General features: G+C 40.9%; 1 protein-coding gene and 1 long non-coding RNA gene across 3 annotated transcripts; one reads left to right on the top strand and one right to left on the bottom strand.

Moving 5' to 3' along the window:
* Positions 1 to 11,501: 11,501 nt before the first annotated feature.
* Positions 11,502 to 16,641, top strand: LOC308666231. Its single transcript, XR_014026063.1, has 2 exons — positions 11,502 to 12,041; positions 15,797 to 16,641. It is a non-coding gene; the product is annotated as an uncharacterized lncRNA (long non-coding RNA).
* Positions 16,642 to 22,295: 5,654 nt separating this feature from the next.
* On the bottom strand, positions 22,296 to 48,672 carry LOC308666228 (carbonic anhydrase 3-like). 2 transcript variants are annotated; one of them, XM_081324868.1, is made up of 8 exons: positions 48,617 to 48,672; positions 45,209 to 45,406; positions 32,409 to 32,527; positions 31,063 to 31,155; positions 28,141 to 28,206; positions 27,144 to 27,299; positions 23,998 to 24,156; positions 22,296 to 23,822 (listed from the first exon to the last, which is right to left on the bottom strand). In XM_081324868.1, exons 1-7 carry the CDS (start codon positions 48,669 to 48,671, stop codon positions 24,037 to 24,039), a joined length of 807 nt encoding a protein of 268 aa, XP_081180994.1. In that variant the 5' UTR covers position 48,672; the 3' UTR covers positions 22,296 to 23,822; positions 23,998 to 24,036. The 2 variants fall into 2 exon arrangements, with proteins under 2 accessions (XP_081180994.1, XP_081180993.1); XM_081324867.1 differs by having other exon boundaries at positions 22,296 to 24,156.
* Positions 48,673 to 62,044: the final 13,372 nt, after the last annotated feature.

Genomic DNA, 62,044 nt, shown 5'->3' with positions numbered 1-62,044 from the left:
CGGGGGAAGCTGTTGGGTTAAGTCCGGATCTTCAGGGCCTTCGCGCCGCCAGCCGCACCGCGCAGTTCCCCATCCCACGCGCTGGAGTCTCGTTCCTCCGGGAGGCGGGAAAAAAAATCACTCGCGGGAGTGACCTTGAGACGTGCTTGCGCGCGGGCGAAGCAGAGCCGGCCCGGCGGGTTTGCGGGCAGCGTCGTGATGCGGTGGCGGGGTTTTGCGCTTCTGGTTGGGACGTGACGGGAAGCGCGGGAGCTCTAGGGCAGCGTTTCCCAACCTTAGGAACTTGAAGATGCGTGGACTTCAACTCCCAGAATTCCCCAGCCAGCTATGCTGGCTGGGGAATTCTGGGAGTTGAAGTCCACGCATCTTCAAGTTCCTAAGGTTGGGAAACGCTGCTCTAGGGATTAATCTGAGCGCCGGAGGCTTCCCAGGGATCAGGGAGGACCGTTTGTGGTCCAGAACTGGCGCCCTGGACTTGCCGGGAAGATCGCAATGAGAGAACCGAGGTCGGTAAAATTTTCTCGGGGTCTTGGAATCCCTGCAAGGTACCTTGTAGTCGTGCCGCGGCGCTGGGTGGGGGTAGCGAAACACACACATACATCCCCCGGCGAATACTTGTGTAGGAAATTGCCGTTGCCTTCTGGAGCTAGTTAGTTCTCGACTGTCAGTGCAAAAGGGAAATAAATTCTAACCGGTTTCCTGCTCTTAAAAGCTTTTAACATAATAATAACAGCAACAACTTCAAAATAGGGGACTTTTTTCATTTAAAATAATGTAGTGTCTTCCTCTGTTTTGGAGGCAGGAATGAATCCCAGTTCCTGAGGAACGCTGCAAGAGGATTTTACTACGTTCATGTCCCGCCCTTAGGGCTGGGACTTGACTGGGAAACCAAATGCCTTACTTAGTGTGGACTTTGAACTAGTCCAGCAAGAATCTTGTACAGTATTCTAACCTACAGTTTAGAAACAAAAAAAAATCGGTGCCCCATCCCCATAATATAACTTAACTGTCCTGGAGATACTTTGGACTGCTTGAGGAAATAACTCAGGCAGGTAACACCTAATGTGTGAGCCATTAATGAAAATGGAAAGATAAGCCAGACCTGTTTGTTGAGGTATTGGATGGCTGCCAGTATTTGCAAAGTAGTTTAGGAACTGTTTCATGTAAGTATTAGTAATACAAACTCCCAGCATTATTTCCTGTTCTACTTTTCACTCCAGCTTATTAAAAACTTATCTACATACTTGTTTAACTCCATGGGAAGGGGTTTATGTGTCATAACACAGTTTGACACTAGTCCATGTGACTCATCAAAACTATGAGAGGAGAAAATGGCTTAATAAAGTTTCTACTGAGAGCCAGATGAAAGGGATAAGGCAGGATGTGAACAGTTTTTTGGTTCATTTCTATGCTTGAGATGTTCTCCTTGGACCTAACATTAAAGCATTAACATTTTGCATACACACACACACACACACACACACTTGATAGAAGGGAGATATATTTGCTCAGGAGTATTACCTAGTTTAACCATGTATAATACTGTACTTGTAGATTCTCAATTTCAGTTATTTTGTTTCTAATAAACAAATTATACCTTATATGCAAAACGGATAAAAGAATTGCCTCTAACTTAAGAGCAAACTAAACAGAGACATGAATAAGGAAGAAAACCAACATTCAATGTTTTTAAGTGCAAGGCAGTATTAACACAATGCTGTGAGAAGCACATGCACACACATGCACCTTTTGACACTACATTTTTCTGAACCATGTTTTGCTGAAAGGCTGGTAAAGGTAAAGGTTCTCCCACACATGCATGCTAGTCGTTTCCAACTCTAGGGGCCGGTGCTCATCTCCGTTTCAAAGCCGAAGAGCCAGCGCTTGTCCGAGGACGTCTCCGTGGTCATGTGGCCGGCATGACTAGACGCCAAAGGCGCACAGAACGCTGTTACCTTCCCACCGTAGTGGTCCCTATTTTTCTACTTGCATTTTTTCGTGCTTTCGAACTGCTAGGTTGGCAGAAGCTGGGAACGAGTAACAGGCGCTCACTCTGTTACGCGGCACTCAGAATTCAACCCGCCAAACTGCCGACCTTCTGATCCACAAGCTCAGCATCCTAACCCACTGAGCCACCGGGGCCGTGAAAGGCTGCTAAGATGCCTTAAATGTTCTTCTAAAATTTTGTCTTAGCTGAAATGGGTAAAATTTTTATCTTTAAAAAAATGGAATGACAAATTAAAAGAGAAATCACTAGAACAAAAGAGCATGGAGCTATGAGCCACTTCCAACCTTCCTTTACCTTTGTGCCTTAAGGCAGCAGATAAAAAACATAAAACAACCCTTAGGTTCTGCAAATACTGAAGGAAATATATTCCTGTTGATGAATCTACTACAAATTGAAACCAACTGAATGTTTAAATAACTATACTTCACAACAACTTTTCTAAAAACAAATATCTACTGAAAGTAAGATTATATCATTTGTTTATTAATCCTAATAGCAAAAAAAAATGCAAATGAAAACTCCTGGGGAAAAAGGAACTTACAGAAGTTCTTTGAGGATTTCCAGAAAATGCTTCAAATGTTACTGATTAACCTAGTGAGTGGAGTTCTTTCACAATTCAGTTATGCCATTCGGAAATGTAATAACGACCTTAATGCACAGTTGGAAAGTTACACAGAAGGCGTATGTTAGTTGACTAACATATGATTAACTTTAACCTACCTGTGCAAGCCTTCCATATATTCAAATAATGAAAGCTCCAGATGTCTCAGCTTTGGGTTCTCTGGGAGAAATGGTTATTAGACTCAGGAACTTTCCTGAATGTCCACTCAACACCTTTCTTAATATCCTTGTTCTTTAAAGAAGCTTTCTTCAATGTGACAGATCTGGAAGATATTTAGACCTCAGTTGACATGAAGGCTTCATCAAGTTCTTTAGTACTTCTTAGATCACTCTGGGAACACAGACTAAACTGGAAGCTAAATTTCTAGATTGTCTTTGCATGATGATTTTCATTAAGTATTCTTGCATTGGCTGTTGAAATGAGTGAGCACTGATGTCAGTGTAGTGGATGATTCTCATAAGCAAACCAATGTTGCATTATTCAGTAAATTCCAGAATGATGCATTAGATCTTTCACAGGAAAAGTGATGAAATAGTTTTGCTAGCAAAAGCAGCTGAGAAGAGTAAAATGTACAAAACAATTAAAATCCAAGTCTAAGAATCAGTTCTTTCAATGAAATTTATGTTCAGAAGATGTATTTAGGGTGCTACTGTATTTGAGAATATTATGTGACATACAGTATTTGTATAATAAAATTGCACATTAAATACTTTTGTGTGTGTTCTGTTAAGGAGATTACATTATATGGTACATAATTCTACAATAAGAATTAAGCCTTATAAAGTTCATTAGGGTAAATGTTTCAGAGATTTGCATTTAATAAGCAAACTGACAGTTATTCACAAACTGAAATATAATTAGAAAAGTCATTCAGGTCTGCATTGCAGTCCAAGGGCAAACGATTATCAGGTACTGCTACTGCAGTCTGTTCATTTAAAGGTACATTTACAGTAGTTTGATGGAGAACATAAGAAAATTCCATCAAAATATGTGAGCTGCAGATGGTGCAGTCGATTGTACCTTACAGCCTTTCAGTAGATTCGCTGAAAATACTATTACCCTAATTAATGTGCAGAGCACTCCTGGAATTACCTAAGGGCTGAAACTAAATGCTGTCAGGTTTAAGTAGCTTAAATAGCCAGAGGGTTTGCCTTGTGTTCCTCTTTCATGCATACCACATCTAAGAGACTTTGTCTTTTCTAGTGAACATTCTCAGGACTGATAAAACCTTTTGAGGTATAGCTTAGTAAATATTCATAAACACAAACACAAATAGAAGGCCCATCACGGTAATATGTAAAGAGGCTGTCTTTGAGTTGAAATCAAAATGAATGAGCGTACAAGAGAGAGTTTCTTATTCTTTATAACAGTGTTATATTCAATTGCATACTGTCCAGGTTAAAAAACTTTTACTTGTTCTAATGGGATTCTACATTTCACTGTCGCGGCTTTTCAAGTTTATTCGTTATTAATCAGCTAAGGATGGACTGGGCTGTGAGGCAGGTTGGGCCTGATTACTAGTTGGGAAAGAGATTTCCAAGTAATCAAGGCAGCTGAAACAAAAATCCAGAAGGGAGTAGCAAGTATTTCTACACTATGGCCAAGGAAACTACATGGATGCATCTATAATGTCATCAGCAAAGCTTGACTCAAAAAAATGGGTTTGATTTAGAACTCCCACCTCTGAGTATCTCTTTTAGTGTTCTCCTTTTTCTTCCATACATACAAGTACTGGCTTTCAGTGAGCTGATTTCACTTCATTTCAATACTCTATTTAATTTCCTTGAAGCTTTTTCATGGTCAGGAAATAAAGAGTTTTGCATCATACGCAGAGATGTAAAGGTACGGTATGTACAAATAAATACTGCAGTCCTTTGTTCTTTAAATAAAGATTCCAAGATAATTGTAGGAAATGTTTTGTGATGCCTATTACAGTTTACCACAAGCATATCGTATATTTTTAAGACAACACAGGGATGTTAATTTTGCCTGGTTAATTCTGGCAGCTACTATTAGTCTGGCAGCCCCCTCTACTGATGTAGCAGTGCAATCCTACTAAGGTTCTAGTGCTGGCCCAATGGGTCTTTTGCTTTTATTATACATTTTTAGTGCTACTGTAGAGATTACTTGTTTTTGAAAAGATTGAATGAATGATCAGAGGATCAATAAGGATCACCAATCCTACTGATTCCATGATGCAAATTCAAAGACATTTTGTATGTGCATATTTCTGTACAGGCTAATCTCTTCTCCCCCCCCACTCTACCCCTTTCTATCTACCATATGCCATAAGGGTTTTGGAAATTGCTTCTCATTTGGAGCTCCCTGAGCAAAAAATATGATCCAGGCACACTTGGATCATTAAAAAGTGGAAGGATAGCTTTCAGAATGGGATCTCCTTGAATTTTTGTAATATGAGTATAGATAGCCGTTGACCTGCAACTGGTCACTTAGTGACTGTTCAAGATGGGGCTACTTACAACACATGTTCAAAGTTCTGACAATCATCCTTCCCCCCCCCCATCACATATTCAAACTTGGGCATTTGGCAACACAGCTGTTGTGATTCAGGGTCAGCCTGTGGGTTCGGCAGTTGGGTCGGATGATTCAGAGGAGGAGGAGGGGTGTTGTGACTCAGGGCCAGCCGGTGGGTCCGACAGCCGGGTCCGATGTATCGGAGGACTCAGATGTGGGGGAGGAGGGAAACGAACCGGCTGATGATGATTTGGAGGCTTTGCAGAGTCCTCAGCCGGGGACCTCTTCTCAGCTGTGTGAGCCCGAGAGTGCGGAGGATGATGACCCACAGCTGGCCCTGTTCAAGGACGCCCGACGTAGGAGGCAGACGAGCAGGGACAAACAAAGAAAGACTATGGGACTCCTCGGGAGGAGGCACAGGGAGACCACGCCCTGAGCTCTCTATAAAAGAAGTGTTTGGGGAGGGGCTAGTTGCTGAAAGCAACTTTTTCGTTTGAGAAGACAAGCTCTTGTGTTTTGTTATCTGCGTAATTAAACCTTGGCAGAAGCCTTTTAGCCTTGGACGCTTTCCAGACTCGTCTCTTAATTAGGGGTTGGGAGAAGAGGGCTGGTTCAGAACAGTTTGCTTTCAGCCACTCACCCCTTAATACTACGATGGAGCAGCTTCTTGCCGAGAATGCCCAGCTCAACCAGCAACTCACCTTGCTGGCCACTCAGGTGGCACAACTGCAGGCTCAGGTACATGCTGCCCCCCCACCCAGGAGGAAATGTCAGTTAGCTATGCCGGATAAGTTTGCTGGTAAACCAGAACTGTTTCCTGCCTTCCTGGGACAATGCCAGCTTTATATCAGCGTGAGAGCAGCTGATTTCCCCACTGACCGTGATAAGGTGGGATTCGTGTTGAGCCTTCTGTCGGGAGATGCAGCTCGTTGGGGCACGCCTCTGTTGGCACAGCCTAGCCCTTTGTTGGATAACTTTGGGGGGTTTTGTGACCATATGCGCCTCATGTACGAGGACCCGATTAAGGCGCAGACCGCCACCCGACGTCTGAAAGCTTTGAGGCAGGGTCAGCGCCCCCTACAGGCCTATATCAGCGATTTCCGGCTGCTTAGCCAGGATTCCGCCTGGAATGAGGCTGCGCTCGTGGATGCCTTTCAGGATGGCTTGTCAGAGGAGATGTTGGATGAGCTGGCCCGCGTGGACATTCCCTCAGATCTGAATGGGCTGATCCATCTTTGTCTGCGGATCGATGCCCGGCTGCAGCAGCGTAAGAGTCGCCGTGCCACCCCACAGACCCCTGCCGCCCCTGTTGTGCGTGAGCCCCCAGTCCAGAGGGAGGAGCCAATGGAGCTGGGTGCCGCCAGGTCCCGTCTATCGGTGACGGAAATGGACAGACGACGATCGGAGGGGTTGTGTTTTTACTGTGGGGACCCTGGACATTTGGCTGCTTCTTGCCCAAAGAAGCGTCAGCGGGCGTCAGTGACCAAGCCAGCTCCGAGAAAGTCCCCTGCTTTGCTATCGGGAAACGGTCCGAGCCCGATCTAGACGGTGTGATAGATCGGGCGACCCACAACGACCACGCCGAGCGACGCCGTTCCGACGGTGCCTGTGAACCTCCACGGCATTTGATTTTGGAGGCACGACTGATCCTTCCTGGCAAGCCAGAGGGGATTCCGGTCCATGCCTTAATTGACTCTGGGGCTACCACTAACTTTATGGATTCGGCCTTTGTGGCCAAATGGGCTGTTCCCCAGTGTCCGGTGGATCCGCCCATGCTTGTGGAGACCATCGATGGTCGAGTGCTCCTGTCCGGGCCTATCACGGCCGCCACGCAACCCGTGTGTATGGCCATCAGTACCCATGTGGAGGCCATTCAGTTTTACGTCACTTCGGATCTGCACTTCCCCGTGGTCTTGGGACTGGCGTGGCTCCGGGCGCATGATCCACAGATCTATTGGTCTCAGAACTTGGTCACCTTCCCAAGTTTGCAGTGCGTGGACCACACCCGCCATATCTGTGCCGGCCAGGTGGAGGGTTCCTCAGGGGTTTCCTTGCCTCCCGTACTGTCCGACTTTGCTGACGTGTTCAGCGAGTCTGAGGCGGACCAATTACCCCCGCACAGGCCCTACGACTGCTCCATTGATCTAGTCCCTGATGCGCCTCTCCCAGTGGGGCGTTTGTACTCCATGTCGGAGCCCGAGTTGGCCGCATTGCGGGACTTCCTGACAAAGAACTTGGCTCGTGGATTCATCCGGCCCTCGTCCTCGCCAGTGTCTGCGCCCGTGCTCTTCGTCAAAAAGAAGTCGGGCGAGTTACGGCTTTGCTGTGACTACCGGAAACTCAACGCTATCACGGTGCGTAACCGCTACCCGCTGCCCCTCATCCCCGAGCTCTTGGACCGACTCCGGGAGGCTAAGATCTTCACGAAACTGGACCTGCGTGGAGCTTACAACCTCGTCAGGGTTCGGCCGGGTGATGAGTGGAAGACAGCGTTTGGTACTCGCTATGGACATTTCGAGTACACGGTGATGCCGTTTGGCCTGACCAACGCCCCCGCTGTGTTTCAGCATTTTATGAATGACATCTTTCGGGATCTGTTGGACCAGTTTGTTGTGATTTACCTGGACGACATCCTGATTTACTCCCCGTCGCGTGAAGCGCATCATCAGCATCTCCGTCAGGTCCTGCAGCGCCTCCGGAAACATCGGCTGTTTGCCAAGTTGGAGAAGTGCCAGTTCTACCAGGTGACCATTGATTTCTTGGGCCACCGCATTTCTCCTGAGGGCATCGCCATGGATCCAAGTAAAGTTGAGTCGTTGCAGAGTTGGCAACCCCCGCGTCGCGTGAAGGATGTTCAGCGACTTCTTGGATTTGCCAACTACTATCGGACATTCATCCCTGGCTTTGCTGCCTTGACAGCCCCCCTCACCCGGCTCCTGCAGAAGAAGACTCGGTTCCAGTGGAACGCCCCCGAACAACAGGCGTTCCAAGCTTTGAAGGACGCCTTCATGAAGGAGCCCATCTTGAAGCATCCTGACCCGCAACGGCCGTTTGTCGTGGAGGCGGACGCCTCCGACATTGCCATTGGGGCCGTGTTACTCCAGGCAGCGACGCCCAACGGTACCCTTTTCCCTTGCGCGTATCACTCTCGGAAATTGAATCCCTCGGAGCGCAACTATACCATCTGGGAGAAGGAGCTGCTGGCCATCAAGGCGGCGTTCGAGGCTTGGAGGCATCATCTGGAGGGGGCGCGGCATCAAATCGAGGTCCGGACGGACCACAAGAATCTGGAAAGCCTGCAGACCGCTCGGAATTTGAACCAACGCCAGATCCGGTGGTCCCTCTTCTTTGCGAGGTTTGACTTCCGGGTGCGGTACATACCAAGCGGGCACAACCAGAGAGCGGATGCTCTGTCCAGGAAGCCCGAGTACACCCGAGTGGAAGACAAGCTTCCGCCCAGGACAGTGATCCCCGTCGAGTCTTTTGCTGCGGTACGGGAGCCGGTGGATATACGGGCTCGGATCCGGGAGGCGCAGCAGCAGGAGGCGTGGGTGGCTCAGCGGAAGGAAGAGGTGGGGCCAGATTCGCCTTGGTCGGTCACGGATGGACTCCTGTATTATCGTGACCGGCTCTATGTTCCAGGAGGGCCACTCAGGGGACTCGTCCTCAGCCAATGTCATGATAACCCGGCTGCGGGGCATTTTGGCCTGTTCAAGACTCTGAACCTGGTCTCCCGTACTTTCTGGTGGCCCCGAGTCCGACACGATGTCCAGTCTTATGTCACCTCCTGCGTCCCATGCAGGCAGGCCAAGTCAGCGACAGGGGCCCCGCCTGGTTTACTGCAGCCTTTGCCAACGCCCAAGAGACCCTGGGGGGCTGTGTCCATGGACTTTCTGACGGATCTACCCCCATCCTCCGGCTTCACGACAGTGTTTGTGGTGGTGGACATGTTGACCAAGATGGCGCACTTCATCCCCTGTCGCGGCTTACCGTCAGCTCGCGCCACTAGTCGCATGTTCATCCAACAGGTGTTCCGGCTGCACGGCCTTCCCGACAGGGTCGTCTCCGATAGGGGGGCCCAGTTTACAGCCCGCTTCTGGCAGGAGTTGATGCGGGCGTTGGACATTAAGGTTTGCCTCTCGTCCGCGCATCATCCTCAGACCGACGGGGGTACCGAGAAGGTCATCGGCATCTTAGAGCAGTATCTGCGCTGCTATGTTAACCTGCAGCAGGACAACTGGGTGGACTATTTGGCCATAGCCGAGTTTGCCTTTAATAACTCGCAACACACCTCCACGCAGATGACACCGTTCTTGGCCAACGTGGGTTATCACCCCAGGTTCTTCCCTCTTTCTCCCGTGGACTCACCGGAGCCGGCAGCGAACGAATTCATGGCGGAGTTACAGGCGATCCATCGGTTGGTGCGACGGCAGCTGGAGAAGGCCAAGGCCGACTACAAGAGGTTCGCCGATCGGTCGAGAAGGGATACGCCTCCACTATCGGTGGGGGATCGGGTCTGGCTGTCCACCAGGAACCTACCATCCACTCGGCCGGCGAGGAAGCTGGACCACCGTTACCTTGGACCGTTCCCAGTCGAGGCCGTCATCAACCCGGTCGCCTATCGTTTAACTCTGCCACGTTCCCTGCGCGTGCACCCCGTCTTCCATCGGTCCTTGTTGGTCCCCGAACAACCGGCCTGTCCACTTCGCCAAGCGGAACCTCCCCCATCAGGAACTCGTGATGGAGGCAGCACCCCCGAGTACGAGGTCGCCAGCATCAGGGATTCCCGCTGGCTGAAAGGTCGCTTCCAGTACCTGATCGAGTGGAAAGGGTACGGGCCGGAGGACTTCACATGGGAAGACGCGACCGCCGTTCATGCCCCTGCGTTGGTGACTGCTTTTCACGAACAGTTCCCATCCCGACCGCATCCGGATCGGCAGACCCGAGGGAAGGGCCCTGCGGTGCGGGATAGTGTTGTGACTCAGGGCCAGCCGGTGGGTCCGACAGCCGGGTCCGATGTATCGGAGGACTCAGATGTGGGGGAGGAGGGAAACGAACCGGCTGATGATGATTTGGAGGCTTTGCAGAGTCCTCAGCCGGGGACCTCTTCTCAGCTGTGTGAGCCCGAGAGTGCGGAGGATGATGACCCACAGCTGGCCCTGTTCAAGGACGCCCGACGTAGGAGGCAGACGAGCAGGGACAAACAAAGAAAGACTATGGGACTCCTCGGGAGGAGGCACAGGGAGACCACGCCCTGAGCTCTCTATAAAAGAAGTGTTTGGGGAGGGGCTAGTTGCTGAAAGCAACTTTTTCGTTTGAGAAGACAAGCTCTTGTGTTTTGTTATCTGCGTAATTAAACCTTGGCAGAAGCCTTTTAGCCTTGGACGCTTTCCAGACTCGTCTCTTAATTAGGGGTTGGGAGAAGAGGGCTGGTTCAGAACAAGGGGGGTGTTGGAGAGGTTGCTGAGGGGGTTGGAGAGCTTGCTGATGAGAGCCCTCAGCCAGTTCCCTCCCACCTGGTTACGACGCAGACCCAGCTGTGTGAGCCTGACAGCGTGGATGAAGATGACCCACAGCTGGCCCTGTTCAAGGACGCCCGACGCAGGAGGCAGTCAATCAGGAGTAAACAGAGGAAGGCAATGGGGCACCTCGGAAGGAGGCAGAGAGAAGCCACGCACTGAACTGTTTAAAAGGGGAATGCGTGGGAGGGCTGGTTTGCTGAAGGCAACCGTTTGAATAGTTCCTGTTTCATGGTTCGTGTTTGCTCTCTTTGCTCTCTTTGCTCTGTTTTATGTTAATAAATTTGGCAGGCTTAGTTCCAGCCTCTTGCCTTCTTATAAAGGGGTTGTCCCTGCCTTTTCTGCAGGGGCGGTAGCAGGCTGGTACAGAACAACAGCTGCATTTATGTTAGATGTAGGCAAGCAACATAAATGTGCTACTTCCCAAGGAGAAATGTTTGGGATTTTATGGCTGGGACTAGGAAAAAATACCTTAAATATAATGCTGTTTTGTCAATAAATGTAATATGTGTGCTTGATTACTAACTGAATAAGGAATGATTGGAAGTCAACAGCCAAGTTTTTTCTGAAGAGAAAGAGAAGAAACTTTAGACAACTTGATTTCTTTATAGCAGGCATGTCAAACTCATGACTTCACGTGATGTCGCATGACGTATTGGGACTTTTTCCCCATTGCCGCCAATGGGGTGGGCGTGGTTTTGGCATGATGTATCCGGCCCACGGGCCAACAGTTTGACATGCCTGCTCTATAGTATTTCTTGGAATTAGTTACTATGAGAGCTGACTGTACAATGAAAACATTTCAAAGCCACATGAGGCAGCTATTTGAGCAGAGTGCTGCTCAATCTTGTTATCTCTTGCTTGGTATGAATGTTCATTTGCCACACTGAATCATGCTCAGCACAGAGAGATATTCTAAGCAAGGGCAAAAGGAGCAAATGATGCTGACATACTGTAAACAACTGGCAGGAACATCCCAGTTCAGTTCTACTGCACTTGTGATATAAAAAGTGCACCATGACCACAAACAGGTTCTGTGTAATTGGGTCAGTTCTTCAAGGTAGGTCAGGTCAAGGACAGGAAACTCCTCCATTAATTATTGTTTCTTCTTTCCCAATTCTCGGAATCCATTCTACATTCCATCACAAACTAGGAAAGTGTTCTAGGAGCTGATCCATCATTCAAACACTTCCCATAACCAGCACAGGGTTTCATGATGACTATGGGGGCAATAGTAGTAAAAACAGCTACACAATAACCAACAAACCCTTCTTTCATTGATTACCATTGTTGTGACAAAGAAGAATTCACAAGTCTGCTACAATGTTTCTCAACAATATTTTGCCACCTTAAACTGTCTGCTTAGACAGCTTTAAGAAAAGACGTGAGACATTTAGTAAGGAGATCGCTATAAAAGGTATGTGAAAGCTTTACATTTTAAAAAATCTTTCTTAGTATTCAGATTAAGATAAGTTTGTGGAAATCATTTTATACAGAATAATCCAGTCTCTATCCACTGTAGGTTGAAAGCCTCTTCACTGAAGGTTGTGACCAATCTACCATGCTTGGTCCAGCACAGTTAGATAGATATGTGTTCTTTAACTTCCTGTCTAGGATAAAGTGATTAGGCCAAGCCATCTAGCTGACTAGCATCTTAGCTCTATACCATATTGGCACATACTGGTTGGTGTGTTGGTGTGCGTATGTATGTACACCAAATTCTATGATACAGTCATCTAAGTTCCTGGAAATGGTACCTCCCACTATTATTGCTCCTTATTATTTATACATTTTAAAATTCTCTAATAAAAAGAACATTCAGAAGCAATATAGGTCTTAGTTCCAGTGGATATAAATCGTAAGTAGGAAAAATTGTTGTGATCATGCTTTCCTTGAGAGGCCAGTATGTTGGACAAAATATGCTTTTGGCTTGGATCCAGCAGGAAATCATCAGATTTTCTTGCCATTGTAATAAATAATCAGTATTGTGCTGCAGTTAAGTGTTAGACTAGGACCAGGAAGTGTCAAATTCATGTCCATCTTCATTTGTGGAAGTTCATCATGGGAATTGGATCATCATCTTTCCAACTTAGCCTAATTGGTGGGGTTGTTGTGGAAATACAATTAAAAGGAGAGCAAAGCTGTGTATTTTTAGTCACCTCAACAAAAGTAGCAATATACATTTATATATAAAAAAGCTTAACTTTTCAGAAGCTAATACAGGAATTGTAGGAAAATAACCTAAAACACTTCGCCCCACCATCATCTCCATATTAAAAGTTAAGTCCCTGTCCTTGGCAAGAGATGAAGAGAAAATGGAGCAAGGCTATAGCTTTCCCATTGCAACATATCAAAATTCATTCAAGTCTATATATAAAATGCACTCTACTAGTGTTTTGTGGTTTCTATAAAAAGAAGCTCCCAGTTCTCCTGTTGAACTTGGAAGACTTGAGACATTTCCAGCTTTTGTAGTCACCAGATTTATAAAAAATATAAATAAAGCTGATAACGGAGGATAACATTACAATAAAATACTCCAATGAGACACAATATGATTTTTTAAAGCAATTGTCTGTATTGATCTTGAGGCACAGACTACATTGGTTCTTCAGGTCCCAATTCTGACCAGGGGTGTCAGATTTGGCATTTACAAAATTATAGTCACGCCATCACTGCATCTTTTTTAGAAGTGTGGATATTAAGGAAACACCTTGGATCATGTCTGAATCGCTGTCTTCAGCTGAAGATTACAACTTGATTGCAGTGGTGGTGGTTGGTTGTGGGAAATTCTTATTTTTGCTGCAAAATTACTGACTTTTATTATGATACTTTTCTCTTTTTCAATTTAAATGAGGGCAACCAAAGGGGGTTTGCATGGCCCCGGGGGTACATTAGGCATGGAAAGAATCTCACCAACTTTCCAGACATTACAAAAGTGACAGACACACCAAAAGGAAATGGCACAATTCAAAGAGCTTACAACTCCTGCTGATATTAGTCAACATTTATTTAGCCTCTCACAAATGAAGGCATTTTATTTAGCCTCTGCTCATTTCTCTGCATTGCTGCCAATGACGACTTTATTGTTCCTCATCAAAATGAGCCCTTCCTGCCTTCTCTTTTGTCTGCATCAGTTATAATTTGTTTTTCCCAGCCCCAGGGAAATCTGGCTAAAAATCAGAATAAAACTTTTTAATGGCTCATCCAACTTCTCAAGAGTGATTGGAATGATTAATACTATTGATCATGCTTTTCTACATAAAATGTTGGCTAGTTTTATGGTATTGCTGACAGTATTTTCTGAATGATTTATATCTTTTGTATCTTATATGATGCTCTAGGCAATTCACAATATCAAAAAATACATAAATATAAAAATCACTAAACAGCATAGAAACACCCCAACAATTATTTTAAAAGACTAAAATGCTCAAAGAATAGTTTGCAAAAAAACATAAAAGTAAGGCTCATGTTTCTGAAACTGAAGGTCTACTGCAACTTCTGGAAAGTTGTTAGCGAAGAACTGAGATCTGTCTTTCTGTGAAGGGAATTTTGGGATATAAATATGGTTATTGAAAATGCCTTCCCCCCCCCGATTCTCTGCCACATGCACATGAAAGGTTGCTGCAACATAGAAGAGGAGTTCCATACTTGATTGCAGCAAAAGGCAGATGTATATGAGAATCTTTATTATCTTGGTCCCAAACCATTGAAGGCATTAGAGGTCAGCACTGATACATCCATTTCTATACCAAAATAAACTGGAAGCCAATGTAATTGTGTTTCCTATGTGCAGCTCAGGTTAAAAAACCTACAGATAGTCCTTGACCTATGATCACAATTGAGCCCAGAATTTAAGTCACTGCATGACTGATTTTAAGGGACGCGGTGGCTCAATGGGTTAGGACGCTGAGCTTGTTGATCAGAAGGTCAGCAGTTTGGCGGGTCGAATCCCGAGTGCTGCGTAACAGAGTGAGCGCCTGTTACTCGTCCCAGCTTCTGCCAACCTAGCAGTTCAAAAGCACGTAAAAAATGCAAGTAGAAAAATAGGGACCACTACGGTGGGAAGGTAACAGCGTTCCGTGTGCCTTTGGCGTCTAGTCATGCCGGCCACATGACCACGGAGATGTCCTCGGACAAGCGCTGGCTCTTCGGCTTTGAAACTGAGATGAGCACCGGCCCCTAGAGTTGGAAACGACTAGCACGCATGTGCGGGGGAAACTTTACCTTTACCTTATGACTGATTTTATTTTATGACCATTTTTACAATGGTTGTTAAACATTAAGGGATTCAATATTTAAGTGGACCACATGGTCATTAAGCAAATTCAGCATATCCAATAGGCAAGCTGGAAAATGGCAAAAAATACCACAAATTGTGGTCAGATGACCATAGGATGCTGCAACTGCTCATAAATGCAAGCTGGTTGTCAAGCACCCAAAATGCCACCCCATGAACATGGGTGTATATGTGTTTGTGTGTGTGGCAGTCATAACTTCGAGTAGCTTTCTTTGAAGTTCATCATCACTTCAAACAGACAGTGTGAGGACTATCTGTATAGCTTTTTGAACCAAGTATAGCTTCCTATTAATCAACATCTTTCCATAGAACAAGTTGTAATAACCTAGTTGTGATGCAACTCAGTGCCTTTTCCAACTGCTGAACTGAAGTTCTATGTACCCACTCTTGCAGAAAACTAGCACAAAATATGCAAACACCTTTACCAATCCCTGCTCTATTTCTATTGCTCATGTTTCAAGTTTCATTCATTCTCAGGTAATGCCCTTGGAAAATGTTGGAAAAAGGAGGAAAATACTGTTTTAAAATGGGTACTCTAAGAACAAGCCCATCTTAATGATGGACCAACATCAATAAGGCAGGGGGATGGGAAAAGATGTTGGCAGGGCACATTTGTGCAGTAGTTATGTGCAAACTACAAAATACATGTTCCCTCTTTGCCATTCCCTCATTCTCTAGCAAAGTTATCGCCAAATCAATCCCACCCAGACAAAGACACTTTCTGTTTCCTTTGCAGAGAAGAGAGTCAACTACTAGGACTTATTAGATTCGATCCCTGATCCTGTTTGCTACTTTATATTAGAAGATTCCTACTTCTCTTTTACTTACTGTGTCTACTGTACTGCTCTCTTCATCTGCTTTGACTTTTACAGTGTGTCTGATCTTCCTACCCTCCAGCCAAGACTTGGATTCTTCCTGCCCAGATCTAACACCACTATTCATGCGTGCAATCAACACTGGAAATCAACTATGTCAGTCCTTTAATATATGGCAATCCCACTCTTTCTTCTACTGTACATCGTGCCCTTGGAAGAACAAACTTGTTTCTTGCATCTATTTGTTATAAAGGAAAGTAGAAGTTCTGAAGCACTATATGAGAAAGAGTCATTTATCCTTCATGTTACTGCAGCACTTTTCTGTCCGAATCAGTCTATCATCCTTCACTCAGCCTTTTATATCACAAAGACTTCTTCTAGTCTATACCTGAGTAAAGATTGCCTCCAGACATATGAACAGTCTCTTCTTTCCTGGCTTTTAGCAAATTCCATTAAAACATCGGGTCAAAGAAACTAAAAGAAGCCAGAAGAAAAAATTTGAAACTCATTGATTGGAGTATATCTGATTAATCACTTATTTTTTTTCTTCCCCCTCCATGGCTTTTCAGGATCATAATTGTTTATATGTTATTTATTTGTTATTTTAACGGTTTATAATCTGAAGTCTGAATATGGGAGTTGTAGGCTGCTCAGAGTCACTTGCCATTAGAGTGACTTATGATCAAGCCCTAGAAGAGACTCAGTGCTCTCTATATTATGAACATTATTACCGTCAGGACTGAAAGAGAGCACTTTAGAGAAATCAATGTCATCATCACCCATGAAGAAATATTTCTCCTGGCTATGTTTCACTTTTTGTCAAATGCATGAAATGCTATTTTCAGTTATTGCATATGTCTGTAGATGTGTGATTTATATTATTATATTACATTACATTATATTACACTACATTATATTATATTATTATGGTAATTAGTATCATATTTTCACACACAGGTACAGAGAAAATAAAAGGAGGTTAAGAATAAAAGAGTTTAAAAATCATCTATCACATATCTATTTCAAGTTGGTAACCTGGAATTGCCAAAGGTTGCCCTGTTTTACATTTCATTGTCATTTAAATCTGTTTCTTTCTTTCTAAACCCCTGTGTGATTATGAGTGCTGGCAATTGGAAGTCCTTCACGTATCCCTACACAATCTGTAAAAACCTCTGCCACTATAAATGTATTAATCTTGAAAGAGTCACTGGACATTTTCATTATCTTTTTGCCTTCAGGAGAGCAACAGGGCTAACCCTGGGCAGGAAATCTGTTTTTTTTCCTTCCACAGCTGTATTGTTTTCAGTATTTTAAGATTAATAAGTCACACCAATTCAAGAGGCAAATATGGGAAGGCAGGATATCATTTGCCTTCAGACCTTCAGTAAACAAACCCTAAACAAGATTAAGCTCAAATTCAGACCAAGCGTGTTTGATCATTTGGAGACTGTGTTTTGGTAGCTGATACTTTCTGAAAGATCCATGTCAACTTGACAAGGCGCTCCTTTGTCAATATCTCTGTCCATTAGAGTTGAGTGAGAAATTGTTTTCTGAACCCTTAAGCCAGATCTATTGTAGTACTTAAGGAACTGCTAGCAAAAAATAAAGCAAACTGTTTTACACTTTTGCTTTAGTTTTTCCTGCCTTAAGGAAGGGTCGTCAATCAACTTTCAGGAACATGAAGGAGGGACATAGACAGAGAAGGGGGAAATGCTGCATACTCATATAGGAAATTCTGTTTCAGCTGAGCACTTCTTTGTTCCAGGGAGTTTTTTTTTCTGGAGCAGCTTAGTCTATTTTGATAAATCTAGTTAATATAAAAAGAAGTCTATTGCTGGATGTTAGTTATGATAGTTCCATAGAACCAAAAGAATTATATTGGAGTATAGATGCAAAATCGGGACGCGGTGGCTCAGTGGGTTAGGACGCTGAGCTTGTCGATCAGAAGGTCGGCAGTTTGGCGGGTCGAATCCCGAATTCCGCGTAGCAGAGTGAGCGCCTGTTACTCGTCCCAGCTTCTGCCAACCTAGCAGTTCGAAAGCACATAAAAAATGCAAGTAGAAAAATAGGGACCACGACGGTGGGAAGGTAACAGCGTTCCGTGCGCCTTTGGCGTCTAGTCATGCCGGCCACATGACCACGGAGATGTCCTCGGACAAGCGCTGGCTCTTCGGCTTTGAAACGGAGATGAGCACCGGCCCCTAGAGTCAGAAACAACTAGCACGCGTGTGCGGGGGAATCTTTACCTTTTCTTTATAGATGCGAAAATCTGCAAGCCAGTGATAAGCAGGGGTGGGAGGTGTTCCAGTTTAGATCTTAGGCAGAGACTATTAGAAAAAGGAGAAAGCAAATAGGTGGCAAGGAGAGAGAAAGATTAAAGAAAGGTATATATGGCTTCATTTAGCTTGAGGGAATGTTCATCTTGATCAAAAGATTTCCCAATGCTACTCTAGATAGATAAAAAAGGATATCCAATTTATGAGCTTCCAAAAGCATCTGAATCCTGTTTGAAATAGACTGCAGATCTTTGTGGATCTTGATCTGATCCAGAGTAATAAGTCTTGTATTATTTTTATAGTACATTTGCTTTTTGCAACAAAGTACACTGATACAGATTTGCTTATGACACTCTTGAATATACAGACAGATGCAGAGACATTTTTCCATAACTTGTTGATTTAATCTTAAACTCCATACAACCTAGCCTCTATTCTATTATTCAAAGCCAGGTTTGGTTAGCGTTGACTATTGGACTGTCCTGTCTTAGATCCACAATCTCTTCTGTTACCCATTCCAGCTCTTTTCCTATAAATACAGTATTTCTGCTTTCAATTTAAGACTATGCAAAGTTCAGATACTTGTCATTTGCTGCCACCTACTGGCCATGAATTTATTTTATTTAGCGTATGGCTGGTCACACACAGAATTAAAAGCACTTCATATTTACAAGTTAGAACAGTTAAAACAATTTTTTTTAAAAAAAGAAGTAATTATAAAACCTAAGAGAAAAACAGAAATAACATTTCAGATTTTAATGTCGAGTTTGGAGATCCAGTCAGTAGCTGCCGTTGTTACGCAGAGGAAGTCCTTAAAATCTCCTGGGTATCTTCTATTAGTGCATTCCCTCACTATATGTTGGATAGTCTGTCGGGGAGCCCCGCAATCACATTGTGCTGAAGGTGTCTTTCCCCATTTATACAGAGAATCAGCACACACCCCATGAGTCATTCTAATTCTATTGTATGTCACCCATATGTGTTGGGGTAGATTAAATCCTGGAGGTATACTATTAGGATTAATATGCGAAATATCTTGGGAGGTATAGCTACTCTATGCTTCCATCCACTTTTGTATAGTGCTCTGATGTTCATCCAGCAGCTTAAGCGCTGTGAGGATGGTGGATTTCTTGACTTTAATCGACATCTTAAGAGATCAGAGGTATAGGCATGAATGGGTAGAGAGGAGTTTAGCAGGATCTTACTATACTCCCGAATGAGAGCTTCTTGTCATCGTAAGTGCGGGGGAAGTATGTGGCGAAGAACTGGTAGCCAGTGAATAGGTGTAGATTTTATGCACCCAGTAATTAATCTCATCGTATGGTTGAGTTGAACATCAACAAGTCTTATATGTGAGCTGTTTATCCATACAGGTGCGCAGTATTCCGCTACAGAGTAGCAAAGCCCAAGGGCTGTGCATCGAAGAGTTGGAGCTGAAGCTCCCCAAGTTGTTCCACATAGTTTTTGCAGAATGTTGTTTCTGCTGTTAACCTTGGCAGCCATATTCTGAATATGTTTTTTAAAAGACAGGGTCCTGTCTAAGGTGACCCCCAGATATTTTGGAGTTGCCTCATATGGGAGCAATTTGTTATTTAGGTATACATTGAGTTCTCTTTTTGCCAGTTTATTAAGGTGGAAACTGGCCATGAAATAAAGTACACAGGAACTTAATAACTTAATAACTCTGTAACTGAGCTGCTTTTCTAATTGTTTGATGGATACTGACCTGTTCTAGCCTCCACATCACCTTTAGTATAAGGACTGCTAAATGATACAGCAAGTTTCACTTCCTATAGTACGCTGTAATTTTGTCAAAAAGACCTAGTCTTTTATGTAAAACTCAAACCTAAAATGAATGCATGTAAGTAGTAAATTACTTTTGCACTGATACAAATAGGCCTGTTTCCAAATGTTATTTTTTTAAAAAAAAAGCATTTCACATATAGGTCTTTTAGAAATCATTGAAGTACCTATTATTTTTTCTTTCCAGAAGCAAGAAAATTCAGCATTAGCATAATTCAGTGAAGGGACACATGGCAGCCAAGAAAGCTCCACACACATTTGCACTACTCAGGTGACCCTGACGACACAGGTGAACTGCCAAATGGTTTCAAGGACTCTCTAAAGCAGGGGTCTTCAAACTTGGCCCTTCTATGACTTGTGGACTTCAACTCCCAGAATTCTTCAGCCAGGCAAGCTGGCTGAGAAATTCTGGGAGTTGAAGTCCACAAGTCATCAAAGGGCCAAGTTTGAAGACCCCTGCTCTAAAGAAATGCAAATGACCATCTGTCTGTAAGCAATATAAATCCTTCCACTCCCCACCATCTAGTCAGAGCTGAAGAAGCTTCTTGGATGAGAAGCAAAATGTCTTCAAAAGAGAGACAAGAAAGTCCAGTTGCCTCCTGAGAAAAGCACCTTTGTGACAACCATACTTGGATGACTGAGAATCTCCATAGACAGTTCTAAAGCAAATTTATCTCTAGTTAAGATTTTCCATAGTGTGTACATATGCTCAAAATATCTTTGATCTACATACCTCATAAGATCTATGTAACCTTGTGGGTCTTGCTCTTAGCCTGTTCAGGTCCAAGTGACTAGTGATTCGCTGTAACATGGTAGCTTGAGGCTTATAAGCAATCATTTGGATCAGCTCCAGTTGTTGATTTCTTTAATGAGTTATTTTGTCAAAATAGGGGCTTATCAGATTGGCAGATGGAGCCAAGGTAAGCAGATGGGGCAATACCTTGGAAGACAATATCTCAATTCAAAATGACATTGAAAAGGCATGAGCATTCAATAATATCCAAAGGTTGATAGTCCACTCTGACCAGTCTAAGGTCCTCCATGAAATATATAAGCATAGGAAAAGGAGGCCTGCCTTAAAAACTATGTATATAAGAAAGATCTAAGAGTATCAATGTGCAATCTGTCAGCACATTTGACCAGATCCACATATTGTTCAAACTAAGTACTACTGGTATATTGTATTCTGCCTATAATACAGGAATCTCCTCAGACTGCTTGTCTTCCCTCAGGTACAGATAGATAAGATTCGATGGAGCATGGGGGTGGGGGTGTCAGTCCTGGATCTCTTGTGGTTGCATAATGACTCAAGACTAATTCCTTACTTGATCCCTCCTCCCTATCTGGCTGGGAGAACACCACCAGAGAATATGAGTGCTCTGTGATATGCAGCACCTTAAAGGCCAATGCAAAATGGGTCTATATTAAGTTTTGAATCCACACTGCAGATTGTTCCAGTGTACTGTGCCCTGATTAGTCTGCAATAGGAGTAGAGGGTGGCACCAGATTTTACAAGGAATATGGAGAAGCTGTCAAAATGATAATAGGTCTGGAAATCACATCCTATAAGGAAAAGTTAAAGAACTTTATATTTACCTTATAAAAACAAGCCTAATAGGAAATATAACAGTACTTAAGAAATATGTGAAATATTTCACATACAAGAAAAGGTGGATCTGCTCTTTTTTGAAACTGAGCAAGAACCAGTGGCTTGAATTGGGGATGAGGAGGACGTTCAAGCAGAATATGATGATGGTAAGTGCTATTTAACAGATTAAGAGTCTACCTATAACAATTCCCCACTGGTGAAAGTTTTCAAATAGGTGTAGATGGCCTCCTTTCTGCTTGAAGTTTGTAATATGTTTGGTTTTGTTCCCATATACAAATGGAAATGTAGCAATGGTGAATGCAAAGGCTACAGGGGGGTTATGTTTGAAAGAGTAGAAGAGGTGACAATAAGCAAAATTTTGGAATTGCAGTGTAGATTCCCAAATTTTGTTCTTGATCAAGTCATCAAAAACTGTATGGACATAAAATGTATTTATGATTGTCGCTTTAGAAAAAGAAGCTGATATAGCGAATAGGATTGATTTATAATGTATTTTCAGCAAATGTGGAGTTGAAATTTGGTTGCTAAATGTGGATTATAAATAATTATATTTATAAATAAATGTATTTTTCCTCGCCTGTGGGGAGAATCTGACAGGCAGTATTTAGAAGGAAATTTCTTAAAGGTGTAACTTACTAAAAAGGGAAAAAAACCCTGTCCTATGGAGTAAAATGAAGTAAACAAGCATGGACAATTTTTGTGACCTTGTAATTCTTTGGTTTCTCCTTTTTGTTTTTAAAATAGTCCCATGTCCATTGTTTATTGATGAAGCCACTGAACTTAGATTTCAATCTATTAAAAAAGCCCACCAAACATACTTTTTATGACTTCAAATTATGTGGTCAGAAAAAAAATCTGAAAATGTTGGTTCTGAAAGAAATAGATTTATTTTTGTTGTTTTACAAAAGCAAGTATATTGCCATCATATAGTACAATTTGAATTGCTTTTCTTGTAAAGCAAAACCCAAAGCAAGAAAGAAAATCAACCCAGGCCAATATTTTATTAATAATTCTCAGGAGATTAGACATTCTCCCCTGTTGTTTTCCTTGTATCTTTAAAAAGAAGTTTTCACTCTGAAATTTTAATGATTATGTTTAGAAATGTTAAGTGCTACAATGCAAAGACAAATTGATTTAATTTTTAATTTGGGAGGAAACAACCCATTAGCCAATATTTAAAATTGGAAGAAAATACTCTGATATTTATAAGTTACTAATTATATATACATAGGAGATATAAAAGTTTTTTTTCAAAAATGTAATTGACATTGAAAAGTCTGGATTTATTATATTTTCTATTTCATAACTGGTTTCAAATCTAAAATGAGATTCCTGTGAAAATCTCATTGCATTATATAATTTCTTCCCATTTATAACAGCAATTCTGAATATAATGCACACTATCTGCATTGCCACAAAATGAATGACTAAATAATCAAATCAGGATAAGATCAGAATATTACTTTTTGGGATGCTACAGAACAATACAGCACAACTAAAAACTGAATACATCATACTTTTTTCCCCATTTCAAGAAAAAAGTGTGCTTTTAATTCTCTGAGATTCTCTTCATATTAAGCAAATCTAAGATGTTCAAAATATTCATAGTTATTAATGTGAAATAAAGTTTCACAATTATAGGATGAAATATACGTTTTATATCTCATCCTGTCTTCTATTTGAAGATATTAATTTATATTTCAAGAAGGATAAATAAATACTGTAAATATATTAATATGCTGGGGGTTTTCTTTTTCATTATTTAACCACACATATTTTCTCAAAGTCAAATTTCCTAAAATCAATAGGCCTTTCAAGGAAATTTGGTATAAAAATAGAATTTGAATGTTATTTTTTTCTATGACCTTCAAAGTCATATAGGGTTATTGTTGAAAAAAATCCTCTTTCACCAATTTCAACTGGTATACAAGGTAGTTGGAATTTGACCAGTTTTAAATTAAGAACATTTTAATAAATTGTGAAAGGGGAAAAGAAAAATATTTCAAGATTAGATAAAGCTGGTTTGGTGATCACTATAATATGGGAAAATTATAGCAACTCAGCAAGTGCATAGAGATATGGTTTGATGGCTTCTCCTTCCAGTGGGAATGGCTAAACAAACTTTTATCATTATATCAGATAAAAGGCTTTTTGCAATACTCATAAGCCAGATTCTGAGGTTAAAAACAAGACTTGGACTTCTTAGACACATTATAACTGCAATACTCAGATGTCTGTTAGCTGCAAACCCATACATGGAAAAGACATCTGGTTGCAGAAAACAGTTTAACCAGTGCAGTTGTCAGGAACAGCCAAATGAGTAAGGCTGAGCAAGGAAGCATTTGATACATGCTGCTCAGTCTCTGTAACATCATGGAGTGGTGGTATATTACATCTGAAGAGAGAGGTACAACATATCAATAGACAAATTAAAGTTTTACTATAATTATTTTTCCCCCTCCAGAAATTAGATTCATTTAGTAAGTTGTCCTGCTTCATTGCTTAAAACTTTTGGCTCAACAGCATAGATCCAGAGGAAGAACCACCTATATACAACATGAGTGTAAAACCTTAGATCTTCATGACTCCTCTTTACTCCTGTAAAGATTCTATTGACATGTTGATCGTATCATCCTGTTATTGAGAGGCTGAAGAGGCCGCCAGTTGTCCACTAAAGGACAATGAACATCTTCTGCGCTATTGCTAGAAAGGCTACGCAGCTTTAACATCTACGAAAAGGAAAAAATAAAGATGTTCCTAAGACAAATTTAGTTAAAAATGATCTTTAAAAGCATTCAAAAGATACTACAATGATAATTTCCTAAAAATTGCCAGAGTTTGTTCAAAGAAAAAAATGCAATAGAACCATTGTTGTATTTGTTCTGTAAATTTCTGCTTGGCTTATTTTTCTAGCGAACTTCTCACCCAAGTAGAAATGAACTCTTACCTGTTAGATTCAATTATTGCTTAGTTATTTGATTCTTTTTTAAAACATTCTATAACTATCCAGTCGTCTATTCTAGATTAGATTTAGATTAGATTAGATTTCTTCTGAGTGCTTCTTTCTCTAATAGAGTTGATAAAAGATAGTGTTATTGTCTAAATAAAAAACTTTATTTTATCTGTTAGAAAGAATAAAATTTCCAACCACTTTTATGAGACTGAATTAAAATTTGAGATTCAAGATATGCAAGCTTTGGACTTCCAGTTTGTGTCATAGCAACACGGCCAAGGGATTGCAGAACTCCATACCCCACAGTTGGTTTCGCCCTACCAGGGAACCTTAAATCAGTCTAAAGTCACCCTGGAGAGGTGGTAAAGAAGGAGGGACACCCATTGATCACAGAAAGATGGCAGTTGATCCATTTGATCCAGGGAAAGCCCTCCAAACTGGCAGGAAAAAGGCTAACAGCACTTCCGTGACTAGTCCAAGTTATAGACAACTGAAGCAAAAAAGCACCAACTAGAATAGATTGTGAACAATGTGTTTGGAACTGGGTGAGAATATCGATATTTTCTCTTCTATTTTACAACTGGATTGCCTGGAAAAGACCCCCAAGAAGCAAAAAATACCTCCAAAAGTAAGAAAAAAAAGGGAATGCATCCCCACCCTTCCCATAGATGGAAGCAGCATTTTAATTTTTATGGGGACAGAAATATATTGAAGTAGAACTAATAAAAAACTATAGTTTGGACATACAAAACTGAGGAAATTGTTAAGATTTTCTCTTTGAAAGAGTATTGGGATGAAACTACAAGAAAATATTTTTTTTGTTTTAAAAGTCAGAAAATGAATATCTAATGACATTTAGTGGTGGATTAGAGTATAGCACTACAACTGTCTTGACTGAGAAACTGGAAAGATGTCCAGAAACAGATAACAACTTGTTCCTTTGATCCCCAGTGACTCTTAGTTTAATAGAGAACAGCTGGGAACATTCTCATCTAAAGCCCCCAGCCCGGTATATCAGGGGTCTGCAGGAGGCAAACACTTCCAGGAGGAAATGCATGCTATGCTGCAATCAATTCAAAAGACAATTCTTTCACATAAAGACACAATAAAAAACATGATGAGAATAAAAACAATCTAAACAACATAAATGAACAAGTTCTTAATCTAGGTTTACAATTAAAAAACTCTCAGGAAATGAGGACAAAGAATGAACAAACAAGTCAGAAAATAGAACATAGGCCAGAGGAAAATGACAAATGAAGAAAATTACAGTTTGGCACAGGCAAAGAAAAGTCTACAAGGTTTTGTTATAATACCGGAAATGGAAAAGGCACCTTATCTTTCAGGACTTCAAAATATACCCGAGGACAAGAAAGAAGATCTGATAAAATGGATTATAGAGTTGTCAGGAGAATCACTAGAGTTTGAGAGACAAAAAATGAAAAGAGAAGTTGAGGGAGAAGGAAAGTGGGAGTGGTTTAATGAATACATATGGGCAAAATTCCCCCTCAAAAATACTCCATCTAAATTGTCTCTCCCATTCCAAACAACATCCATAAAAATACAGAAAAAATCCTTGGTGATTTGAATTTACTGACTTGGAAAGTGGCTTGGCAAAGGAAGAAGGCTAGAGTTAGGCTTAAGAGAATAGATTATTTGACCTACCAGATGGGGTATTACATGCATCATAAAAAGCTCTGTATCAAAAACACATGGAGTCCTTATTCTGCACCCCTCTGTGCTGTTGAAGCCACACTTGTACAAGTCTGAACACTGCATTTTCAGAAGAAAACTGACAAACTAAAATCCTCAAAGGAGACAGAGGAACTTGAAACTAAAGTAATTTAAGAGTTAAATCTGGCAAAAAGAAGACTAAGGGGAGACATGATATCAGTGTTCAGGTACATATAAAAAGATGGTATAGAAAAGATGGTCAAGGATTATTTTTCATACAAATTGGATCAGAAATACTGAGTACAAGTTGTAGCTTCCTAGATTTCACAATTATAAAAAAATACTTCCTGATGTTAAGATCCATACCTAACACAGTGGATTAAGACCACTTACTGAGGGCGCAAGTTTGTTTAAAAAGTGGTTTAATTGATTTTCTTACCACTTGCAGAAGAATGGATTAATTTCTAACTCCACAATTCTATGATGCTACACCGGTAGTCCTTGACTTATGACCACAATTGAGCCCAAAATTTCTATTGTTAAGTGAGACAGTTGTTAAGTGAATTTTGCCCCATTTTATAACCTTTATTGCCACAGCTGCTAAATGAATCACTGCAATTTTTAAGTTAGTAATGCAGTTATTAAGTGAATCTGGCTTCCCCATTGACTTTGCAAGTCAGAAGGTCACAAAAAGTGATCACATGACCCCAGGACACTGCAATCATCGTAAATTGAATCAGTTGCCAAGCATCCAAATTTTTATCACATGACCATGGAATGCTGCAATGGTCATAAGTGTGAAAAAGGGTCATAAGTCACTTTTTCAGTGCCACTGTAACTTTGAATGGTCACTAAATGAACTGTTGTAAGTCAAGGACTACCTGTAAAATGCTCTTAAGTCCTTGCTTGTCACTCTGATTCATTTGCTTTAGAAATCGTCAATATTTGTCATGAATACAGCACAATATATCAGAATCATGTATATAATTTATGGTAAAGCAAGATTATATTTACTAATGAACACAGGCATATTTAAACTTGCATAATGTATATATATATAAGAAATAACTGCTCTAGTTTCTAATTTACCTGCTGTTCATCAACACTTATAGGCTCTTTCATAACAATCCAGGTAACACACTCTTCACATGGAGGCATTGTAAAAGAACCTTGATAAGTAAAGTAACTTCGATTTTCAGGGAAGAGGATAGATGGATCAAAGTTTGGAAAAGGAACCTCTTTTCCCTTAAATAAATCAGAAATAACATAATTAAATTCAGTGGCAGAGACAAAAAAGCTCTCTACAAGAGATTTATTACAACTGGATAATGACGATCACTGGTATAGATAGCTCCAAGGTGTAGTTGAGATCACAGAATAATAAAACTAATAAACATTTTATTCTAATATCTATCATCAGTCAAAAGATATTCCAGATTTACCTAACATTAGATACCTTGACTTCATTAAGTCTGCATTGATTTTATTAAGTATCCCCAAGTAGTTTGAAATCTGGATCCATAATAAAAATGAAATATTAGTCCAAATTGCTTCTTCTGACCAAAACAAAAAATCCCAACTTTCAATTTAAAGGCAATAAAGAGAATCTCGAGCAAAATCAATTGAGAAGATTTACTTCTGAATCAAGACTGCTGTGTCTAGAAAACCTTCCTTTAAATAATCTCTTACTACTTGCTCCACTCTCATTAAATTTCTCATGGGAAGTTGTCAGCTATTCTTTTTTTAAAGATTTGTTACAATGTTCCTATTGTGCATATTTCACGCTAGTTGTCAGTACTAGTTGTTGCTAGTTGTTGCTGCAGAAGATTCACATCTCATAACTATAACCTTGTTCATTTCATACTGCTTGGCATTTTGTGTAAATACAGTCATTGAGCTTCGTAAGCATGACATGGCTTAGTATGATGCATGAAGCCAGCTAACTGTCTCATTCAATAAACCACAGTTAAGCATACGGTAGTTTGTCATGTGTTCATAATATCATATTTTTATGCATTATCTAAGTATGTTGGCTCCCTTTATTGAAACAGATTGACCATGTTAGAAAGCTTTGGTATTGACATACCTTTGTTTTAATACCATCTATTTCTTCAATAATTCTTTTCATCTCTGGCTTAGGGTTTTTTCCTACCTGTCAGGCAGAAAACAGACAGTGAGCAGGCATGAAAGGTGATTATCTCTCAAATTATAATAGTATACAGAATTAATTGTTAAGTGTCCCATATGTCCATTGAAGTAGCAACATTTGGGGAATATCTTACAACTCCTACCAATAATACTAAGTACACAAACAAAAAGAGAATAACATTTGCCTGATTGGTTGATGTTATTTAATGGTGCTCTATTTTGCATGACTGTAGTATGGTTTTAATTTCAGTGAGTGTTTCCGGACTTCAGAAAACATTTTGGTAGTGGTGCTGAAAGTGAAAAATAATTGAAAATATTGACAAATTCAACTTTGACTGGTACTCTCCAGCTGTATTTGACTACAGATCCTGCAGTCTTCATCCATTATAGTTCTTTATACAGTATTTTCAGACTGAGAATAATGGGAGATGGCAACAGCAATAAGTCTTATATACCACTTCACTGTGCTTTACAACTCTCTCTAAGCAGTTTACAGAGTCAACATATTGCCCCAACAATCTGGGTCCTCATTTAACAAACCTCAGAAGGATGGAAGGCTAAGTCAACCTTCAGCTGATCAGGATCGGACTGCTGGCAGTCAGCAGAGTTAGCCTGCAATACTGTATTCTAACCCCTGCACAATGAGATGTACTTCAACACATCTGAACGTTATCAGGTTAGGGAAAGCTGACCTAATGATCCACTCTGCAGTATCCAAGCCAACTTCCTAGGTCTTAAGGCAGATTTCTTGCTGCTCTTCAGATATGTTGAATGAATTTCCATAAACCCCAGTCAGTGTGGCTCTTTTTCATGCTAGCTGGAGATGTCAAATTCAACATGAAGAAGTCACCAGCTTGGAGGATGCCTCTCTAAAGTATTATACATTCTTACCAAGATCTGTACAGATTTTCTTCAAAATCCCAAGTATTAGTGTTACTAACTGTTTCTACTGTTTCTACTATTTACAAAACAGTAAGTTCACATCTAGTACAAAGACATGAAAAAGGTACATGACCTGACCAATTGAACTCAACAACACCAATCCTCCTTCTTTCAGGAAGCAAGCTTGAAGCAGGACAGTTTTGTCTGGATAGTCATCATAGCAGGATATTACTAAAGATCATTATTTTTTTAACTGAATACTGTTTTCAACCATTAAACATCCCAAAGAGTCTATGTGGATTGAAAGAACCTACAAATGTTATTGGATTAAAATAAATAAACAATTCTAAAAGAAGAGGAGAATAACAAAAAGAAAATTTTTGAGATTTGACAGATGTGCAGTTCCAGGTGTATATAGCAATACAATCTTTTCCTCTCCAGTCAGTAACTTAATTCCGTTCCATCAAGTTTTCATTCAAAGAAACAAGAAGACATTTCAACATGTGAATATAGCAACACGACTATAATTGTGTTTTAATTGTATAAATCTACATAACAATAATTAATAATTACTGTTATAATAATTATAATTAACAAGGCAGAGGATGTTAGCCCAAAGACTGAGAAATGATGAAGTTGAGAAAACTAACTGCAGCCAGGCATAAATGCTTCTCATTCCTTTTCCCTCATTCCTCAACTCACAACTTTATTTACAAGCATACAAACTTGTGTTGCACCTGCCTGCAATAATTGAGCCACACCATGGCATTTTCAAGAGTTGTACAGAGGAAGCTTCCAATTTCTTAGCTTACCAAAGCCAACTCTAAGAATGAGTGTGGGTATGTAGGAGAAAAGAAGACAGGAAAACAGCAAGCAGGCAAGAGAGCGGGAGGTGATGTCTGAAGATTGACAGCTATTACAGGCAGACCAGAGGACTATCATTCAATTGCCAGAACCACAAGCTATAGTAAGCAGCACATCCCGATGGAATTCCAGGAACTCAGCTTGGAAATTCAGCTGGAGTACTCAAAAACAACACTGCTTAAGAGCAGAGCTTGGAGCCTGGAGCTTGGCCTGGAGCTCAGTAACAACTAGAAAAGAGCATCCACACCAAGGCAGCATCCCAACTATTACAAAAGACAAAGATTGTATGCCACTTTACAGACTTTTATTTCAACCAAATATGAAAAGGACTGAATATAAAGGATTGAGTGTTAGACACATTTACATGGTGAAATCACCTTGGAAAGCCAAGAAGACTGGAGTTAACCCAGACTAATAGCTTGTCGATAAGATGGTCGGCAGTTTGGCGGGTCGACTCCCGAGTGCTGCGTAACAGAGTGAGTACCTGTTACTCGTCCCAGCTTCTGCCAACCTAGCAGTTCAAAAGCACGTAAAAATGCAAGTAGAAAAATAGGGACCACTCCGGTGGGAAGGTAACAGTGTTCCATGCGCCTTTGGCGTCTAGTCATGCCAGCCACATGACCACAGAGATGTCCTCGGACAAGTGCTGACTCTTTGGCTTTGAAACGGAGATGAGCACCGGCCCCTTGAGTCGGAAACGACTAGCACGCATGTGCGGGGAAACCTTTACCTTTACCTTTTTACAACAAAGCACTGTATATAGATTTGTTACACTGTGGTGCATCCAGTCCTTGGAAAATGAAGAACGTTCACACAGTATTCCATGTATTAGACTCGAGGGTCACTGAATACTATGATGGACTCTTTCCTCAAGCTTCATTAGAAATTAGAAAGATAAGCTAGTGCACTCAGTCCATTAGTATGGCATATGATGGGACAGTAGAGGAAGGTAGAAGATAGGCACTCTGTATGTTAAGGTCCATAACAGCACAAAGAAGATGATGTGCATGGTGAAAAACAGATAGCATCATTGTCCAAAACAGATACAACTTTTAGAGCTACAGCTGAAAATTACTGTGAAAATATGCATAAGAAAATAGCAATCAGAACTTACTTGCATTAGAATGGCTACAATAGCTGCCCCATCAGTTTTTCTCAAAGCATCAGCATAATTACTATATGAGGAATTCCAGTGTACCAAATGAATCTAAAAGCAAGAAAAACATTACAGTTAGATATCAAAACAGGCCTTAATGGAACTTGGTGAATTTCAAAAAATTCTTTTCATTTCCCAGTATCTAACTCAAACTTAGTACCTAGATGATCAATGAAAATCAAGGTAAACATTTTAAAATGTTAAAAATCAGAAACATACAAACTGTATTATGCATTATCTAAGTATTTTTGTTCTTTTAGAAAAAATGTTTAAAATGATAGGGTCAAAAGGTAAGATTACACAAAATTGCAAAATTTACATTAAATGGTTTTGATGCTACCATTTTTCTCCAAGTGAACATCTTCCAGACTATAATACTTATTCTCAAACAATATGAGCAGTGGCCAACAGATCTGAAATTATGAGTCATCACGCACTATATATATATGTATATGTATATGTATATGTATATGTATATGTATATGTATATGTATATGTATATGTATATGTATATGTATATGTATATGTATATGTATATGTATATGTATATGTATATGTGTATATATATATGTATATGTGTATATAGATAGATAGATAGATATATTGGTTTAATTATCTTCAGGATAACATCAAATACTATAAAAATTCCTATTAGTGGTGCTTTCAACATATCAAGTTGTAACAACTCACAAATAAGCATATATAGACTTTTTACATGTTACATATTCTGTGAGGACATCTTTTATGAATAAATGCATATGCATCTACATGTATATATATGTAGTTAGCACCTGTTTTGATAAATGTGCCCAGCCAATTTCCATTTTCATTTTTCAAAAGAATGCTGCATCATGCTGGTTATATAGATATCCTCATCTGTATGCTGACATAGATATTGATGCTAGTACCCCAGTCTTCTTATATTCTCTGGTCATTTGGGAGTCTTGAAAAGAACACATCTGAACTTTTAAATTGAGGTCCAACCCTATTCTGACATCTATTTCCATGTGTTAATTGGAGTTTGAATTATTATTTATTCACCAGAAGAAATAACTTGTTTATTTGCATAAGACAAATTAATTCAAAGACTTAACATGTTAACACTGAAAGCATGCATGGAACATTAAATCTGATGTCCTTTATTTCTGGCCACCAACCGTGAACCCTGGTGGAACCTGGGTAATTCATCCACAACTAGAGGACAACTGGCTTCCCATCTCTGCTAAGCATTTATTAGACTATCCGCACCTGGTTTTCTACTGATAAGGGGAGATCTTCCAGTATTTCCCACAGAACCTACTCACCTCTCCTGCATGCCTTTTTGCATCCACCACATGTTCTGAGCCTTTGTCACTGGTAGAACCCCAGTGAATGTTAAGGTGACGGAGCCTGTAAATCCCAGGAAGTGGTCCTCCCCTAATCACTGCAAAGAATAGTCTAGATTAACAGAAGATTCTGCTGTGCTATAACACATGGTACAACCATGAATTAAGATCAGCATTTATAAACATCACTTGCCAATATTACTGATGGCAAAAGGGGACATCTCATCTTCCACTGCATTTCCAATCCAATGTTCATAAGGCAGGGCATCTTTGGTCAACCACCTACCTTTAGCACATTGGCAGGTATATGTTGTGACATTTAGTATCCTTTTTTTCTGCTTTAAGATTCCAAGTTTTATCAAGTGATTGGTTTAGCCATAACTGAAAATATTCTAGGAAATATTTTGATGGAGAAGAACAATGTCCTTTGCTTTGGCCAGAACCATGCTATTCCCCCATGCCCAACTGATCATCAGATTGAGTGTTATAGTATTTTGCCATGATATTTTGCCAGTATTAGGAACAATGCATGTACAAGATACAAATTGTCATCTAAAAATAGATGCCAATTATGAACAGGCAGTATGACTGAACTCACACATTTGTCACTTCTGATTTGATTAACTTTTTGCACCTTTGGTTAGATTGGCCTTATCCTTCCTATCTATAAATCTTGTCTTTCCACTTAATGTAGAACTATATGTAGTAACTAGAAAGGATCTGAAATGTAAGCTAACTTTTCATATCACAGAAAAGCATTTAGAAGTTTCCTATATGTAACACTTTATTCAGTCACTGAACAGGAAAAATATTAAATACTGCAACATGAAAGATAAATCAAATAGAGCCAGTTTGGTTTAATTTTAAAGCACCAGGATAGAAACTAGAAGAATGTAGTTCTAATGTTGCCTTAGGCATGAAAGCCAGCTGGGTTACTTTGACCCAGTCTCTCTCTCTCTCTCTCTCTCTCTCTCCCTCCCTCCCTCTCTCTCTCTCTCTCTCTCTCTCTCTCTCTCTCTCTCTCTCTCTCCCTCCCTCCCTCCCTCCCTCCCTCTCTCTCTCTCTCTCTCTCTCCCCAATTTACCTCCCAGTGTTGTTGCAGGGAAAATAGGAGGAGAAAGGAGTACTAGGGTTAGGATTAGGAAGGCTGAGGAACACATTTCAGTTGTAAAGATATACTAATTAGGGTTACAATGTTTCCCTTGGATCTCCCTCTCACTTTACTTGGGGTAACCAAGATTGAATTTGTCCAATCACTTCTACTCCACCTCTGATGAGGCCTAGGTTTCCTGTAAAAAAATGTATCAAATCACAATATGTAATCAAAGAAAGGATTGTCTTTTAATAGTTCTGATCAGCCTGCTATATTCCACATTAATAGGGAGATCACATGAGCAACTGGTAAGAGTAATATGAGCAGGTTTTGGCAAGCCAAGGTTGTAAGAGCATGATGTTGGGATGGTGAACCAGAGAAGGTCAGCAGGACCTCTGCCAAGCAAATCCTGTGGTTGCTCATGGAAATCCACTTATCTGGTGACAAAGTTGGCACCATACAATAGTACTTGCATCACAGCAACTTCACTCGGTGTTCTTGGATGTGGAGTTCAGGTATTATGATGATCCTGCATGGGATCTAGTAAGGTGGGGTTAATTATAATCATTGAGGAATATGTCAGTAAGTTTCTATACAACTCTTAGGCTGGTGTGATATGGAAATGCTTTAGGGACAAATGTGTGGCTTTCTTCCTCATCACCAAGGGCACCTGGACTCAAGCTGATCTTCACAGATGATTCTGTAGGGGATTTTTCTGATTTGCAGTTATGGACCTTGTAAGGATCTCAATATAGAGAATATCTCCTTCTCAATAGTAAGTTTTAATACATAAAACCAATTATCATTATTAATTAGAAAAACATTTTTAAAAATTATTTTAAAATTCATTATAAAAGCATTATAAAAAAATTAAAATTATATAAAAAAGAACAAGGAATTAACAGCAAAGGATGTTAATAATGGCATAATCAGGTCTTAAGGCATTGTGAAACTCGAAAGTGATGAGGCCAGTGTCACCTCAGAGTAGATTCTACAATGTGGGCACACCACAGAAAAGGCCACTACTTCGGGTCCCTAGCTCCCTAGCTGACAGAACCTATAACATACTCTCTCTGCTAGATTCCAGGGGAACAGGCAGTTAGAGATGGGCAATCTTCAAGAAACCCAGCCCCATACCATGACAGGCTTTAAAGGTCAACAAAGTATCATGAATTGGACTCAGAAAGAGACAGGTAACCAATGCAGCTCGTAAAGCACACACATGTGCTCATGATACCACATTTTGCAGCAGCTGAAGTTTCCAGTTACTCATCAAGGATAGCCCCATGCACAGCACATTGCTGCAGTCTAACCCAGAGGTCATCAGGGCTTGAGTAACCATGAGTAGGGTCCTTTGATCCAGGAAAAGATGCAACCGGCACAGAAAACAAAGCTGTGCAAAGGTCTTGCTAGCCAAGACTGCCACCTGCTCAGTGAACCAGAGTGATGAGTCCAGGAGAACCCCCTCAGATTGTGTAGATGGTCTGTTTAGGATAATGCAATCACATCCAGCACCAAAGATGGCACAGTTCCTTTACCAGGGCTTCTCAAAATCCAAAGCCAATCAGTCTTGCCAGGGTTCAGTTGAAGCCTGTTGTTCCCCATCCAGACCATCACAGCCTCCAGACACTGGGATAAAAGATCCACAGCATCACTAAACTTGTCAGGAGCAGAGATGTACAACTGGATGTCATCAGCATACTGATCATACATTACCCTATGGCATTCGATGAGCTTACCCAATGTCTCATGTAGATGTTAAATAGGAGGAAAAAGAACACCAACCCTTGGACCTTGCCACATATAGGGGCCCAAGGGCAGGATCTCTCTTCCCCAATCACCACCAACTGGAATTAACCCTGAAAACCAGCCAGTACCTCAGGGATCACCTGCTGCCGGCATCAACTTCCCTCCGCCCTGTGCGTTCCCACAGAGAGGGCCTCCTCAGGGTGCCACCGGTCAGAGAATGTCGTCTGGTGGCCCCCAGGGGGAGGTCCTTCTCTGTGGGTGCCCCGGATTTATGGAATCGGTTGCCGGTCGAGCTCCGGATGGTGCCCAACCTTCACTCCTTCCGATGCAATCTGAAGACGCACTTATTCGAACAAGCCGGCCTGGCCTGATGGGGGGATGGGTTTGGGATTTTATTGTTGTTTTTTAATATATGTACTTACTGTTTTAGTTTGGGCATTGTATTTAATTCTTTTTTAACTTTTGTATTTTTGTATTTTTATATATTTGCCCTGTTCACCGCCCTGAGTCCTTTGGGAGAAGGGCGGTATATAAATAAAATTATTATTATTATTATTATCATGCCATTCTCCCCCTGTCTTTTGAGTCAATCCAGAGGGATACTGAAAGCTGCTGAGAGGTCAAGTAAGGTAAGTATGGATGCACATCCACCATCACACCCACACTAGAGATCAAAATCGTGACCAATGCTGTTTCCATTCCATTCCCAGGTCTGAATCCTGATTGAAAAGGATCCAGGTAATTAAAATATACCATTATAAAGAAACATGAAAGTGAAAGGCAGCAGCTCAGAAAAGCATGTGTTGCTGGGCTGATGCCATGGCTCTTTCCTCCTGAAGTTTTTCTCCTACATATTTTTAAAAGATGCTCAGTATAACACATAAGCCAAGATGATGACAATGTAATTCTACACTGTGTCCACTTCTGTAGTCAGATGAGAAGATCTAATTTATTAAAATTATATTTCCCTGTCTCAATGTCATTGTCAGTTAAGGGAAATGTAACCAGTGAATGAACTTATAGGCAGAACTGTACAAAAGCATTGTGCACTTCATCCCCAAGGCAAGCACCAGACAGGACAGAAGTTATGTGATATGGATTGACCCACTACTACGGTATGGCCTTCTAGCTATGGGAAAAAATATTTGCATGGAAAAAAATCAGTATTAAACTATTTCCAACATATCAATAAAATTCTTCTCTCAGTTTGCACTTAACTGAGCTATAAAGAGCTGCCGTTTCACACAACTGCTTCCTGCACAATTAGATCTCTATGTATTGTATTTAGTTTTAGATACAGTCATGAAAGTACCTAAGTAATTTCTGAAATGCTCATAACTTCTCTGAGTAGTTATGTCTAATTTTCCACATTTTGATGCCATTATTACCAACCTACATGTCTATGCCACTGGACTGTGGACTAATTACCACCAAATTTCCAAGGAGTCAGTGACTATCCTTTTTGCAGACTTGCTTAAACCTCTCATTAGTTATTATAATTGAATATTTTTTCCTTTTTGTTGCTGTTGTTTGCTTGCTGCTTTCTTTAACAGGGAAGAAAAATAAACAGGCAGCCTTGTGATTTTGTGCTGTCTGAATAGAAAAATAACATGGCATCTTCTATGTGTACACTAATTGCAATAGCATACATGATCTATTAAATATGAAGGAAACAGGCTATTTTTCAGGGTGTAGGGTGGCCATGTATGCAATTAACTTATCATGCACCTTGCTGTCACCTGAAGCAAGTACTCCACATTGTTCACCAATAGGGCCAGCCTTGAAGAGAACAAGTGTAGAAGGACAATTTTGTTGCAAGAGTTTCTTTACTAAGAACACTAAAGAATATGGAGTCACGTGACCTGTTTCTTCCTCAATTTAAATGATTTTTAAAAGTAAAATAAACAATCCAAATTTGCAAAAAGTATGTAGGGACAGTCCGTGCAAGCTCAGCCAATGATCATTTCAGGCTTTTATAAAATTATCCTTCAAATAAAGGCGAACATAGTTTCTGGAGGTCCATTCATAGATTTCCCTTTCCTGTGTTAGTATTTTTAAGACAGTATAAAAACATCCTTTAATACATCATTAAAGAAAAAAATGCAAATTATATTACATCATTTGAACTTGTAATGTATAGATCTAGATTCAAATATAGTTGTAATTTGAACAATTTATAGAGAAATACCCTCACAATATTGAGCAATGCTGGAACCACGTGAATGATATGCCTGTTCCACATGCTATCCAGATGCTAATTATAATAGTAATTGTCAAAGTCCATCCATTCCTTCTGCTTATAGGACTTAATATAGATGTGTTCGAACAGTAGACTATTCTCTATAAAAAATAAAATAGGAAAGTACTCTACTACAATGGTTTGCTAAAGCTAAGCCAATTTGATCAAAATCTCAGTAAACCCAGTCATACTTTAAGCAACAACTCTATTATGGTAGGATCTGCAACTTCCTCATTAACTCACTCCACCCAGTTTTAAATGCTATTCGGTTCAATTCAGATCTGTATAATTCATTGCTATTTAATGTGGCGATAGCCACCAATTTAGACAGTTTTTAAAGGAATAAAGAAGAAAGTTATATCAATGGGTATTCTATTTTCTGATTCATATGCAGCATACTTGAAAGCCAGCTGCAAAGGAGAAATAGTGGAAAAAGTACTTTTCCGTCCAATCTGTACAGTTATTTAATGTACTTGGTTGGCTACTATTTATATGCATAAAAATAAAAGCAAATGCTCCATTCTTCAGGCATGGAATAAATCTATTAATAACTTGCTAATAAAAATCTTCAAATGCTCATCTGTTGTCCTCACAGCAAAAGAGAGGAATTCAAACCCATGCATTTTTCTTAATGGCAACATTTTTATTTAATTTAATTTAATAATATTTCTATACCACCCTTCTCCCGAAGGACTCAGGGCGGTGAACAGGGCAAGAATAAAAATACAAAATTACAAAAGTTAAAACAAGATTAAATAAATGCCCATATTAAAATACATCTTAAAAAACCCAGTAAAAACAATAACAAACCCCCCCCAATCCCCTCATCAGGCCAGGCCAGCTTGTTCAAAAAAGTATGTTTTTAGCTCGCGGCGAAAGGAGCGAAGGTCGGGCGCCGTCCGGAGCTCAACCGGTAGCTGATTCCATAGCTCCAGGGCGCCCACAGAGAAGGATCTCCCCCTGGGGGCCACCAGTCGGCATTCTCTGACCGGTGGCACCCTGAGGAGGCCCTCTCTGTGGGAACGCACAGGGCGGAGGGTAGTCGATGCCGGCAGCAGGTGTTCCCTAAGGTACTCTGGACCCCTGCCATGTAGGGCTTGAATCTCACCCGGAAGGCAACTGGCAACCAATGCAGCTCACGGAGCAAAGGTGTAACGTGGGAGTATCGGGAGACTCCCAACACAACTCTCGCAGCTGCATTCTGTACCAGTTGGAGCTTCCGGGTGGTCCTCAAGGGCAGCCCCATGTAGAGAGCGTTGCAGTAGTCTAGTCGAGAGGTCACGAGCGCATAGTGACCGTGCATAGATCATCCCGGCTTAGATAGGGCCGCAACTGGCGCACCAGGCGAACCTGGGCGAAAGCCCCCCTAGTCACAGCTCCTATGTGGTCTTCCAGGGTGAGCCGTGAATCTAGGAGGACTCCCAAGTTGCGAGCCCTATCTACGGGGGGTAATAGTTCACCCCCCATAGCAAGAGGTGGAATGTCCGAATAAACCCGGGATGAAGGTATGCAAAGCCACTCAGTCTTGTCGGGGTTGAGTTGAAGTCTGTTCCTCCCCATCCAGACCCGAACCGCCTCCAGGCAACGGGACATCACAGCGAGGGCATCACTGGGGTGGTTTGGGGTCGAAAAGAAAAGCTGGGTATCATCAGTATACTGATGATACCCAACTCCAAAACCACGAATGATCTCACCCAGCGGTTTCATATAGATGTTGAACAGGAGAGGCGAGAGGACCGACCCCTGAGGAACTCCACAAACGAGAGACCTCGTGGTCGACCTCTGCCCTCCTGCCAACACCGACTGCGAACGTCCCTGGAGATAGGAGGAGAACCACTGTAAGACTGTGCCTCCCACTCCCAATCCCCTGAGACGCCGCAGCAAGATACCATGGTCGATGGTATCGAAAGCCACTGAGAGGTCTAATAGGACCAGAATAGAGGAATGCCTCCTGTCCCGAGCCCTCCAGAGATCATTCACCAGCGCGACCAATGCCGTCTCTGTGCTGTGCCCGGGCCTGAAACCCGATTGGTACGGGTCTAGATAATCCGCTTCATCCAGGACCAGAGGGAGCTGATGTGCCACCACACTCTCAACAACCTTCGCAAGAAAGCGAAGGTTGGAGACAGGACGAAAGTTGTTCAATACAGCTGGGTCCAAGGCAGGCTTCTTGAGGAGAGGCCTCACCACCGCCTCTTTCAAGACGGCGGGGAAGCTACCTTCGCTCAAAGAAGCCGATATAACTGCCTGGAACCAGCTGCGTGTCCTCTCCCGGGCTGCATAGACCAGCCAGGAAGGGCACGGGTCCAATAAACATGTGGTGGTGCTCAGCCTCCCCATGATCCTGTCCACTTCCTCCGGAGTCACAGAATCAAACTCCTCCCAGGTGATATCGACAAGACCGCCCGCGTCCTGCTCGACAGACTCTGCCCAGTCAGAGTCCAGACCGGTCCGAATCCGAGCGATTTTGTCCGACAGATGCTGGTTAAACTCCTCGGCACGACCCTGCAAGGGTTCCTCCCTCACCTCTTGATTAAGGAGGGAGCGAGTCACCCTAAACAGGGCGGCCGGGCGATTATCTGCGGATGCGATAAGGGTGGCGAAGTGGTTAGACCTCGCCTCCCTTATCACAGCGAGATAAGACCTAGTGTAGGTTCTTAGTCGCAATCGGTCGGATTCGGATCGGCTGGATCTCCAACCGCTCTCTAGGCCCCGTCTCCGACGCTTCATCTCCCGGAGCTCCGCGGAGAACCATGGAGCTCGACGGGATCTGCACCGGGTCAGGGGCCGCAGGGGTACAACTCGGTCAAGAGCCTCAGTGGCTGCCCTTTCCCAGGCTTCCACTAAGGCGTCTGCCGAGCTGTGAGCAAGGGAGGCAGGTGGGGACCCCAGCGCCGCCTGGAACCTCTGGGGATCCATTAAGCGTCTGGGGCGGTACCATTTAATTGGTTCCACACACCCACGGCGGGGGGTGGCAAAATGGAAGACCAGCCGCAGGAGATGATGATCGGTCCATGACAGGGGCATAACAATTGGGGAGCCCCCACCAAGATCATCTAACCACCGTCCAGATAAGAAAACTAAGTCAAGGGTGTGGCCTCCCTCATGAGTCGGTCCCGAAATTACTTGCGTCAGGTCCATGGCCATCATGGAAGCCATGAACTCCCGAGCCAACTCAGATGATCCTCCCAGCGATGGTAGATTGAAGTCCCCCAAAACTATAAGTTTCGGGAACTTAATCACCAACCCAGAGAGGACATCGAGAAGCTCAGGCAGGGCTGCTGCTATGTGACTAGGCGAAAGGTACACCAGCAGCAAGCCCAGCTGCGCACCAGGGCCGCATCTCAGAAAGAGAGACTCACACCCGACTATCTGGGGAACGGTGGCCTCCCGCGGACACAAAGTCTCCCTCATAACAACAGCCACACCCCCACCCCTACCCTGAGCCCGAGGCCGGTGTAGCACCCGGAAACCTGGTGGGCAAAGGTCAACTGGAGGAATCCCGCCCTCTGGGCCCAACCAAGTCTCCGTGATGCAAGCCAGGTCCGCCTGCTCACCCTCGACCAAGTCGCGGACGAGAGGAGCCTTATTAGCGACAGACCTGGCATTCAGGTACACCAGCCGGAGCTCGGGAGGCTGCACATCCTCACTCCCGGGACCTTGGGGCGGAGCCAGAGGGTCGGAGTGCCCCACCGCTTGTAAGCAGCGGAGAGGCCTTCCCTGAGATCGATACGGCCCTCTGCTCCTACATCTGCTGCCATTCCCTGATGTCGTGGGAATAGGTAATCCCACGACCAGCCCTGAAGCCCCAGAGGCAACCGACCCCCGCTCCTCCCCCCTGCGATCTACATTGGCACTGGCCTAAACAGAGGTTGTTGGACCGCCCCCCTTGTCCAAACAACCAAAAGAACCCTCCCCCCTCCCTAACCCCCTAAAAAATTTAGACAAAAAAATAATCAGGGGCCTCTTGTTAGGTTTACGTCGAAGGCCCCTGCCCGTGCCCAGCCATCTCTCAGGGTCCCAATAAATGGGCCCTTCCTCGAGATTATAAGCGGCTAGAAAGGCGGGTCGCCTAGATTATGACAATAATCTAGGTCAGTGTTCCTCAACCTTTTGGGCACCAGGGACCAGTTTCATGGAAGACATTTTTTCCACAGATGGGGGGGAGGGTAGGAGTGTGCAACTTAGATCCCTCTCATGTGCAGTTTACAGTAGGGCAGGGGAGTGGCTGCAAATACAGATGAAGCTTCGCTCAGTCACCTGCTGCTCACCTCCAGCTGGACAGCTCGGTTCCTGACAGCCCAGGGACCATACTAGTCCAGGGCCTGGGAGTTAGGGACCCCTGGTCTAGGTCCCATAAAAAGCAACTTTTTAAAAGCCTTTTTTTAAAAAAAACACTATAGTAATCTAATTCTGTCAGTTCCTAACAAAAACACTGCAACACTGAATAATATTTTGTATGAAGTACTTTGAAAATTCATTGTTAAAAAAATCCTTAGTACATTGTGGTATCAGTAAATGGCACAATTTTCAGATCAGGAAAAACAGTCTTCAACCTTAAAGACCTGAGATCTTTAGTAAAAGCAATGAAAAAGTCTATGACCAGCCTATACAGTAGCATCCCACTGCAAGTGTAATTGAGTTTTCCTTACAAATGGGATACTCATCAATACATAATCGATCAAGCCAGGAATGTTATCCTGCTTCACATAAAATCATGGGAAGACCACAGTATAGTGATACAAGTGTTTGAAAAGCTTCATATATTGTCAGATTTACAGTGACAGGTGAAAACAACAAGTGAAAAAAAAGGAAGCTCAGACCTCCCCTAGGGACAAGTGATGGCTTTGCAGTTTTGTTTTATGATTAAAAAAAATAAACAGTATAGCACAGTTGGCCATGTCAATAACAATGCAATTAACAGGTCCAAGAATAAATAGACAATTGGCATGTTCTTTGAACATAACGGTCAATAAAGTCAGCTAAGAACTTTTAACAATGATATGGTGGACTCTTCTGAGATGAAAATGCCTATCTAAAATACTGCTCATTTTCATAATGCCCAAGAGTGCCATTTATTTCATGAATTCAGGTCATGTTGAATTCAAAGAGAAGAGATTATTCTAGCATGGCATTCTGGAAACAAATCTCAGTTTTGACCTAAAATGCCCCTGCCCATGAGTTTTAACTCTAGCCCTCCTGAGATTCTAACCACACATTCTTTTGCAGCCTAAAAAGGAGAAAGCACCCGACTCCGGTGGGCAGAAAGTTGATCACTATCGCAATCCCAGAGGGCTTTTGTTTGAAGCAACATTTTTACTGCCAGCAATAGCATGGAATTTCAGAGTTAATGCTACCGCAGAGCTCAACCTTTTGTGTCAGAGCATTGCTGGTCTCTCATCAGTGATTAATATCTATGTACTTGAATACCCAAGGATAAAAGATATGTTAAGCATAGGGCAAAAGGCTTAGCTTTGTCTTTTCTTTAGCCAGTCCAGAACAACACCATCTCTCCCTTTCAGCTTTGGAATTCTGTTCATTTTCATTGGTGGTACTGAAGCACCCATACAAAAGGACATCATAATCAATTAAATGTAATGATGCAAAAAAAAAAAAAATCCAAGGGCTACAGTACAGGAAGGGATGCATTCTGTTGTAGCCATACAATGCAAAGTGACAAAGGGAACAAGAAGGCACATGATTTGTTCCTTCTCACAAGAGCATGAATAGCAGATACTCCAATGAAAAAATGTAACATTATAGCCAAGAATTTACTCCAAGAAGAGAGTAGATAACAACTGCCATAGAGGAAAATACAAAATACAAATATTACATTGGCACTGCAGCAATGCACACACACACAAAAACAAGAAAGTACATTTCTGTACATGAGTGTGCAGGGGTTCTAATCCTTCAACATTTGAAAGCAATTACAGTCCATGAGGACTGTATCTTAACTGTGCTGTTAAAACAAACCTTAAAATCATATCACTGGTCCAAGTATGGTCAGTTTTCCAACATTTCTTTTAAAAGCAAAAAATTGCTGTTCTGCAACTCCTTTTCCACTTTCTGAGAAAAGGTTATTGTTCTCACCCTGTACCAGAAAATAAAAATCAGCTTCATGGAAAATGCCATGGGCTAATGAGAAAATTTTGATATTTAACCACAGATGCATATGGAAAGAACCATGCTGATTACAGTAAAACGGCACTCTTGCAACCTACTGTATTTCCATGTGAATTACAAGTCTAGAGATTAATCCAATCAAATATTGTGGCAGAAAAGATTAACATCTCGAATCATCTTCTAAAGGCTTTAAAATAGTTAAATGAAACTATTGGAAATATAGAGCAGGGTTCATCCCAAAGCAAGCAGAACTGAATCAGAGCCTTCGCTACAAGCGATGTACAATTTGGCTGTTTGGAATTTTCGCTGACTAGAAATTGTTAGTTGCATTTACCTAACTGTTCACTATAAGACTTATTTTATTTTTAAATAAATAAAAAAATTTATTTTTAAATTTCTTTCTGCACTTGTGACTTGTTTCTTGTTTTGTGATTGCTTTGTAAGCAGCTTTACCCCCTTTTGAATAGAAAAGGCAGGATTGATTTCTTTTCCACTCTCTCACTCACTCTCTCTTTTATATAAACAAATTATACACATTTCCATTAGGGGAGAAAGCAAAAGGAGGAGGTAGAGGCAAGAAAAAAATAGGAAAATTATAATTAACAAGGTTCTAATCAAAAAGGCTGGAAAAGGCAAAAGGAAAGAGACTAATAAGATGACCACCAGGAGGGTGAACGGACTCAGTTACAACAGCAATGAATGCAACGCCTTGGAGGAGCTGAAAGATCAGATTAGGGACAGACCATCGAGGAAACTAATCTGTGTAGTTGCTAAACATTGATAGTGACTTAATGGCATGTTATCAATCAATCTGACATGGAAGAATAGTAGTGCTTATGATTTCTAATAAAACTGACAGTGACTTCCTATGTGAATTGGTTGGTGGGGAGTTGGAGCCTTTGAGCCAGTTTTTTTATTATTATTATTATTATTGGCAAATGTCTGAACAAGTCCCTGCAGTTTTCTCCACAAGACTTTGGAAGTGGTTTTCCATTGCTTCCTTTCTAGAGAGGAGAACTGGCTCAAGGTCACCCAGCTGGTTTTGTGCCTAAAATAGGATTAGAACTCATGGTCTTATGGTTTCTAACCTGATGCCTTAACTGCTACACCATTCTGGCTCTCTACTTTAATGCACTCCAATTAAATTACATGACTGGCAAATACTTTCCAGCATGATCTACCCTTCATGTGATCAGTCTGGGATGCAAAATCAAGAGGACTGCACCTATCATTCTACAACACAGAATAAACACTGAAGAACAGAATAGGAACAAAAACCCAACTTTGCTGAAAAGCATTGGGTTTCAAATATTTGCAGACTTACTGCAAATTGACTGGTGACATGGACGGCATATCTCTCAAAATTGGGAGAATATCCCTAGAGGCAGAGGAAAGTAAACAATCCAACAACCACAATAAGCAACAAATCACTCATCTCCCATCAGCTGTTTCTGTGTTTGGGAGATGAAGCCTTCCTTAGAAGATCATTTCACACTAAGGATTTTGTAGGCTTAACCCAGATTACTTTAGGCTTACAAGCACATTTGCAAACATTTACCAAAGTAAACTTACCTGAGCGATCAAAAGTGTCATCAAATGCAATCCGCAGTGTTTTCCCAGTGTTTCTTATGTTCTTAGCTGCACCTGGATCATAGCCAGTAAACCAAGGCAGAAGAGCAGGATCTTTGAAGACATCTTTGCTAAGAATTGCAACAGGTGACTGGTTGTTCCCTTTGGCTATAGGGTAAATTTCATGCCAGTGATCAGGTCCTGGGAGGGAAACATGCCAAAACAAAGGTGTGTCATATTCTGTACCATATGGCAGCCTTTCCCAACAAGTTGCCCTTCAGCTATTTTGATATTCTAGCCCCAGATGGCTACAATGCCTGTTCCAACACCTGAAGGACATGAGGCTGGAAAAGTCAAATGAACAATGTTAAGCACTGCCCGATCCTAAGACGATTTAGTCTTTACAATTACTTCTTAAAGGGTTTTTAAATCTTGGAGGCAATGACTACCGTTACAGTTTCAATCACCCTTTCTATTCCTTATTAGAAAACAAGAAATTAAAACTAGATTTGAATTTAAAACAAAGCCTGCAATCCTGCATAATCTGACAGGAAATTGCACCAGACTCAACAAGGTTACCTTCGTATATACTGTAGATTAATGTAGAAAAAAATTAAAAAAACATGCAGTGCTATTGATAATTTTCACACTGCATAAACCTTTGCTAATTAGATGCAAAATGGGTGAAGTTGCTAAATACATTCCATCAACTTTCTGTATTAGGAAAACTTTAATTTATTTAAACTTCAGAGAACATTGTTAAGACTGTATGATCATCATAGGAATAACAGACAATAAGGATTGTGCTTAGATTTTTTCATCAAGTCCACTTGCTTGAGTAAAGTAAAAAATCTGTTTGGAAATCAGTTCTGCATATATGCAGCATAAACTTCCAATGTGAATCCCTGGAAATCTTAAAAGAACATTTTTTGCATGTCTACTAAAAATAGGCCACATTAAAGTCAAAGGGGCTTTTTTTCAAGTGCAATTAATTTAGAACAGGTAGGATAGAAAAACTATATATTTCTAAGAAGTTGCAAAGTTACTATAGCAGCACCTAATTGTAGGCAGAGGCATAGTGTTATACAAAGCACGGGATCATGCTTTTTATCACTATATATTCAAGCCTGGGATCTAAGTGAAAAACAGGTTCTGGAATGTCACTCTGAGTGCACAGACTAATTCTACCTACTCCCATGGGGTATCCTTCAGACATTTTTTCCTGCTGATTGGGAATGACCAGAGTACTACTAGAGTAGAGAAAGGTGTTCTGTATTCACTTTCAGTGAAGACTTATTATTGGGCCGGGAATGATTAACTGGGGAAATTGGGCATTCCCGCATGGAAGAATTTCCTCTTCTCTCAAGAAGTGTTATAGCAAGGGGGGGGGGGAAACCTGATCTCACCCATCAGGCAGTTACAACAGTAGGCCTCCTAAAAGACTTTTCTATTCCAAGTGCATTTATTAAATTGTAGACTCATAAGCAAAAAATGTTCCCCTCGGTGCGAAATTTCTTTTCTTTTTTCTCCTATTTTTCTTTTCCATTTTACTGCGTTATTATAAAACACAAAATACTGAGTCCATGGAAATGTACATAATATTGACTGGAGATTATTGATACTCTCATATCTAGATAATTTAAACTTTTAAAAATAAAGCTGTTTATATCAGTATTACTCATCATTTCTAAAATGCCAATATTGATAGGATAAAGTTGTTTAAATTAAAACCGAACATCATATTAAGAACAAATGCAAAATGCACCGAAGTATTTATTATACATACTATAATGTATATGTTATGTATGTACGTATACGTTTGTTATACATGGTATTAAGTATTAAGCTTCAATCTTAAGCTTAATACTTAAATACTGCAGTCTCCACTGTATTGTTATATATGATTATTTGAGCAAAACGGTTTTCTTCAGCACTTTGAAATGTTAAGGCACTCTGTTATTCTAATTAAATATACTAATTATTGTTAAAAACAATAAGATAGAATGTTTTCACATTTCAGGCATATTATCCTTAATATTATTGTCCTACTAACAAAAAGAACAAAAGCAACAGTAGTGGAATATACACCCTTTTCTGCATACACACACAACAAGGATTGGCAAATTGAACCCCCCCCCCACATACTTTAGTCTGTAAACTGCCATCAGTCCCAGCCTGCAAGCGCAACAGGAGGGAGCCATGGAAATCATAACCCAACACCTTTGCAACTATTTGGGGGCAAACGGTTGCAAAGGTCATTCATAAAAAGATGGTCTGCTCTTCCACTTCAGACCTTTAACAAAGATTACAGCCTTTTTATCCTGCAATCTTCCCTACCACAGGGAAAGGGTTCAGAAAGTCAAGATGGCAGCCATAATACACAATCAAAACCCAGCCCTTTTTTTACATGGGTCACAATGTGCATTAAGAAGGGTTGATTGCATATTTGACTTTTTTGACATACACAATTTAATTCTTTTTTAACTTTTGTACTTTTGTAGTTTTAAGATATGCCCTGTTCACCGCCCTGAGTCCTTCGGGAGAAGGGCGGTATAAAAATTTAATTAAATAAATAAATAAATAAATAAACACTGCAAGTACCCTGTCTGGAAAGTATCTCATTGCAATAGTTAATCTGCTGCTACTGGATACAAGAAGTGAGTGCCAGAAAGTCTCCTGTGTGTCCAGCATTAGAAGAAAGACATGATCATCAATCTTTTAAGAAGATAGAGTGTTACATGGTTTTCCTATGATAATAAATAAAAATAAAAATTGTTCGCCTCCCAGCCAAGAAAGGCAGGTAATTTTGTAGTGCAAAAAGGGCTTATTTTCAGTCTTTGGCATCCTCATTTACAGCAAACAATGACAGTCTTCCATCAAAAATCCAGAAAAGTCCAAAATTCATTCCTAAAATAGATATGCAAACAATTTGGTTAATTTGGCTTCCCAAATATATTCCATCTAAGGAAGAACCCCTTAGCCTTTGCAAGTTGCTTTCACTCCAAGCAAACATTTCTTAAACATCCTTCACCGGAATGAACAAGAACTCCAATAAATCTACAGCCAGGTATTCAGTGGGGATGATAGGAGCTGTGGTCCATCATGCCTGCAATGCACCCCAAAAAGGAAAGCCTGATGGGGAAAAACTCTCTTTGAGAACTTATGCCCTATTTGATAGCATCAAAAAGAGTCGAGGGACCAGGTAAGGCAACCTCTCGGAGCGACCCGAATCCCGCTCCCGAGAGATTGGAGAAAGGCTCCGTCCCCAGTTCGGCTGAATGCTGCGGGGGGGGGGCACGGAGCTGCGAGGGGGACCCCTGCCCCGGATAGCGTCGCTCGGTTGGAGGGTGGGCAGGTAGAGGGGGCGTGGCGGGATGGAAAGCCGCTGGCTGGGGACTTCTTCCCACTCACCGTTTTCCTTGCTGTAGCCCCAGGTCAGGGCCTCGCCGGTAGACTGCTTGCGCATCGTCTTCTCTCGCGGGCTTCAGCACCGCTGGCCGCGAACTTCTGACGCCCCAGCCATTTATAGAGCTCAGCGAACTCCAGCCTTGGGACAGCCCGGCGTCGGAGGCGGAGGAGCCGAAAGACCATTTACAGCTGGAGGCCGGAGGGGGGAGCTACGTACCAGCGCGGGTTTCCCCCGAAACCTGGAGCGTCCCTTCCGTTGGACCTGTGGGCGGCTGGAAGAACGATCAGCTTAAGAGAAGTCGAGCTCAACCGATTTCTCTGTATCTTCCTTAGGATCCGGCTTGGGGGTTGATGGTTGTCAGACAGTGGTTCCCTATACTTTCCAAATTCAGTAACAGAATTAATTGACATTTGCACATTGTTGGAAGGATCCTTCCTTCCTTCCTTCCTTCCTTCCTTCCTTCCTTCCTTCCTTCCTTCCTTATAATACATGTGTTTGTGAAGACTAACACATGTATGATCATACAAAACTTCGTAGCTAATACACCTGAAGTTGATGTTATTTCAAGAGACTAACTCTGCTAGCCTTCCTGGAAACAGAATTAAATTGGGATTGGTGACAGATATTCCTACAATAGATGGTACTGTTTGCTTATTTCAAGTATGAAATTATACCTTCATGAAATATCTCTAGCACAGCTAGTGTTACCTTTATAAAATCTATGTGAAATGTGAACTAAGAGCAGAACATATTGCAAGATAGAAAGATTGTTGTAATTATATCACTTCATAAATGTTACTGAAATACAGAGACAAAGATACCAAACAAGCCTCTTGGTCTTGATGTACAGCATTAATATTAGTTTATCACTTGATCAGCTTTTCAAGTAATTCACACACACATTTCAGAGAGCCGCCCTGAGTCTTCGGAGAAGGGCGGGATATAAATGGAATTAAAATAAAATAAATAAATAATGGCTAAGACATCAAGCTAAAGACCAAGATTCTGTGAGTTTGAGTCCTGCCTTAAGCACAAAGCCAGCAGAGTGACCTTCTGCCAGTCTTTCTCAGCCCTGAGGAGAAGGCAATGGCAAGCTACTTTAAAAACTTGCCAAGAATACCCCAGCGGGGATTTGTCCAGGCAGTCACCTGGAGTCAAGACTGACATGAAATCTACATGTGTATGCACGTCTGTCATTTGAATGAATTTAGCTACTCTGTAGGCTAAAAACAGATCAATCTCTATGGTGTAAGCTAAAGTGTAACAGATCAGTTATGCATCCTTGTTTTAAAAATAATGATGACAATAAGCAACCCAGCAGTGCAATGACACTAAGAAAGTGGTCAAATTAGAGTTGACTTGAATTCTGTATTTGGATAAGAGAGGCCTGTCAAGCAGACATTCACCTGGATACTAGTACTCTTCCCACTTGCCTCTAACAGCAGCACAAACTTTTCCAGGCATTTCTTTTTCTCCTATGACCCTTTGATATTGCCCTTATCACTTCCATAGCTCTTGAATGAGACAGGATTATGTCATGCTTAGTTGTACTTCTGTTAGAGCAGTTTTTCCCTCTGAAACAGGACAACATCCCAGAACAGTTTCAAGATGTAAAAAATAAATCTATTAGGCTTTGTTACCTGTTACCTTGGAGGGAAGTCAAGGGACCCACAGTGACCGGAAGCAGAGGCAATAAAAACAACATAGAGGCTAGCAGTGGGGTGGGTAGGGAGAGTTCACAGTGATGGTTTTCTGATTCAAGAATGCATGGAGAGCAATATAATTCAGCTGCTTTGAGTTCGACTCTAATCTCATAAATTTACAGTTCCAAACTACATATTTTATATAAATGTAAATTTCATTTTAATTGTCTTGGTCTCGAGAAAAAAATTCAAAATCCATCTCAATCACTACCTTCAGGCTTTTTTATTCATTTTTAGCACATTGATTTGGTTTTCGTATAATGCTGCAGGACAGAATGAAAAAGGAAATTGTAACAATCTTCTCTTCAAATGAATAATCCTTTCTGTCGCAGTTCGAAACAGTTTGACATATGAATAAGAATAGAGGAACAAATGTCTGCTCCACTAACTGTTAGAGGCGTCTTAACCTTATTCCAACTGAGCATGTTTAAGATGATTTTTGTGACCTTATTATATATTCCACTCATTTCCTGTAGTTTCTCAATTTGCATATCCAGATTTCAATTACTGATTAATAATATAATAATAATTTATTAAATTTATATGCCACCTGACCCCCAACAACTCTGGACAGTTTTCAATTGTTACAACATTTTAAAAATTGAGAGTAATACTTTAAAAAAAACACAAGACAAAGGAACAACAACAAAGAAAATAAACTCAGGGGAGAACAGAAAGGAAGAAAGGGGCTTAATCATTTTAACAGATTAAATAACCTTCCAAAATTGATTCCTTCCAAGACTGTTGGATTCAGGTGACCAGCATTATAGGCCAACTCAGTTAGAGATACTGGACTGGGAATATTGTTCAAATTCAAGAAGTTCATTATTTATACAGTATATCACAATTGTATGACACATAATTCTCTCTTGACATCAACAACCTACAGTAAGTTTGTCTTTGCCATGTGAGGACAGCATGCAAGTGACAAAACAAGTATGACAACACAAGCAAACCAACACCTCTGCTTACTCCCTTGTGTCAGATGTTGAGACACAAGAGGAATATTTGCATAATGAGATCATTACTCATTTATTGCCATGTTGGTATCATTGGGGTTTGCTGTGAATGCCGCTGCTCTTGACCTTGAAATCTTTGGAAGTTGTTCATTGACAGCCATTGCCAATGAGAGGTAAACAAACTTTCACACGGGCATGGAATTCTCTTTCTAAAAAGCATCATCAGGCACTGGTTAGTTTACTCTCTTTTTCTTTCCCCCAATTTTGTAGTTATACTTTTAATATTCTTGGAAAAATTGTTCCATTTAGTGCAATGTTTTCTTGCAATTACCCTTAATGAACAATTAGCTTCCTTTGTTTGTTTGTTTTTAATTCAGTTATGTTCTTTTTAGAGTTTAAGCAAAAGGTTTTTTGACTGACAGAAGCTGTTTACTGGCTGCAGTTTGCAGCTGAAAAATAAGCCCCTAAAATAGATGGCAGGGAAATTTGTGAATCCACATCAGGTGGAGCTAAACACGGCACTTGGAGTGACTCCAGAAGGGAAAGAGGTAAGAAAAATCTCTGGTGGAATCTACCCTCTGCCCTCTTTCCTAACTTTACCTGGCTAAATAATTCAATCAAGGTCAAAAAATACACTCCATAGAACTTTTGAATAATAAAAAAAGCATTTGCTATGTAAAATATCCTTTAGTTTCATAAACAATAGTTGAAGGTTGGTTAGTTACGTTTTTTATTTTTAAGTTAAGGCAGTGCTTCACATGATCATTTACTTTTTCCACTCCTTGATCAAAACAGTTGTGTCTATATTAGTTTTCCCCTGTCCGGAATGTTATCTGACGTCATGGCGCAAATTGACAAGAGTTCTATGATTACAATGCAAAATGATTCAAGCCTTCACCAATATAGCCCATGAGGTGATACTGACACCTTTTGTCCCACCCAACCCAGTCCTCCTTTGGCTACTTCATGCCCCACAGCAGCAGCCTGTGAACCACTTCCTTATTTTATTCAGAGCACCAAATGATATTCCCCATATTGTTGTCCTGCGCTTGATGACAGCTGTTCTTTTCATTTGTCTTGTGGTAGCAGGAGACAAAGGGAGAGACAATAGAGAGGTACAGTAGTTTGAAACCCCACACCGCCTGTTAGCTAAAATGCAAGAAGTGTGGAAAGACAAGCATGGTAAAGTAAGTTACATGAGAAATCTGATTAACTGCCCAGAGCTTTGGGAAAAACTCTTCTTTGATTCATCAAGTCTTACTCAGAGGAGAATACATTTAAAAGGCTTAACTGCAGAAAAACTCACCAAATATCAGGTAGAATAATGAAAGTGTTTTGTTTCCACATTTTACAGTAACAAAAATATATTTGTAGCATAATGCCGGAAGTTGCTATAAAACTGGCAATCTGTTACACGGTACATAGATGTAAAAAGACCAAGCATATTGTATATCTAGATTAGATATGTAGCCACTATAAATGCCTTATGGAACATTCTCCCCCAAAGTGAGATCATTTTCATCCCTATTTATTTTCTGGAAACCCCTCAAGACCTGAGTATGTCATTTGGCCTTGGGGCCTCAAGGGGCTGGTGAAGTCTTGAGGTGGCTCCTTTTCTGGTCTAATCTTTTGTGGGTTTTATGCTTTTTAAACTTTTTTTTAATTTGACTGCTTTTGACATGTATATTGTTATTATATTTTTAGTGTAGTCACTTCTTGTAAGATGGGCAACCAAAGAAATATGATATATAAATAAAAATATTCAGTGTGTGTAAGTAACTTAATGCCTGCTGGTGCAAGGGTCCCCAACCTACTGTGCCGTGGGTGGCATGAGTGGCTGGCCGGTGCGAGCAAATCTGCATGCACGTGCACAGCCCTACTAGCGCGTATGGCCCCACTCGCGTCAGCAGTGCCACAAGCATCAGGGGCGATCGGGGCCCCACTTGCACAAGGATCATTGGGAGTGGCCCCACACAGTGAGAATCTTCAAGGGCGGTCATGGTCCCACTCACATGAGCCTTGTGAGTGCTTGTGGCCCCACTCATAAGAGCATCACCATGAACGTCCTGCCCACAAAATCATCCGCTCTTTCCCCCTCCCCCCTGCTCTGGGCCGCCAACCTGGAAAAGCTTGGGGAACTCTGGGCTAGTGGATTCAGAGATTCATCCCATTTTTGTGTTATTTCCTATGAGAGGCTCTAATGCTAATTCCACAGCAGGTCTGAAATGACAGGTAGCAGTGAGAACAAAACTTCTGTGTATTGTTCTTCTGCAAGTAGATCTTAGTCTTTTACACAGTCACAGTAAAAATTGCCATCTATTATATCATAATTATTATTGATAAGATTTGTATCCTATCCTTGCAGCAAAGATGTACCTTACCAAGAAAACAAAACCAACGCCAGCTCCTCTAACAGTTGCAGCTGTATATCAGAGCTTGTGTTATTAGATTTTACATTTCCCAAAAATTGAAGATGTACATCTAAACTATGAACATAGAAATAGAACAAGGCATACCAAATCATTTTAAAAAGTATTTGAAGTGCAAGGCATATGATATAATGTATGTACAATTATTTTCTACTTTTCAAATATTTGATTGCAGTTTAGTTTATGATCAGCGTCATAATTGCTTCACTCATCAGGTGGGTGCATATCACTGAAAATTTTCAGTTGTGTGGCATGAATAGATCAGCTAGAAACTTATTCCAAATATGAAAGCTTGAGTTACACAATCTGCTTTTATGAACTCTGGCATAGCGTAGCTCCAAAAATAAAAATATAAAAAAATCCAGGAATGAAAATCTGCTTTAAGCCGTTTGCTTTTATAACCTTGAGGTGTGTCTCTTCTGAAATTCCAAAAGATTGGCAATTCATTCTTGCCATCTGATGACCTTGAGGTATATAGTTGAAGATGAATGATCAAAGAATGAAGAACAACTACAGTCATAGAGATGAAAAAGTAAAGGTCGCTGCTGAAAGTACCATAAAATATCAAGTAACCATAAATTGCAGAAATTCCTGCTAATACAATGTTGCTAGTATTTTAGGAACCACAAAATTGTTTGTGATTCTTGCTGAAACAAATAAATGTGATTGCCTTCAATCCCCATCCCACAAAATTTTGCAGAGTGAAGCAATTTTGCTAATCTTGCTAATTCTGTTAGAGGAAAGTCTATGGTTTGGAACTGGAGCAACTGCTTTCCATGGAACAGTCCCAGACCCAGTCCTTGGCATTTCCACATAGTAGTGAAAAAAAGAAAAGGTAATATTCAGCCGGTATGACTTGGTCACAGATCCCTGTGCTGTATTTTACTGTTGCTGGTAAGGCAAACAAGTTAGGGAAGGTAAGATAGTACACCAAAGAAATGGGGGCCCAGCGCTTAGTTGTTACATCACCAAGAAACAGCATTTAATATAAATTTGAAAATTTTTGGCAAGAAACAAACATAGGCTGATAAATGGGGCAGTTTGGTATAAAAGTGTCAGAAAGATGGAAAGCTCCAGTAGAACTTTTTTTTCCTTGGAAACATAAACCATATAAGGCTACCCAATTTGCTTATCAACTTATATACTAAACTGTGTCCAACCTTTTCCTAACAAGACTTGGGATGACACAAAATCTAAGGGAGAATTTTTACAAAATGTTTTATAGATGGCATTTAGATCCCAAAAAATTAGCATGTATGTATCCAAATTGTCAGCCAAAATGTTGGAGATGTGGTGATGATGCAACGTATTATCATGTATGGTGGACTTGTAAAAAAGTTAAAGCTTTTTGGATTAAAATTTGGTGGAACATGCAGAAGATTTTTAAGAAAAAGATAAGATTTTCACCACAATTGTTTTTGTTGGGTATTATCACTGACTGTACTGCTATAGAAACTAAATTGATGCTGAATTTAATAACAGCTGCAAGACTTTTGGTAGCGCAATACTGGAAGAAGGAGGATCTGCCTACTATAGAAGAATGGACTTTGAAAGTTTCAAACTTGGCAGAAATGGCTAAAATCTCGGCATATGTGAAAGATCACTCGCAACAGAGATATATAGTGGAATGGAGAAGATGGATTGATTATATTCAGAACAAATATGGGACTACAAAGTATCATTTAGCATTTGAATAGTTATTAGTTACTGTAATTAGAGGCTATATTATTTTTCTTTTCTATGGCTAAGGAGAGTTAAAGTGCGATAGGGTTTAAAGAGTAATTATAGTAATTAGAATATTTTAGAGTAAGATTGTATGATGTAATACCCTGTATTCGGCTCTGGGAAGTCGGGGGGGGGGGTGTTGGGATGGGAGGGATGGGGAGGGGGGTGGGGTAGATGGGGTATATGTTTCAAAAATGTATTTTAAAACTTTTCAATTAAAAAAAAGACTTGGGATGAGCAGAGGTTCAACATCCCATCTTGTTCCAGTTGAGAACTGACTGTGTGTTCGCCCACCTTTGAGTCACTGTGACTCCTAGGAGCTGCATGGAGAAGTACCTGCGGTTTTCTTGGCAAGACTTCAGACGTGGTTTCCCATTGCCTCCTTCTTCTGTCTTATCTCAAAAAAAGCAACTACTATTATAACAACTTGTGAGGATATGGACCAACTTTCCATGTTAGAATTTATGGATTCAGAGTCAGTCGTTGTGGGTCATGATGAAACCATGACTCTAATGTTTTGGCTTGGCTTCACAAACTGAACATGCTGTAAATCTATTTGGCCCTTGCTTTTTGGAGGGAGGTGGGGTAGGCTCCTTTCTTGTTGAATTCCCATAATAAGAAGGTTCTGAGTATGAAAATTACTTTTAAGTGAATTCAGTAATTCTGCACGTCAGCTGAGGAACTCCTATATCTTATAAAAAGTTTTGAGATATGTCCTAATGAATTCCAAAAGTCTAGAAATATGTCCCTATGAATTCTATGGAAGCTAGTCAGAGCTCTTCATTCATTCATTCTCCTAGGTATCTATGGTCTACTGTGGCTGCAAACTACATGAATACATCTATCAGTATTGATAGAAATGCTGTTTACCAAAGATGGTAGACCTTCATCATTGATTATTTCTTTGGAGAACCTTGATAAACTGTAGGATTCTCTGGAACATAACTGACATCTGTGAAATTAGTCTATCAGAAGCAAACCACAAAATCTAAAAGCAGCCTCAGCTATTTATGCCAAGCGGGAGCAGTTTCAGAGAAAGATGCAGGCAGAACAGCCAACTAATTATTGTTGCAAAGATGTAAAATATTTTCTAGTATGTTTAAATCTCCTAGACGGATTTAAATTGGGAAAAGGAGAAAATGGGACTAATGCCTTGGTATCTCACAATATTTAAGCATATAGGCGCTTTAGAAAAGAAATGCAAGCACAATGAGCATAGTATACTTTATCACTATGTCTCCTGTTCAGGAGATGATAAGACACTAGTCCCCAAGGAAATATTAGACTGACACATTTTAACCTAAGAGGAAATAAACACTCCTTGAGAATAATTCCAGACAGATAGCATAACAGCTGACTATGATAAATATGCACTGCCCTATATAAAGTTAAGTGAAACATAGGAAATGATCCTATCTAACTAGCTAAATGATTCATTTAATTTTCCATGGGGGGAAAGCATAATGGAGATGGGAAAGACTAACACAGCAGTAAAAATCAGACCAAACACTAGATGGCAGCAAGGAGAGTTTTTTATACCTCTCTGCTTCTATATACTGGCTATACAGATTTTAGTCACCCAGATATGGTGTCTCTAATTCACAGCCACTCCTGAAATGTAACCCACCCAATCCTTCCTACATCTCTTTTCTTTGTAACATTGACATTTCCAGTGTTGTGAAATCTTTGAAGGCTGAAAACAATGAAGGATTTCCTTCCCTAAGCTGGGTACTTTCTCTCTGGTTTTGAGGAGAAATCCAATCAGTATTTTTGCCTTTGGGCAATTGCCCATGATCAATAAGACTGCAATTGTATCCTGCTCTCAAATATTTCTTTAAAAATTGTTGCCTAGTTAGAAACCAAGCAACATGCATCAAAGCTTTTTTAAATTTGGTTTGCCTAAGCAATGAATCAATGAAACATTGTGCCACTAGTTTTTTTACAAACATGGCTGTAGAAGCTACGGCTTCAAACTCTTGCCTGTAGCTCATGCAGAGATGAGAAATGGCAGGGGTAACTTAACTACCAAACAGCATCTGCAAAATTTGAACCTTTAATCACCAGTGCTGATTCTGCCTAATATGAGACAGAGAACAATAGTTGGTGGCATTCCATCTATAACATGCCTTTCAGTATACTTGAAGGCATGTTGTGCTGTGTTTTGACTGAAGGATGCCAAGATCTTGGTGGTAGTTTGGTGCCAGCAAGCACAGCAGGGTGTCATTTCACAATAGTGCATTCCACTATCACAGTAGCACAGTAACTTCTGCATGAGGCTGCTGGGTAAAATGATCTGATGGTTTGGGGCAAAGTATCACCAGGATTTTGATGAAACCTAGCTTTATATTTCCACCCAAGGCTATCTGAGAGATATATCTCAGTGTCTGCAGGCTATAAGGGCCTATGGTGCAATGGACTTCAGCAAAACCCAAACAGACTGAATGGCTCTGGGTGCTTGAGCCTTCTGGTGTTAAGGGTTTTCCGCATCTGATCCTGTCAGTCCCAGTGCACAGACAGTCCCAGTGCACAATCAGGAATCCTCTTGGATTCACAGCTCCCACTAGAACACTAGGTGATACCTCTAGTTAAGAGGATCATTGAGTTCTGTTCCAGTTGGTAATTCCTCTCACTGTGACTCAAGTCCTTGTGACATCCTATCTGGATTACTGTTAACAGTTCTATATAAGGCTACCCTTGAAGAGCATTTAGAAGTTTCAGCTGATGCAGAATGCAGCTGCACAGATTGTAAATGATATTGGTTATTTGGCACATGTAACAACACCCTCTTCATGGGTTGTATTGGTTGCCAGTGTGTTTTCAGGTGCAATTCAAGGAGCTAGTTATCACCTTTAAAGCCCTTTGTGGCTTGGCACTGGTTCCCTGGTTGTTGTTTGTACCTGCTGATTAATTCCAGCAGGATGGGGTGTACTGAGCCCCATAGTCAAGGAATGTTGGCTGATGGGAACCAGGAGTTACGCTTTCTCAGCCTTAGCATCTGCCCTGTAGAACATACTCCCTCTTGAAATTAGGATGCTGTTAGCCTTCTGAAAGGCCTTAAACATCTAGTCATGTGCCCTGGCCTGAAGCCCTGAGTGTGTGAAGGACCCTTCCTGGTTATGCTAACGTTTATGGACTATAATATTTCTTGGCTTGTTGTTGTTGTTAGTTGTGAAGTCGTGTCCGACCCATCGCGACCCTATGGACAATGTTCCTCCAGGCTTTCCTGTCCTCTACCATCTTCTGGAGTCCATTTAAGCTCACGCCTACTGCTTCAGTGACTCCATCCAGCCACCTCATTCTCTGTCGTCCCCTTCTTCTATTGCCCTCAATCTTTCCCAGCATTAGGCTCTTCTCCAGTGAGTCCTTCCTCCTCATTAGGTGGCCAAAGTATTTGAGTTTTAGCTTCAGGATCTGGCCTTCTAAAGAGCAGTCAGGGTTGATCTCCTCTAGGACTGACCGGTTTGATCGCCTTGCAGTCCAAGGGACTCGCAGGAGTCTTCTCCAGCACCAGAGTTCAAAGGCCTCAATTCTTTTGCGCTCAGCCTTTCTTATGATCCAACTTTCACTGCCATACATTGCAACTGGGAAGACCATAGCCTTGACTATACGCACTTTTGTTGACAGGGTGATGTCTCTGCTTTTTAGTGTGCTATCTAGATTTGCCATGGCTTTCCTCCCGAGGAGCAAGCGTCTTTTAATTTCTTGACTACAGTCCCCATCTGCAGTGATCTTGGAGCCCAGGAAAATAAAATCTGTCACTACCTCCATTTCTTCCCCATCTATTTGCCAGGAATTGAGAGGGCCGGATGCCATGATCTTGGTATTTCTTGGCTATACTGTATATATTCATTTCATATTTGTTTTAAAAAAATTTTAAATGATTTTATGACCCAGAGTTACCTGTTTGAGATGGACTAGATTTGAATTGACTAAATAATAGAGATGATAGATAGACAGATAGATAGATAGATAGATAGATAGATAGATAGATAGATAGATAGATAGATGATAGATAGATAGATAGATAAGAAAGAGAAAGAGAAAGATAGATGAATTGGTAGGTATTGGTAGGTAGGTAGATCCATCTCCACTCCAACCCAAAAGCAGGATCCATATTGGGAAAGTTTGCAAGTCTAAAACAGTAAAATACAGACAAAGATATATTTATCCGAACAGAAAATGACTTTAAAATTTTAAGGTAAAAGGTAAAGGTAAAGGTTCCTCCGCGCACGTGTGCTAGTCGTTTCTGACTCTAGGGGCCGGTGCTCATCTCCGTTTCAAAGCCGAAGAGCCAGCACTTGTCCGAGGACGTCTCCGTGGTCATGTGGCCGGCATGACTAGATGCCAAAGGCGCATGGAACGCTGTTACCTTCCCACCGTAGTGGTCCCTATTTTTCTACTTGCATTTTTACGTGCTTTCGAACTGCTAGGTTGGCAGAAGCTGGGACGAGTAACAGGCGCTCACTCTGTTACGCAGCACTCGGGATTCGACCCGCCAAACTGCCGACCATCTGATCGACAAGCTCAGCGTCCTAACCCACTGAGCCACCGCGTCCCTTAAAATTTTAAGATGCCTCCCCAAAACACACAAGATTACTTTTCAAAAATCCCTTTGTTTTTAACCACTGAATCTAAAATGATTCCCCATTTTAAAGATAAACAATGAATAAATACCATATTCCACTTCCCTTTCAAGGGAAATTCAGCAGTATTATTGCTTTTTTTTTGTCTACAATGTCATATTTCCTTCTTTTAAATTTAGTTCATTATTTTATGAATATTATAATTTAGAAGACAGGCTACTAAGATACGCAACAGCTTATTTATGAAACACCTTCTCAGTTATATTATACAATGATTTTCCTCTAGCCATTTTTACAAGTACATCATTGGAAGTTACAGTTATGTAAATTCTCACAAAAGCTTTCTAAAATTTGTTAGCATAGAATGCTAGAACCTAGATTTTTTCATATTATCTTCCATAGGTACCATATAATATTGTGTATCTGTGCATTTTTATTGAAAATTATTGTGTGGGGTTTATGCAACACAAATCTTTCTTCTATTTAATCACAGCTTTGAGATTTGGTATATAGAAAACCTTCTGTTGGTCACTTCTTTCCCTTCTCTTTCCTTCCACCTTTCTCATTATTATGGTCTTTTTTACATAGAGCTAAATCTTCACATAATGCATCCAAAATATGATAATTGGATCTTTGTCACTTGCTCCTTGAGTGAAAACTCTAGTCAGATTTGCTCTATAATACATTTGTTTGCTGCATATTCAATTTGGGATGGAAAAATAAATAAAACACATAAAAATAGTGCTGGCTGCCTCTTTAAAACACAAGTCACTAAGTACTGCCATTCACTGCCTTGAAACTACATTTTCACTACTGCATATCCCCACTGATGCAGTGATATATTGAAATTGCTCACAATTAAAAGGTCCTGGTTAAAACTTGACGATAAGTCGGGATTCACCTCACAAGAATTCTGGAACTGGGATTTTATCTAGAAGACCTCAAAGGCTTGTTCATTATGTCCTTCTTACCAGAAAAATGTATTTGTATCACAAGATATGTTAATCACTTGGTTTATATTGATCACTAGCAAGATATATTCTATGGAGTTTTTCTTACATTTAACTTAGTTCCTGTATTCTGCATTAGTGTTCTTCAGTAATCATCAGAGGTAGTCCCATATATAATTTATTTCAGTAACTGAATCTGGATGTTATCAAGGCATGGATAAGAGGGCCAGGCTATTTCTGTCTATTAGAGGGCCTCAGTTAGCATACCAGCCTTAGTTGGAAAAGGTTTTTCATGCCATAGATACCATTTAGGTAAGCCACCTAAAGCCAGAAGTAGATCTGATGGCATCCCAGTCTATGTTTTTTATATATATAGGACCTGCAAATGACAAAGTATGGAAATAAGCCCAATGGTTCTACCTTACATAGATGGGAACAACTAAATTTGTGATTAATGGAATGAATTTCAGTAATTAAGGTGAACATACTCCCCAGAATGTTATTTTTCCCCCAGACTATACCTATGTTGATTAAAGATTCTTCTTTTAAATAGTGGCAGAAATAAATATCCAAATTTATTAATGAAACCAAAAAACAAAAATAAAATATGAACTCCTACAAGTTGCTAAAGAAAGAGGAGATCTCAGTTTGCTGGATCTCAGATTCTATTACAAAACCTGTTGTGTGGCATGGTGAAAAGATTGGATAACATTGAAAAATTCGACATCATTAGGTCTTGAAGGTTCTGAGTTGAGATTTGGGTGGCATGCTTATTTGTGATGCAAATAAGTTAAGCCTGGTTTTAAGAATTATGTTATTAGACAATCGGTTGGGCATGTATGGTGAAATATAAAAGAAGCTTGGCTAACAAAGTGTCACTTTGGTTATCAACCCATGAAGCACTGCACCGAAAAAACATACTATTGGATTCTAAATAGATGACATATTGAGATCTACTGATATTTGAAGAAGAGGGATTTAAGATAAAAACAAGAGAACAATTAGTCGGTGAAGATTTTTTTTGTGATTGGCTTAATTATTATAGAATTTTTGAAAGATTTAAACTTGATAAAAATGTTTT

Source organism: Vipera berus (genome assembly GCF_964194415.1).
Source record: "Vipera berus genome assembly, chromosome: 3".
NCBI lineage: Eukaryota > Metazoa > Chordata > Lepidosauria > Squamata > Viperidae > Vipera > Vipera berus.
Note: the sequence above shows the minus strand (reverse complement) of the source record. Positions and strands in the feature narration are given on the sequence as shown.

Coding starts and splice junctions, on each gene's coding strand:
- LOC308666228 (XM_081324867.1), bottom strand. CDS start 48,671: ATGCGCAAGCAGTCTACCGGCGAGGCCCTGACCTGGGGCTACAGCAAG. Junction 27,300..28,140: donor TAGATGGTATTAAAACAAAG/GTATGTCAATAC, acceptor GATTTATTTAAG/GGAAAAGAGGTTCCTTTTCC. Junction 24,157..27,143: donor TAAGTGTTGATGAACAGCAG/GTAAATTAGAAA, acceptor TCCTTTTCGTAG/ATGTTAAAGCTGCGTAGCCT.